The sequence below is a fragment of the Zea mays genome, chromosome 3 (assembly GCF_902167145.1).
Source record: "Zea mays cultivar B73 chromosome 3, Zm-B73-REFERENCE-NAM-5.0, whole genome shotgun sequence".
Lineage (NCBI taxonomy): Eukaryota > Viridiplantae > Streptophyta > Magnoliopsida > Poales > Poaceae > Zea > Zea mays.
Window position 1 is genome coordinate 190,554,370 of NC_050098.1, and position 71,430 is coordinate 190,625,799.

The 71,430-nt window shown below is 47.4% G+C and overlaps 3 protein-coding genes across 4 annotated transcripts; 2 read left to right on the plus strand and 1 right to left on the minus strand.

Annotated features, from left to right (window-relative positions):
* Positions 1–26,693: 26,693 nt before the first annotated feature.
* LOC103632695 (probable LRR receptor-like serine/threonine-protein kinase At1g06840) lies at positions 26,694–36,210 on the plus strand. 2 transcript variants are annotated; one of them, XM_008654441.4, is made up of 21 exons: positions 26,694–27,357; positions 27,959–28,104; positions 28,656–28,803; positions 28,961–29,032; positions 29,382–29,453; positions 29,535–29,678; positions 29,768–29,839; positions 29,932–30,003; positions 30,267–30,341; positions 30,878–30,946; positions 31,180–31,248; positions 31,317–31,388; positions 31,565–31,651; positions 31,732–31,800; positions 32,150–32,640; positions 32,838–32,990; positions 33,379–33,665; positions 33,835–33,886; positions 34,377–34,627; positions 34,777–34,911; positions 35,584–36,210. In XM_008654441.4, exons 2-21 carry the CDS (start codon positions 28,005–28,007, stop codon positions 35,932–35,934), a joined length of 2,841 nt encoding a protein of 946 aa, XP_008652663.1. In that variant the 5' UTR covers positions 26,694–27,357; positions 27,959–28,004; the 3' UTR covers positions 35,935–36,210. The 2 variants fall into 2 exon arrangements, with proteins under 2 accessions (XP_008652663.1, XP_008652670.1); XM_008654448.4 differs by having other exon boundaries at positions 26,976–27,357; positions 28,965–29,032.
* A 461-nt stretch (positions 36,211–36,671) lies between these two features.
* On the minus strand, positions 36,672–40,469 carry LOC103651072 (WUSCHEL-related homeobox 8-like). Its single transcript, NM_001301436.1, has 3 exons — positions 39,748–40,469; positions 37,134–37,652; positions 36,672–37,038 (listed from the first exon to the last, which is right to left on the minus strand). The coding sequence occupies exons 1-3, from the start codon at positions 39,962–39,964 to the stop codon at positions 36,953–36,955; spliced, it is 822 nt and encodes a 273-aa protein (NP_001288365.1). The 5' UTR covers positions 39,965–40,469; the 3' UTR covers positions 36,672–36,952.
* Positions 40,470–44,830: 4,361 nt separating this feature from the next.
* On the plus strand, positions 44,831–45,580 carry LOC103652427 (tryptophan synthase alpha chain). Its single transcript, XM_023302105.1, has 3 exons — positions 44,831–44,884; positions 45,024–45,170; positions 45,260–45,580. Exons 1-3 carry the CDS (start codon positions 44,831–44,833, stop codon positions 45,464–45,466), a joined length of 408 nt encoding a protein of 135 aa, XP_023157873.1. The 3' UTR covers positions 45,467–45,580.
* The last annotated feature ends 25,850 nt before the right edge of the window (positions 45,581–71,430 follow it).

The window sequence follows — 71,430 nt, forward strand, 5'->3', positions numbered from 1 at the left end:
GAGGACGATGCTTGGAGAATTCAAGACCCCCGAGCGTTTTTGGTCGGAAGCTGTGAACACGGCTTGCCACGCCATCAACAGGGTCTACCTTCACCGCCTCCTCAAGAAGACGTCGTATGAGCTTCTAAACGGTAACAAACCCAATGTATCTTACTTTCGTGTATTTGGGAGCAAATGCTACATTCTAGTGAAGAAGGGTAGAAATTCTAAGTTTGCTCCCAAAGCTGTAGAAGGGTTTTTGTTAGGTTATGATTCAAATACAAAGGCGTATAGGGTCTTCAACAAATCATCGGGTTTGGTTGAAGTCTCTAGCGACGTTGTATTTGATGAGACTAATGGCTCTCCAAGAGAGCAAGTTGTTGATCTTGATGATGTAGATGAAGAAGATGTTCCGACGGCCGCTATACGAACCATGGCGATTGGTGAAGTACGACCACAGGAACAAAAGGAGCAAGATCAACCTTCTTCCTCAACTATGGTGCATCCCCCAACTCAAGACGATGAACAGGTTCATCAACAGGAGGCGTGTGATCAAGGGGAGCACAAGATGATCATGTGATGGAGGAAGAAGCGCAACCGACACCTCCAACCCAAGTTCGAGCGATGATTCAAAGGGATCATCCCGTCGATCAAATTCTGGGTGATATTAGCAAGGGAGTAACTACTCGATCTCGATTAGTTAATTTTTGTGAGCATTACTCCTTTGTCTCTTCTATTGAGCCTTTCAGGGTAGAAGAGGCCTTGCTAGATCCGGACTGGGTGTTGGCCATGCAAGAGGAGCTCAACAACTTCAAGAGGAATGAAGTTTGGACGCTGGTGCCTCGTCCTAAGCAAAATGTTGTGGGAACCAAGTGGGTGTTCCGCAACAAACAAGACGAGCACGGAGTGGTGACAAGGAACAAGGCTCGACTTGTGGCAAAAGGTTATGCCCAAGTCGCAGGTTTGGACTTTGAGGAGACTTTTGCTCCTGTGGCTAGGCTAGAGTCCATTCGTATCTTGCTAGCATATGCCGCTCACCATTCTTTCAGGTTGTTCCAAATGGATGTGAAGAGCGCTTTCCTCAACGAGCCAATCAAGGAGGAGGTGTACGTGGAGCAACCCCCTGGCTTCGAGGATGAACGGTACCCCGACCACGTGTGTAAGCTCTCTCAGGCGCTCTATGGACTTAAACAAGCCCCAAGAGCATGGTATGAATGCCTTAGAGATTTCTTAATTGCTAATGCTTTCAAGGTTGGGAAAGCCGATCCAACTCTTTTCACTAAGACTTGTGACGGTGATATTTTTGTGTGCCAAATTTATGTCAATGACATAATATTTGGTTCTACTAATAAAAAGTCTTGTGAAGAGTTTAGCAGGGTGATGACGTAGAAATTCGAGATGTCGATGATGGGCGAGTTGAACTACTTCCTTGGATTCCAAGTGAGGCAACTCAAGGATGGAACCTTCATCTCTCAAACCAAGTACACGCAAGACTTGATCAAGCGGTTTGGGATGAAGGACGCCAAGCCCGCAAAGACTCCGATGGGAACCGACGGACACACCGACCTCAACAAAGGAGGTAAGTCCGTTGATCAAAAGGCATACCGGTCAATGATAGGGTCTTTACTTTATTTATGTGCTAGTAGACCGGATATTATGCTTAGCGTATGCATGTGTGCTAGATTTCAATCCAATCCTAAGGAGTGTCACTTAGTGGCAGTGAAGCGAATCCTTAGATATTTAGTTGCTACGCCTTGCTTCGGGCTCTGGTATCCAAAGGGGTCTACCTTTGACTTGATTGGATATTCAGATTCCGATTATGTTGGATGTAAGGTCGATAGGAAGAGTACATCGGGGACGTGCCAATTCTTAGGAAGGTCCCTGGTGTCATGGAATTCTAAGAAACAAACCTCCGTTGCCCTATCCACCGCTGAGGCCGAGTATGTTGCCGCAGGACAGTGTTGCACGCAACTACTTTGGATGAGGCAAACCCTCAGGGACTTTGGCTACAATCTGAGCAAAGTCCCACTCCTAAGTGATAATGAGAGTGCTATCCGCATGGCAGAAAATCCTGTTGAGTACAGCCGCACAAAGCACATTGACATTCGGCATCACTTTTTGAGAGACCACCAGCAAAAGGGGGATATCGAAGTGTTCCATGTTAGCTCCAAGAACCAGCTAGCCGATATCTTTACCAAGCCTCTAGATGAGCAAACCTTTTGCAGGCTGCGTAGTGAGCTAAATGTCTTAGATTCATGGAACTTGGATTGATTTATTGCATATATGTGTTTATGCCTTTGATCATGTTCCTTATGCATCTTGTTGCTTAGTTATGGTGCTCAAGTTGTACAAACACTCCCTGGACCTCACAAGTCCGTTGCAAAGTGATGCATATATTTAGGGGGAGATGTGTTACAACTTGACCCTTTGAGACTAACCATGTGCTTGAGTTTGATGATTTAGTCTCGAAGAAGGATTGAAAGGGAAAAGGTGGACTTGGATCATGAAAGACTTCCACTGCACTCCGATGAGAGGGTAACTTATTCCAAGTTCATCTCATGTACCTTTATTGCCTTTGTATTCTTATTGAAGATTTTGGTGAGGCAATGGGGTTCTTGGGCCAAGATTAATCCCGTTTTGGTGCTTGATGCCAAAGGGGGAGAAAATAAAGGCCAAAGTGATAAATGGATCAGCTACCACTTGAGAGATTTTGAAAATAGTAGAATAGAGCTTTTGGTTTGTCAAAACTCTTTTATTGTCTCTCTTGTCAAAAGTTGGCTTCTTGTAGGGAGAAGTGTTGATTATGGGAAAAAGGGGAGTTTTTGAAATCTTGAATCAATTTCTCTTGGAATGACTCTCTTTATGTCTTAACATGTGTGTTTGACTTAGAGATAGAAATTTGAGTTTGATTTGCAAAAACAAACCAAGTGATGGCAAAGAGTGATCCATATATGTCAAATTTGAATCAAAAACAATTTGAGTTCTTATTTGAATTGATTTTGTATTTGTTCTACTTGCTTTATATTGTGTTGGCATAAATCACCAAAAAGGGGGAGATTGAAAGGGAAATGTGCCCTTGGGCCATTTCTAAGTATTTTGGTGATTTAGTGTCCAACACAAGTGCCTAAGTGTAAAATGGTGGACAAAGTACAAATCAAGGATAAAGGTATGTTTCTCAGACTTAGTACATTGTTTTAGAGACTAATGTATTGTGTCTAAGTGCTGGAAACAGGAAAAATCGAATTGGAAATGAGATGACTTTGTTCAGCCAAAGTCTGCTCAGTCTGGGAGCACCGGACTGTCCGGTGGTGCACCGGACAGTGTCCGGTGCGCCAGGCTGACTCGAAGCGAACTGGCCGCTCTCGGGAATTCACCGGCGACATACGGCTATAATTCACCGGACTGTCCGGTGTGCACCGGACTGTCCGGTGAGCCAACGGTCGGCCGCGCGATCTGCGCGGGACACGTGGCCGAGCCAACGGCTAGAAGGAGGCACCGGACTGTCCGGTGCGCCAATGGCTCTCTGTCTACCAACGGTCGGCTGCGTCATTTAAGGAAAGAAATCGGGCACCGGACAGTGTCCGGTGTGCACCGGACTGTCCGGTGCGCCACGCGACAGAAGGCAAGAATTGTCTTCCCAGATTGCTCTCAACGGCTCCTAGCTGCCTTGGGGCTATAAAAGGGACCCCTAGGCGCATGGAGGAGAACACCAAGCATCCTTTGAGCATTCTTGATCACTCACACTTCACTCTTGCGCACTTGTTCGACATTCTAGTGATTTGAGCCCTGTTCTAGTGTGCTAGTCTTTTTGAGCTCAAGTTTGGGTCTTGTGTGTGCGTATTTGCTGTGATCTTTGTGTCTTGTGTGAGTTGCTCATCCCTCCCTTACTCCGTGATTCTTTGTGAACATCAAAAGTGTAAGGGCGAGAGGCTCCAAGTTGTGGAGATTCCTCGCGAACGGGATAAGAAAAGAAAAGCAAAACATCGTGGTATTCAAGTTGATCATTGGATCACTTGAGAGGAGTTGAGTGCAACTCTCGTCCGTTGGGACGCCACAACGTGGAGTAGGCAAGTTTTGTACTTGGCCGAACCACGGGATAAACCACTGTGTCATCTTTGTGTTGATCTCTTTGTGGTTATCATATTGTGCAAGATCTTCTCTCTAGCCACTTGGTGATTATTGTGCTAACACTTAACCAAGTTTTGTGGCTTAAGTTTTAAGTTTTACAGGATCACCTATTCACCCCCCCTCTAGGTGCTCTCACCTACATGGGGGAAACATCATCTAAGCACCGATATAATGCTCGTCTGAGATCAATCCTCATGCCAAGGCCGCAAGATCGCGTGTGCAGCGCCACCACCGTCACCAACCCGGGTAAGAAGTGCCTAATTCGATTCGTCGTTGTCTCTGCTTCGTTTAGCACCAGGTGGATTCGTGTATGGGTGTCGGACAGCTAGAGCAGGGTCCGCGCCGGCAAACCTCCGCCATGGGACGCACGGGCGTCGCCGTGGCTAGCCCGCCGAGGGGGAAGATGACCTCGGTGCCGTCAATTGTCTGGTGAACGGCTACGATTAGACCAAGCCTACTGATTCGTCGGAGATTAACTAGGGTCGTTGATCGGGCGATGGTCGGATTTTGGTACATTCGAGTTTTGGCGTTCTCCGACCGTAGTATGCGGGTTTCGTTGTCATGGAGATCTAATCCTGACCACCGGTGGCGATCGAACGGCTAAGATACAAAGTTACCCCCTCGCCGAGCTAGTTTTACAAAAGAGACCCCCCCGTTCCTTTTAATCAACCCGCCATCCACTGCAGGTATAGAATAATTACAACCGAGTCCAGACTTTTACACAGTTGTCCCTATGGATTCTAGTATTAGTGTCCGCAGTCCATAGCCATTAGAATTATTCAGAAATTAAACAGAAATTGATTTTTAGTATGAAAATAATTCCAAAAACTTGTTTAATTCATGAATAATTCATTTTAAGTCCTTTTTGATCCATTCCAGTTGCATTAAGCTCATAATAATATTGTTTATCATCTGGTAACCTTAGTTTGTTATGAAACCTAGGTTAAAATTGTGTACTTAGTTTCTTTTATATCAAACACTTAAATCGTCAAAAAATCATAACTCTTTAACCGTGACTCCGAATTTAGTGGTTCTCGAACGTAGGATCTAGTTACAACGTGTAGATCATTATTATGCAATATTTTCTCATGATTGGTGTGATGTTAATTTTGCCTGTATTATGTTTGTTTGTATCACTACGAGTAGCAACGAGGTTACGAGTCACTTGAGAACCAAGTTGGTGAAGTACCTGGGATCTCGAGTCTAAGGCAAGTTGTGCCCTTGATCACTGTTTTTACCTAATAATGGACTTGTTAGTCACTGTGACATGCTCAGGTTAATTTGATGGGACCCAATAGGTTTCCCTAGTATTGTTTATCCCACACCTTGCAAACAAAAGAATTATTGGGTATATTTGCTATTGCTCTACCTGGTTTTAGGAAATTAATGTTACTTTATGATCATGTTCCAATTATGTTATCGTTTAATTACTGTTCATGATAAGATCATTATGTTAATTGAAACATGGAATGACCACTTAGAAAAATAGTGCTACCACTAGGGTGGTATGTGATGTCCTTAGCTGATTAATTAGGAAAGCTAGTGGAGGACTACCTTACCCGAAAGGGGCATGGGCAGTAGAGGAATTGCGTATAGGGAGGTCCTCGGGTCGATCATGCTGCGATGGCTTTTCAGACGAGAGATTCCTATATTACCCTTCTCATAAACCGTAGCGGGTTTTCTAAAGCTAGTGGAACTTTATAAAGGCCTCGTAGTGCTACTCTACCTCGTCTCCTCGGCAGAGATGAACAATAAGTTGTGATCAATTGGTAAATGGGTAACACGACTTGTGCGTAAAGATGCGCAACCTCTACAGAGTGTAAAACTGGTATATCAGCCATGCTCACGGTCATGAGCAGCTCGAACCCTCACATGAGTAAATTATGGAACTAAACTTAATGTGTCATATGCATTGCATTGTGGGTGTTATTATTAATTTGGATCTCTTATTTATTTAGGTTGATATCTACTTATACTTAGTAACTGCTAATAAATTTTTGACCAATTCTAAAAGCAATGCTTAGCTTTAACCATCTCCTTTGTTAAGCCTTACACTTCACATGAGCCCCCGTGAGTTCATACACATTATTCCCCACAACTTGTTGAGCGATTAACGTATGCGAGCTCACCCTTATTGTACTCACATTTCCTCCAGGTTAAGAATAGGTACCACATGATGAGGCGCATTAAGGGTGTTGTGATGAGTTCGTGAGTGGTCTAGGTCGTCGTCTCTCAGTCAACTTTGGTTGCTGGATCATTGTCTTCATATGATATAATTATTTATCTATTTTGTACAGAACTCCATTATATATTAAAGATGTGACATTCGTTTCTGTACCACGAGTCATCATATGTGTGAGACTTGATCATATCACACATGTGAATCGCGCCCGGGTTTGGCCCCCTAAATTAGGGTGTGATATATATTCTATGAGCCCACGAAGCCTCATACAAAACCTTATGCCAATACCTAGAATGATCAGATATCTTTTTATTTATAAGGCTAATCAATGTCTTGTTACTAAATTCGGCCTGTCCATTGGTCTGAGCATAATACAAAGAAGAATTGAGCAATTTGATCTTATATAATTCAGAAAACTTGCGTACCTCAGTTGACATAAAAGAAATCCCCTGGTTCGTAGTCAAAGTTTAGGGAATACCGAATCTATGAATGATATGTTCAGCTATAAATTCAATTACCTCCTTATGTGTCATGTTATTCAGAGTAACGACTTCAGTCCATTTGGTGAAGTAGTATGTGGCCACCAACACAAATATATGTCCCTTTGATGATGAAGGATGGATTTTTCCTACAAAGTCCAAACCCCACCCCCTAAAGGGTCAAGGCTTGATAATAGGATATAGTTTAGCCGCGGGACTAACTGCAGATCACCAAACTTTTGACATACTTGATTTGACATCCTTTGTAGTACTCAAAGCAATCAGCTATCATGTCGGGCAAATAAAAATCGGATCTTCTCAATAGTACTTCAACTTTGGAGCCGATTGATGAGTACCACAAATCCCTTCATGCACCTTGGTCATAGCTAATATAGCATCATCGAGGCATAACTATTTAAATAAGACATCATCAGTTGTTCGACGATAAAATTTATTATCGATTAAAATATATTTGAAAGTTGTACGTCGAACATTCTTGTTTTTCCTAATACTACAATTACAAATAGGGACGACAATTTAATCCGTGGATTTGGATATCCGACCTGACAGATCAGGATATGGATATGTTTTATGACCCGCGGGTTAGACCCGTATCCGATCCGAGATAAAGTGGGCATGTATTTGGATATTAAATCTCACCCGCGGGTAATCCGTTGGATATCCGAAATTAACTATTAGTCCATTATTGTCGGCTCACACATAGACATCAATGAACAAATTGCCAGCCCACCTTTGTCCATTGAGCCCAGCTGTCAAGCGCCAGCCCACCAAAGCACCATTCAATATGTTCTTATATTTTGGTTATCGAATCTGATAATTGATTTAACCATTTATCTATTTTGTTGTTTGCCAGGATGAACATGATTCTACTATCATTGACTAAAAAATTCAAACACAACTACTATATCGCTAGCTCAAGTGCTCAACACTACACTCGGATCGGATCAATATTGATTGTCATGTATTTGTTTTCATGTTGAGACATGTAGACATGTATTTTTGCCATGTTGAGAATGTTGCTTGTTGAATGACATGTATATTTGATTAAATTTTTATTAAATTTTAAGTTGTGTATGATGTTGAATTGGGAAGAAATTTGATTAATTATGTTATTCAATTGATGAAAATGGTTCTTTATCATAACCGATGGATATCCAATGGATATCCGAATCCCGATGGGCATGGATATGAATATGAATTTCTACCTGCGGATATAGTCACGAGCGGATATTATCTATGACCGTGGATATGACCGCGGGCGGATATTTCCAATATTCGATCCAAATCCGATCCGTTGCCATCCCTAATTACAAAGGTAATTAAATATAGGCACCCTTCAATCGCATCGGCTGTGTTGTCTGATCGCGTATGGTCCACGGAGTTGTTTAATCCGATGGTTTAAGCTAGCTCGATCTGCTCGTTGATGGAAACAAAAAAAAAACCGTGTGGCATACATTGAGAATTGATATGTCACGTAAAATGTGTCGGTTTACACTCATACATATATTTTTTCCATGGAAGTACGGTGCTAACAAAAGCCTACGCAAATCGGCGATCTCTTGAATGGACGAAGGCTAAGCACAGCCAGATCCAGGTATCTCTGGCAAGGACCTGTAAATGGTCATATTATACTCTCTATGCTTGGAGAGATCTCCTCCCTTATACTCTTCAATAGCATTCTTTAAATATAAAAAATTTATATATTATATATATATATATATATTCTCTCTTCTATCTATTTTAATATTTTAAGTAATAGAATAAACAAAACTAAAATATATAGAAAACATTTGAATGTATGATAAATATGTATGTATAAAAATTTAGAGCAAAATATGTCTCTACTCTCTAATATAATTATTTTTGTATAGAGAATGAGATTTCTGAAGATAAATGAGATATAGAGGAAGACTTTTTATTTAGAGAAAACTATAAAAAATATATAAAGAAGGGATACAGTTGGGAGGGTCTCTTTGGAAACTTTGTTTCTTAAAACTATAATTTATAATACCACAATATATTGTATGTTATGACATAACTATGATATATTTTACATCAGTTTAATCCAACACCTATTTAGAGACACAATATTTCAGTTGTAGTGTAAAAGAGAAGACTGCAATTGCGTGCAATCAAAAAAACTTTAGTTCATACTAAAGTTTTTTTTTGACAAAAAAAATCGTGGTATTGGTAAACCCATGGTTTAAAATACATAGTTTTTAGATATACTTTCAAACACTTTTTTATCTAAAATAACATGGTATGTTTAAATACTACAATATTATTTTGAAACTAAGAAAATACTGTGTTCCTAGAGATACCCTCATAATCATAGGCAAGGGATTGTAGCTTCGGCTCCACAAGTCAGTTTCTATCCGTGGCAGCAACAGAAAGGAACCCATCCGCCCACCACTCTCTGGAAGTCTGGCCAAGGATGGATGGCAGTCGGCAGATGGGGATGCTGAAGGTTGGCCACCGCGTTATCGGTCCCCCAACGCGAGCGATTCTTTAATCGGGGCGCAACAGGCAGCAGGCTCTGACGAGCGTCTGTTATTACTTGTCATAGCCTGGTGATGGTGATGCTAATTGTCGAATATGCTCAACATGCTGCGCTAATTATCTAGGGCCTTCCCAAGCGGACGCTCCACGCAATGCCAAGGGATTTTCAGAATACATGTTTACAAAGATGCTGCATAATACAGATAATAATCTCTTTTTTCTCAAAATAATTGATGATTTATGATGTAAGTTACAGGCACTTACAAAGATGCTGCCTAATACAGATAATATCTGTCTTCTCAAAATGGTTGATGATTTATGATTTAAACGTTATCCTAATTAAGATACTAGTTGTTATTCTCACTTTCCAGTATGCATTCTTCTTCTTTCAATATTCTCGCTTTTACATGACATGCCGGAAGCTACTTATTACTACTCTACCGTACTACGCCAGAAGCCCAAAAGGCGTACGAGAGCTATACATGTCCAAACGTGCCGCCCGGCCCGACCCGGCCCGGGCACACACTCGGCCCGGCCCGATTTAGGCGTGCCTGGCCCGGCACGGGCAGACTTCGGGTCGTGCCGGGCTAACCCGGCGTGCCGGACCCTCGGCCCAGGCACGGCCCGATAGGTATTCGGGCGGGCCGGGCCGTACCATTGTACTGGTCAGCCCAGTGGTACAGGGCCGGGCCTGGCACGAAAATCACAGAAAATCACATATATAATTATATAACAGAATTTACAATAAACACAAAAAACGACACAAGAAATATATTAATGAGCTGTTCGTGCAATGCTGCCTCATTAAAAACCTTCCTAGGTAAAAACTCACACCTCGTGAGAAAACCCTAGGAAGGAAAAAAGAGTGCAGCCAGCTCAAATTTATAATGTTCATAGTCCAATGTTCAATACAACAAGTCACAACTCACAAGAAATAGAGACAAAGGATAAGATTACGTTGTTGTTCCTTTTTAGCATTGCAATTATGCCGAAGCAAATGGTCAGTCCCACAACTAGATTTAGCACTGAAGGTCTGCTTACAGTATTTGCAAAGGGCACCATACCTTACCCTCTTACCATTGACGAGATTAGTCAGCTCCTCAAAGTCATTCCAGACTTTGGATCTCTTCCTGGAGGCATTAGCACTAGTACCAGTACCAGTACTGCTACCATCAGCAGCAGTGGGGGTGGGGCTAGTTGAGCCCATACCAGTACCAGCAATAGGAGCATCATCGTTGCCGATGCCGAGAAAGGCCCTTGCATCCTGCTCCTCGTTATGTGCCTCAAGTCGGTATTCCTCCGCATCATCCTCAGCGGCCGGATCCAGTTCCATGGCGACCACGGCTCCTCAACAACTGCGCGGCACCGGAACAAGACCGATACCTCCATTCAAAGTTCATACACAATGAGAATGACCTCAACATACTAACATCAATCAACAGATTTATTAAGGAGCAATCAACAGCATACCTAACGCAATCGGAGCACCGAGTCACCTACTGGCTACTGGTCGCCAGCCGAGGATGAGGATGAGGAACACCAGAGGATGAGGATTGAGGAGCAGTGGAGCACCAGAGCAGGGAGTATTAAGGATTTAGGGTTAGGTAGGAATGTAGGATTAGGAAAACCAGAGCAGGGAGCACCGTAGTCGCGCAACCGAGGAGTGGATCGAGCACGGGAAGCCAAGGATCCAACACAGAGCGGATCTGGGGAGTGGGGACTTACCGGCGCCTTACCGAAGAACAGTTCTGGGGAGCGGATCTGGGGAGTGGATCGAGCACGGGAAGCCAAGGATCCAACACAGAGCAGTTCTGGGAAGCACCGTAGAAGGCCAGAAGGGGAAGAAGACGGGTGAGCCGGTGACTTACCGGTGAGGCGGTGGCCCACGTCGACGACTTACCACCGGTGAGCAGGGCGGTGGCCGAGTGGGGACTGGGGAGGAGTGGAGCACCGCCACCGCTGAGGTCCACCGCCGTCGTGCGAAGCGAAAGCGAAGGGGATTAGGGTTAGGGGAACGGCGCCGCGTGGGGAGGAGTGACTGCGGTGGGTGCCTGGGGAGTGGGGAGCGGACGAGCGGTCGAGCGGATAGGTATGGCCGTATGGGATTGGGGCCGCGACATTTTTTTTAACGGGCCAGCGTCGTGCCGCCTGTTTCAACGGGCCGGGCCGTGCCAAGTACATCGTGCCGAGGGAGCGGCCCATACACGGCCCGGCCGTCGGGCCGGCCCGGCCCGGACACGGTGGAGATCGGGTCGGGTCGGGTTGGTACCGGATCAAAATCGTGTCGGGTTTCGGGCCAAACGGGCGGTCCGTACCGTTTGGACATCTATAACGAGAGCGCAGTTAACCACAGCACAACAGGTAGCTTCAGTATCACGTACGGCCGTAATGCGCTAGTGCTTACGCCATGAATTGATGTTGTGTCAGCGGATCTCGATCGGTCCGGGCGTACGCATCGCAGATAGCAGCGCCATTGATGAGAGTAGAGTAGGAGGACTGATGTAGGGCATGTGTTGCGGCGTCTCGTGAATGTCGCCCAACATTCATTAATTTTATACCAGCATCAGCATCAGACGCGTCTCGTGAACGTTGCCCAACTTGCCCATGGATGAGTATAGGGCTGTTACTGTAGAGCATGCATTGCGGCGGCAGACGTCACATGCGTCAGGTAGCAGTAATGCAGTAGTCCGTCCCTGCGTCCGTCCGTCCTACTCATCTTGTTGGTGTCAAGGCCGTCAGGCAGGCGCATATCTGCAGCAATCAACCGAGCCGATGGCCCTTCCATGGTCTCATCTGCATTCGTCCGTGTCATCGTTCATCGACTGGCCGGGTAACAGGCCGCAGACACAGGTTCCAGTTCTCCAAGCATGCGATTTTCCTTGGAAGCCATGCGATTCTCCAGCACACATTGTTCAGGGAATTCACCCGCAATGCGCTTTGATCGAAGTACTGGACGAATAAAGGTAACCTCAGGAAGTTGCAGGCAGGCAGTGGTGTTTCTGCTTAACTGTCTTGGCTGATTCTGATACAGACAAACGAGTGCCACAAAACAAGGGCAAGAGTTGGAAGGCATGGACTTGATTTGGAACAGGATTTTGGGCCCTGTCCGCCAAGTCCATCTAAAGCCTCGCAGTACTACCGATGCCGGAACAGGAGGATCTGGGCCGGATTTGTAGCAGCGCCTCTGTCAACATGTTTTTTGTTTGGGAAATTTGGATCCATACCATTAAGATCACCACTTTGGATCCATACCATTACTATCTCACTTACATGTGGGTCCACATGAGTCAATGACATATGAGGTCCATGGTATATATCTAAAGTTTGGATCTTTTAATGGTATAGATCCAATTGTTCCTTTTTGTTTTGGTTTCCCTTTTGACGGACGGCATGTTACTGTCAGCTTCGCACGAGAAAGTCCTGCGCCCCTTGCCGTTTAGTCCAAGCGCCTGAAAAACCTGGGCTGCTAAATTCTCCACCGAAAGCCACCGTTCCCTTTGCTCAACCATGTTCTTTTCTCCTCTTTTCTGTGTGAAGTGTGAACTGCTGCTGCCCTTACTTGATTCCGTTTGTTGAGCTGAGGATTGCCTCCCACTGCTGCGTTGCGTGCGCTACATCAGAGCATCAGATAACGCAGAGAACATCGCCATCGACAGACGACAGACCCACCGGTGCCGTGAAACGAAAGCTGGAAAGTGAGTGTGCCACAAGCCTCTCCCTTACTCCTTGCTTTCGATTCCCAAATGAAATTATCACCTTGCGATGGGATTGATCATTAATCTGCCTCTCTGTCTGTCTGACGCGCGGCGAGACCCTACTTGAGGCGCCGTCGGCGAGAAGCTCTGTGGACCGTCTGCAGTTGCAGTGCGGTCAACACGCGTGCTCAGCTCCTTGTGGGCGAGTCTGAAGCGATGCAAAAGCAGCTAGGGTTCTCCGCTGATCCTTCTTTCCTCATCCGGTGGATTAGTCCGGGCGTGTTGGACTGTTGGGTCGCCCGGACCAATCGGGGGGCGCTGCCGTGGGCGCTCCCTGGACCTTGGCTGATGAAAACGGAATCCTCAGCTCGTGCAGCAACAGCGCATCGTCCGTTTAATAATGTATAAGCATGCTTTACTTTTCCCTCGAAGATTTTGAAGCAGCTAACCAAACCCCTTGTTGACCGTACGTACGTCGTCTAGAACTAGAAGCGGCGGCAGGGCACACACACGTACGCAGCAGCTTCGGAGCTGACCCTGGCTAGGTCTGACCGTCTCAGCACGTCCCCTACTACCGCACGTGCACCAGCTGGTACATAATCCGCCTGATTGGATGCCTCATGCCTGTGTCCGCACGTGCAGGCTCGGGTGACCCTTCCTGATCGTACACAACAATTTTCTGCGTATCATAATGCAACCAAATAACTATAAAGTGATTTGTTTTACATCTGTTCATATAGCCTGCGTTTTACGTTTCGTCGTGTATAAGCAACCAAACAGAAACTTATAAAGATGGTGATCCAAAACAAGAGAGAGAATGTTTAGCGGTTGTGCCTGAATCCTACCGTTGAAACCAGTGTCCCACAGGCCACAGTACTAGTATTTGTTTATTTGTTACTGAATACATATGGCATCGCTGACTTTGCTCGCCCGATGAGGCGCTGATCCTGACAGACAGCAGGCTTAATATTTGCTGGGGTGGCCAATCAGCCGCTTTGCGACCAAATCTTATAAGATTAAGCGACCACTTGTGTACGTAATTGTACTGCGCGTTGCACTTGCACCTTGCATTGGCAGCGAGATCGCATATGCAGCTTGCACTTTAGATAATATTATAGTAAGTATCAAGGACGAACGACGTGACACTAGATTGATGGACAAGATGGCTAGTGGTACCCTTGCTTTCGAACTGAGCAATGCATTAGAGGACATTTACCATACCGCGACCGCGGTACTATGTGAGAACAGTAGAAACAAGGCAGGTAAATGGCATAAGCTAGTTTGGCGTAGAGAAATTTTAAAGAAAAACAAAAGGAACGACGTCAACAACAGGAACTCGTATTCTATTTCGCCACTCTTCATATGTAAATTCAACGACAAAAGGTATTGGCACAATGACATATATATTAAGCGTACTGATCGAGTATATACAAAGCTAGAAATGTCCCAAGACTTCGTTCATCTCCTGCCAACCAAACGCTTGCACAGCATCCTCCGCCTGCCTAGCTAGTCGGTTCCGCTCGTGGACGATCAGGCGGCCATGTATTGTACTGGAAACTTTGCTGAACGGGAAAAAAACGCTGAATTATGTGAACTTCTCGACAATTTTCTGGAAACTAGTTTATTTTTTACTTTGTAAAATGAAAAATCCTCTAGGAAGATGGAGTCGCCAAACTAGCCCTAAATTGTTGAACCACAAACAGCACCGTTTTTTTTCCCATGGGATTATGTACGTGTTGCGCAGTAGTACGTCCGCCGTACACCAGGCGTCGTCAGATATGTACAAGCCTCTAGATTGCAGTCAACGCGCGTGCTCATTGACGAGTCTGAAATCTGAAGCAACAAGAACTACTAGTAGTAGAGAACAAGCAAAAAATGGTTGCGGTTGCGGTTATCCATTAATCCTTCCCTTCGTTTCCTCCCCCAAAAGGAAGGTGGATTAGTCAGGGCTTAGCTTGTTGGTTGTACGCACCGCGTCGCACTTGCAATCAGAGACGGTGCCGTGGCCTAGATATATCATATATATGGGCAGGTGAAGATCTGGAATCACCACCTCATCGGCGTCCTAGCTGCGTGCGTTCAGATCAAAAGCAAGCGGCTGGAGGCCACGCACCTACTTTCTCTGCGCACCGTGTGCTGTGCAGAGAAAACCTTTAGGTCGACTTGAGTGAGTCGTCGTTGTTTTTTCTCCCCCTCTCGCCCTCTCTCTGTCAAATCGCCGATTGAATGGTTCCAACAAGAAAGAAGCAACAGGCTACGGTTTTGGAGCGCGTTTAGCTAGCATTTCAGTTTGTCACAGAAGATCAACTAGAACGAAATCGACATATAGGTAGGTACGGTGTAGGACGAGATCAACTAGAAGCCCCGTACATGCTCAGTGCTCTAGCCTCAGCCCTCAGCTGTGCGTCAAAGGACAGACAAGACGCCGACAGCCTCAGTCCTCAGCTGTGCGTCACTGTGCTGTCACACTGTTCCTAAATCCTCCAGCCTTGATGTCAGGGGGCTCAAGGCTTCCTATATCAGCAAGTGGTCCGCGAAGATTCGCCAGTTTCCCCGTGGAAGTGTCGCTATCTTGGACCGATCAGCTGCGCCGTACCAACGGAGAGAAACACGGCTTGCCGATACGGTTCAACAGTGTCGCCGACTTTCTGGTGGTTCTGTACGTGTCACGCTCGCTCAACCTAGGCGAAAACCTCAGCAATGTCAATGCTGACTTGACAAAGCATGAACAGCCGAAACGGTCAAAACGTCTAAATACATAATAAAAAATGCATCTAGAAAAACAAAAGTTAAAATTATATTATAATTAAGAATAAACGAAGTATTTCAGTATTTGATTTCTCTCTGCAAGTAAATTGAACAGTAAATGCTATTGTATACAATAGTCGTAGTAAAGGTGTGTTTGGTTCGGCTATAGAATTTTGAAATCTTGATCCTAACTCTAAGCTGTGGGGAAGTTGCTGTGGGTGGACGGTTGTGAGAAAAATGAAAGATGATTAGTTGAAACAAAGCTAAGGTATGATTCTAGCGGTAATTTGTTTTTGGTACTAACTATGTTCTACTAAGTGCCAGTGAACTTCTCAAAACGAGAGAAATTTAATTGGAGAAGTTTGGCTAAGGGTAGTCAAACTTGCACCAGCCTCCGATACACCAGACTGTCCGGTGCCAGGCTAGCGCACCCGGTGAACAGGTCGCTCTTGGGAAAATGGAGGACACCACTACTATAATTCACCGGACTATCCGGTGTGCCAGTCGCGCGCCTAGCCAACGGTCGACCGCGCGCTCAGCGGGCGCCACGTGTGCTCAGCCAACGCCCAACCACTACAAGAAACTGATAAATATTCATGGGTAAAAGTAAGAACGTGGGTACCGACGTTCTTACTTGAGTTAAGTTCATGTGTTATGTTAAGAACATGGATACCGACGTTCTTAAGTTAAGTTCGTGGGCCCTGGCTAAAACCGTCAAACTTAACGAGTTAGGAACGTGGGTACCCACGTTTTTAAGTTAAGTTCGTCGGGCATGTGGACACCGTCGAACTTAATCCTGAAAACCTAAATCCAAATCCCACGCGCGGCTCTCTCTCTCACCTGTCTCATTCTCGCCCACACGCTTCTCTCTCTCACCAGCGCCAGGTCGCGCAGCCGCCCCGGCTCGCCACCCCAGCGGGCCGCGCCCCGCACCACCGCCCCAGCTCGGCACCGACCGCCCCGGCTCGCCGCCGCCGCTCCACCGCCCTGGCTCACCACCCCCAGCAGGCCGCGCCACCGCCCAGCTCGGCCTCGGCGCCGCCACACCACAGCACAGCCCAAGCTTGGCCTCGGCACCGCACCACAGCCCAAGCTCGGCCTCGGCGCCGCCACCGCCCAGCTCGGCCTAGGCTCGACGCCCCGCTGCCCAAGCTCGGCCTCGATCGGCTCGCCAGCACCGCCGCGCCACTGCCCAAGCTCAGCCTCGGCTCGCCAGCACCACCTCGTCGGTCTCCGCGAAGGTATAAGGTCTTCTACTACTATTTATTAGCATGTGCTTAATTTTGTCAATTGATTAAGGTTTTCTACTACTATTAACTAATTAGTAATCCGTACAATATGGTTAAAGATGTTAGTTTGTTAGTTAAAATTTGATGCCGAATTTTTGGGTAGTTGTTACAATTGATGCATAATTTCTTGTTCATTGTAGATTAATTGATGTTAGGTTCAATGTTTGCTTAAACAATTTTTTATGTCTAGTGATTCTTCCTAATAGGGTTATTATACACAATCTGGATTTACGTTTATATGCTTAATGATGTTTATTTACACATTTTTTATACATTGGGTTATTTAGTTTTGGAAATGGATGACAATAGAAGAAGGGCGATGTATGATGGATTCAATAGCGTGACTCTAGGTCACTCAAAGGAATGGGTTAGGGTTGCAAAACAATTCGTGGATCTCACATTTTTTGGTGGACCTCGTGTGGTGAAGTGTTCGTGTACCAAGTGTCGGAATTTGTAGTATGTGAGAAAGATCGAAGAACTGGAGCATCACCTTTGCAAGAATGGGTTTATGCCTAACTATCGTGTAATATGAACATATTAAGTAAATTGAACAGTAAATGCTATTGTATACAATAGTCGTAGTAAAGGTGTGTTTGGTTCGGTTATAGAATTCTGAAATTTTGATCCTAGCTCTAAGTCATGAGGAAGTTGCTGTTGGGTGGACGGTTGCGAGAAAACTGAAAGATTGTTTGGTTGAAACAACGGTCAACTATAGATTCTGCAAAAGTATGATGGCTTTATAATATGACAGCAGAGGCACCCTCTTAGCCTCTCGAACAAGCCAATTCAACAGTGACAAGGGGATCCTAAGTGCAAGGGGATAGTGATCAACGATAAGGATAAGGAGATTCTCAACATTGACGAGCCAAAAAGTGAAAAGATCACCGACTCAGGCTCGAATAACAAGATGAAGGAAGGGAAGAAGAAAAGGTGTATCAAGAAGATCATCTACTACGACAACGACGCCTCCTCTTCTTCACCAAGGGACGACGACGATGAAGACTCGTCTACGAAAAAGAAAACAATTAATCAAAATTATTCATTTGATTATTCTTGCATTCCGTACAATTCAAATGCACATTTATTGTTTATTCTACTTGGAAAACCCCCTCACTTTGATGGATAAGACTATTCTTTTTGGAGTCATAAAATGCGTAGTCATTTATTTTTCCTTCCATCCTAGTATTTGGAAATAGTGGAAAATGGAATGTAGTTTGATAGTAGCGATAATCCCATATTTATTAATAAGAAAATTCATAAAAATATCTAAGCTACTACTGTTTTGTTAGCATCTCTATGCAGTGATGAGTACAACAAAGCCAGCGGCTTGGACAATGCCAAGCAAATATAGGACACCCTCAAGATTCAAATGGACAATGCCAAGCAAATATAGGACAATGCCAATATATGCAGGGAAGAATAACTTTATATATGTTCTTGTGTTCAAAAAAATCAACACCCCCACAAAAATGTCTCAAAGTGGAATCAGAGAAAGAGCTACGACCCGTTTCCATGAGAGCAATAAAGTCAAGTCTATATTCTCTAGATAGCTAGGCTAGGTAATTATGTTTAGCCAAATCCCTCGGACCTCTACAATTCCAAAAAATGCCCTTCATTATAAACTAATTTTGGAGGGTGTACCAGGCTTTTGGAAGGACGATTAACCTTCCCATTCCTATTCGCCTTTTTCCTACGCGGTGCTACAGTAAGCTCACAACATCGATCTAAGCCACATAATTCAGAATCTTCATCCCATCTTTCAGCAATATGGGATAATTCATCATCTAAAACATTACCCTCCTCATCGTTAAAAGTATTCGCAGTAAAGGGTGAAGTGGATTTTGCGGCAACCGTGAGCCTATCAATCTAAAAGCTTAAGCTGATAGGAAGAGGTGGACAATTCACTTATATTATATTCCAACATTCCCCCTCACGTCGAGCCTCTTTTGGGTCTCTAACGTGGAATATAGGAGTGAGCAACAATTATTTATTTAATTGTGCTAACCAGAATTCGAACTCGAGACCTCTGGCTTTGATACCATATTAAATGATGAAACCCTAACCCTAACAGGGGTTGGGTGATGTATTAATAGGATGAGTAAACTAGGCCAGGCCCATTACAGAGGGGTGAGATGGTCATTACACGGGGAAGACCCCAAACCCTAAACGGGTATTCTAACACCCCCCGCAGTCACAACTCTACCCTGTACAGATGTTGAGACTGGATCGAAAGTCTAAAAATACACTCGACGGTAACCCCTTGGTGAAGATGTCGACGAACTGCAGCGTGGTGGGGACGCTGAGAACCCGAACGTCACAGGCAGCGACACGCTCGCGGACGAAGTGCAGGTCGATCTCCACATGCTTCGTGCGCTGATGCTGCACGGGGTTGGTGGAGAGGTAGACCACGCTGACGTTGTCGCAGTAGACGAGGGTGGCGCGCTGGAGGGGACTGTGGAGCTCGTGGAGGAGCTGGCGCAGCCAGGAGGCCTCTGCCACGCCGTTGGCCACAACACGGTACTCGGCCTCAACGCTGGAGCGAGAGACGACGGGCTGACGCTTGGTGGCCCAAGAGACGAGGTTGGCGCCCAGGAACACGGCGTAACCGGAGGTGGACCGGCGCGTGTCGGGACAACCAGCCCAGTCAGCGTCGGTGTAGACGACTAGCTCCGACGTCAGGGATGGTCGGAGAAGGAGGCCGTAGTCGAGGGAGCCACGGAGGTAGCGCAGAATCCGCTTGAGCGCGGTGAGATGGGGCTCTCGCGGAGTGTGCATATGCAGGCACACCTGCTGGACGACGTATGCGATGTCGGGCCTGGAGAAGGTGGCACCTCATGCCACCTAGAGGGAGATCAGGAGGGATGATGTTAGGTGTGAATCCGGGTGTTTACGACATTGGAGCTATAGACGATGGAGATTTTTATTGTAAGTTTCGACTTAGAAATAAAGAAGATGGCTTCATTTGGACCCTTTTTGCTGTTTATGGGCCAGCTCAAGCTGACTTAAAGAGTGTTTTTTAGTTGAAGTTGCAGGTGCGTGCGGTGCTGAATCACACCCTTTTATCATAGGGGGCGATTTTAACATTATGCGAAGAGTGGAAGACAAAAACAATGGAAACTTTAATTACCGATGGCCCAATTTGTTCAATGATATCATTGAGAATTTAGAATTACGGGAAATAGAAATGGTGGGACGACAATTTACTTGGGCGAATAATTTGGTTCCACCCACTTTTGAAAAGATAGATAGGGTGTTGATGAGCCCTGATTGGGAACTGAAATTCCCTAACGTCACAGTCCAGGCGCTTGATAGATTTCGGTCGGACCATACACCTTTATTACTTAACGACAAGGCCCCCACGAACCTAGGAAATCACTATGAGTTTAAATTTGAGTTAGTCTGGCTTATTAGAGAGGGTTTTCATGATATGGTTAGTTCTATTTGGCAACAAGAAAATAGAGGAGAAACTGCCATACAAGTATGACAGAACAAGATTAGGGCTCTATGACAATATCTAAGGGGGTGGGCAAAGAATTCAGCAGGGTTAATAAAAAAGGAGAAGAAACAACTTTCTGAGTTGATTGATGAACTTGATAAAAAGGCGGAAACTACTTGTTTATCGCCTAATGAGTTGAACTCTTTAGCTTTTGCTAATGACAGGTTAGCCGGTATTATGAGAGAGGAAGAAGTTCGAATCTTCCAGAGAGCTAAGGTGAATAATCTTCTCGAGGGGGATGATAATACAAAATATTTTCATCTAGTGGCTAATGGCAAGCATCGTAGACAATGTATTTATTCATTGGAGGATGATGCCGGTGCTTGTATTTCAGACGAGGAAGAGCTTAAAAAGCATATTACGAGCTATTACAAGAACCTCTTTGGTAAACCAGACACAACTTTAATCGAACTTGAGGAATCTAATACTCATGATATCCCCCAAGTTTCGGACGCTGAGAATGAAATTTTAACTGCTAGTTTTACTATAGAAGAGGTCAAAAAGGCAGTTTTTAATATGGAACATAATAAAGCTCCAGGACCAGACGATTTTACAGCTGAGTTTTATCAAGTGTTTTGGGAAGTTATTAAGACTGATTTGTTTGCTTTGTTTGAGGACTTTCATAAAAATTCCCTACCAGTTCATAGCTTAAATTTTGGAGCAATTACCTTAATCCCAAAGAAATATAATGCAAATAAAATCCAGGACTACAGACCTATTTGCTTACTTAATGTTTCGTTCAAAATCATTACTAAAGTTCTCACAAATATAATAGGCCATGTAGCACAAAGAATTGTTAGCCCCTCCCAGACAGCTTTTATGTCTGGTCGCAATATCCTTGAAGGGGTTATTATCCTTCACGAATCCATTCATGAATTACAGAGAAAAAAGTTAGATGGTGTTATCATTAAATTAGACTTCGAGAAAGCTTATGATAAAGTGAAATGGAATTTTCTCCAACAAGCAATGCGTATGAAGGGGTTCTCATCATCTTGGTGCGCTTGGATCCAAAAAATAGTCTCTGGAGGTCATGTTGGTGTTAAAGTGAATGATGGAGTAGGTCCTTTCTTTTTGTACTCACAAGGGCCTTCGTCAAGGAGACCCTTTGTCGCCAATGTTATTCAACATTGTTGCGGATATGTTAACTATTCTTTTCGCAAGAGCGAAAGAGGAAAATCAGTTCCATGGAATTGTCCCGCACTTGATTCCAGAGGGTTTATCTATACTTCAGTATGCTGATGATACGGTGGTTTTCTTAGACCATAATCTTGAGCATGCTTGGAATATTAAATTACTTTTGACTGTTTTTGAACAAATGTCTGGGCTTAAAATAAATTTCCACAAAAGTGAGCTATTTTGCTATGGGGTAGCTAAGGAATATGAATTGCAATATTCACATTTATTTGGTTGTGGAATTGGGACATTGCCTTTCACGTATCTTGGAATTCCTTTGATTCATCGAAGGCTGATAAATAGTGACTGACAGGGTGTTATTGACCGGTTTGAAAAGAGGTTTAGTACATGGAAGGCCAAATTTTTATCTTTAGGTGGACAGTTGGTATTGCTTAATTCTGTGTTAAGTAGTTTACCTACGTTCATGATGTCGTTCTTTGAGATACCAGTGGGCATCTTGAAGAAGCTGGATGCTATCCGGTCCAGATTCTTTTGGCAGGGAGGAAGCAGTAAAAGGAAATATAGGTTGGCTAGGTGACATATTGTCTGTAAACCAAAAGCATTGGGAGGTTTAGGCGTCTCTAATCTAGCTATAAAAAATATTTGCTTACTCAGCAAATGGCTCTACAAATTACTTAATGAGGATGAGATGTGGCAACAGTTACTCAAAAATAAATACCTAGGAGATAAATCCCTTACTCAAATATCTAGAAGATCAGGTGATTCACACTTCTGGTCAGGTCTAATGAACATCAAGGATCAGTTTCTTAGATTGGGTCACTTTCAAGTGGGGGATGGTCAAAACACCATATTTTGGCAGGATAAATGGCTAACCAGTCGTCCCTTTTGTGAGCAATTCTCGAACCTTTTTAATACAGTGCGCATTAAATCGGCCTTGGTTGCAGAAGTTTGTCTAGACACGAATCTTAATTTATCTTTTCGCCGAACAATTACGGGAAGTAAATTAGTGGAGTGGAAAAAAAATGTTACACTTGCTAACAACGGTTAGATTCAGCCCATCTAGAGACAAATTTGTTTGGGATGGTCATAAGAATGGAATTTTCTCTGTCCAATCTGTGTACCATTTGTTGATGTATAATCCCAACAACAATCGGAACAAGATGATTTGGAAACTTAAAATCCCCCTGAAAATAAAAGTGTTTTTGTGGAATTTAGATTGGGGAGTGATCCTTACCAAAGATAATTTAGCTAAAAGACAATGGAAAGGTAGCTTGACTTGTTGCTTTTGCAACCTTAATGAGAGTATACACCACCTCTTTTTCGATTGCTATATTGCCAAAAATATTTGGAGGATAATTTATCTTGCTCTAAAAATAGAAACGCCAGTCAACATTAATCATATTATCGGGTCTTGGGCAAGTAATTGTGGTCTAGTATACAAAAAGTTACTATTTACTGGAATATCAGCTTTATTTTGGTCTATTTGGCTTACTCGAAATGAGGTGGCATTTAATCAAAAACCAATAGCATCAATTGTGCAGGTCATCTTCAGAGGTACCCACTGGTTCAGGTTCTGGAGACTCCTACAAAAGGAGGATGTACATCAACAAATTCTCGATGTGTGTCAAGCTCTAGAAGTGGTGGCGATGGAAATCTTTGCGTTTCATGGATGACGATCAAATGCAAGACTTGAGTGTGCCTAGTGTTTTCTATAGCAATGTTATTTGGTTTCGTCGAGTTAGTTTCATTTTTCAAAGAACTGTTCATTAAGTCAATATTTGACATGTAATGGTTGTACGCATCTCATGCGAAAAGCGGGAACTCTTGTTTCCATAATAAAAAAATATGTTCTTGTGTTCTAACCCAGTTAGATTCTAGCCCCGTGGAAGCACGGTTAATGGACTAGTTGAAGGATAATGCACATTTTTTGCTTCGTGGACGATACGGTAAATCCTCTTGTCCTATATAAAATAGAATTAAATTATGCAACATGATTGTCCTGTATATAGTATCGATGGTCTTCGACGACAATACTGACGCAATGTTGAGAGAAAATCTAGAATACTGACCACTAGAGCGAGTACTCCATTTCACAGGATAACTGTCAGCATCAGAAGGTATATAGTAATTTGTCTTGTACTCTTGTGACATCCTGTATAAAAGAATCAAGGTGTCTAAAAAGAGACTTAGACAAATCTAAAATTTCTCGCAACAAATAAAACTTTATATGTCATATGATAGCCCACTCACTTCTTATGTCTATTCTACCATAAAAGTTTTACGCCATGTATTCTAACATGTGACGATTCTAGTAATATAAATATAAAATTAAATTCTCAATTATAAATTCTCAATTAAACACTCCCAAAAGATTAAAAACTCTCAAGTGCCACAATAGAGAGAATTGAGCAAGTGATAGCCATTCTAGTTTGACTTGTGATAGTGCCTTGTGAGAGTGCAATAGAGAAGAGTGTGTGTGTTTCGATCTTGTGAGCTTGATATTAGAGTTTTGACTCTCATCCATTATAAATCTAGAAAGAGGCTTCAATGTATGAAGTATATTGCGGAGACTCCAGTCTCTCGATTGAAAAAAGCTAGAGGACTTAAGTTTGATCTTTGAAATCACTTGAGATGGTTGAAAGAGACATGGACCCATGGAACGCCTCAATGGAGACATATGTTTCATTTGGAAACCAAACTCCGGTAAACAAATCGCCGTGTCCTTTGTATTTGTTCTTTATGATTTGTTTTCCCTCTTCCTCCCTAAGTTCTCTTGCGTTGATTTCCACTCTAATCATCTTGTGTTGCCACCAAGTTTATTCCACACATTCATTGAGTAACACTTTGCAAGAAGAACTCATCTCCCTTACTTCGATTATTTGGGACCAAGTTTTGGTCTAAGTGATTAAATTTTAGATTTCACCTATTCAGCTCCTCTAGGCGACTATTATAATGTACTGAAGAAGATCTACTGCAATAGAATACACCGAACATGTAGTTGTGCATCGAATGTCACATGGGACATGACAACAGATATGTCACCTAGAGAAGACTATAGCATGTTTAGGGAGATCCATAAGGCACTAGACACGTCCGGTATAGCACCAAATACCCCACTAGAAGTGGTACTCAAAGAGGGTTGCAAAGTGACCATAGAGGGCTATAATGCACTAGATGGGTTCAAGGTAACACCGATCAAAGCACCGGGTGCCTTAACTCAAACAACTGGCAATGGCTAGTTCTAACAACTAGCTAACATGGACAAGCACTGGTCCGTTCGCTCTGAGCATCGAAGTGTTTGATGAGTGTGCATATTCACTGCGTCACTTCCAACGACTAGTTTTGAACTTGGGGTTATATATGCCACGTGAACCAACCATCTGAAAGGTGTGAGAGCTGAGAAACATTATAAGTGAGTTGAGACTCTCCTAGTAATTCTAGACACCCAACTCCTCAAAGATCACTTAGTGATTATAACTTATGTACTTTTATAAAGTGCTTAAGTTAATTACACCGCTGCATATAGTGTTTGATCTAGGTTTAGACCTAGTGTTAGAAGTGAGGTTAGAAAACCTATTACCACACTTGGTGCTTGTGTCCAGCATCATAAAAGTTGTACCTGAGGGGTTTATAGTTACGTAAGATCACACCAAATGTCCAAACCTGTTTATATGCTTACAGTTTTGCCAGCGCACTGATCCAACAAGCCTCTAGTCTACACCCCTCGCGAGTGTATGAATTTCTCAATTGCTCTTAGTACTTAGGGGCTGTTTGGTTTGCGGCCTAAAGCGCCACAACCTGCCTAACTTTCCTGCCTAAGCTTAGTTCTTCAATTCGAACGCCTAAGATTAGGCAGATTGTGGCGACTTAGGTAGGAAACCAAACAGACCCCTAGTACTTTGGTGTGACAACATGCCGACGATACACCGATTCATTGATGATTATAGAAACACATTGAGAACGACACGCATGATCATGTACTGATGTACGTACCACCTATTTGCAGTATATAGTACGAACTGTATACGTTTTTTTTTAACCTGAGGCCTTCCGCAGTGTACAAGCGAAGCCACAAAAAAACGGACCCCACGATCATCAGAAAAGAAGCACCAAAGGGTTATCATAAAGACCGGTCACTTTGAAAATAAAATACACCTCTGACTAACCAACCGTCGCAACCCAATCTGACGCCACCGAAGCGAAGCGGTTGAGATTGAACGATCAAGAAATATTTCTTTATTGAGTGGGCACCGGCACAAGGGGGCTCTCCGTTCCCTAGGCATCGGCAGTCACAAATCACAATGCGAAGAGTGATGCCCAGATCTCAGGAGACCTCAATGAACCACCGTACGAAAGCTGGTAGCAGGCAGGGAGCATGACAAGTCGTCTCCGCGTACCACTTCTACGAGTCACTTGGCCACTTGGGCAGCAGGCTGCTTAGGGTGTGTTTGGTTTGACTTTTGGCTTTGGCTTTTGCCCCCCTAAAAGCCAAAAGCAAACCAAAAGGCTGGATCCAGGAAGCAGCTTTTTCTAAAAGCCGACTTTCTCGTAGTGCAAATCTGAAAGCACCTCTGGACTTGCTTTTAGTGGTTTTTCGGATGGAACTGTGAAAACATTTATCGAAGAATTTTTAACGACTTTTAGTGGTTTCCACCAAACGGTTTTTAGCTTTTTAACAGCTTACAGCCTACAGCAGCTTTTTCCACAGCTCACAGCCCACAGCAACTTTTTTCACAGCCACAGCCCAACCAAACAGACCCTTACATCAGATGAACACTGTTGCATTGCCCACGCATCCGTACTATTCCAAACTGCCAAGTAGCAGGCAGCTCGCCCCCATGTGGATGGACAGCAGAAAATTGCCAAATCGCCACTAGAAAACCAGTAAACCACCACCAACCATCCCCATCCATCCATCCATCAATCTCCGTTTTTTTTTATCTTTTCTGCGGGATCATTAAACGTCGACTCGGACACTTTGGAGCTAGGTCCTCCGAACCGAACGCGAACAAAGGAGGAGCTATCGGCCGGGGGCGTCACTGCAAGCGTGGCGACGAGCTGTACGGTGTTTCCACACCACCGCAGTTGACTGATCAGTCTGATCTGAAACCACGGTTAACGCAGTAGCGCACGCGTTTCTCCCTTTCCAGCTGAGTTCCTGTAGTGGGCCGTTTTTTTTGTCTATTCCCATCCCACCACCTGTAGTGTAGTGTAGAGCGGGCGGAGCCGGACAGCGGCAGGACGGCAGGTAGGGACCGTCCGATTCCGGGGACAGAACGATTCGTGGGCGCACGCCGCGGCGGCGACGTGCGCGGTATAAAAAGCAAGCACGGCGCCATTAACGAAGGATCCCGAGCTGCCCAACAACCCACTCGCCTCGGCTGTCGGCTCACACACCAGTCCCCGCCACGGGCGCCGAGGGCGAAGGAAAGGAACCAGCGCGGGCGTCCGCCGTTTGCTCGCCTGCTCTCGACTCGAGTGCTTCTCCCCTGCCGCTCGTCCTGCTCGCTGATTGATCGCTGCGCGCCTGCGCCTGCTGCTGGAACTCGATCGGGAAGGTGCCTGCTGCTGGAGCTCGATCGAGAGGTCCTGGTCGATCCGTCCAGGGAGCAGGGTGCTCGCCTGCTCGGTCGTAGCTCCAGCCCAAGGCCGGCCGGCCGGTTCCTTGGATTTTGTTGTTGCTCTTGGCCGGCACGTACTTCTGGTGGTGAGTTCACTTCCCCTTGCTTTCTCTTACAATTTCGTTTGCTTACGGTTTTTTTTTTTTGCTTGGTTACTTGATCATTCGCTTCTGTTCTTTTCTGATATGGTCATATGGACCATCGAATTATCATCACAGCTCTGTTTTTATACTACATACATACAGTACGAGCAGAGCCCTGTAGTTTCAGTTGGCATGTCCTACTTTCTATATGGGGTTACCGTCAGCATTTCTGTCCTTTTTTTACCACCTGCTGTGGAGTTTAAGCAACATGCAACCTTGTTTTACTTTTCTCTAGTCAACAAAAGTTAGTAGCTGATCTTAGTGGCGCCCGGGCAATATTTTCTCGCGGGGCTGTTGGTATGAACGGCAGCCCGGTGTTAGGTCAGAACTCAGAAAGGCTGTTGAGACCGGAGAATCTGGGGCCGCTGGAGTGCTTTCACACCGTAGGCATAATAAGACAGCCCTGTCAGCAGCCTGTGTGGGGGGGAGTGAACAGATGCGCCCATTTTGGGTTCGCCAATCATCTGATACTGCCTGCTACTAACCATTTGTTTCTTTCCACGGTTCGGGTCATCTCAGATTGCTAGCAACTGTGCTCTTGCAGGGATGACAACTTGACAGGTTGCCGCCAGTAGATCTCCTGTTCAGACATGACCAACCTCGTAGGCGTGCTGTATGCAGTGATCCTGCTTGTTTTGTGCGCTGGCTACGTGGATGTCGCGAGGGGACAGACAACTGACCCTACTGAAGGTAAATCTCCCGTTTTCTTTGCCTTCTTCAGTCCGAGCTTTGGGCCAGACAATTGGAAATTGCTCCTGCCAGGAACAAATGAGAAAAGCTTTACCATCTATAGCTGGAAATTTCCCTGAAGCTTTGATTCAAGCAGACCTTGCTTTGTTTGGATTCAGTCATTGTTTCTGATTGCATAATTTGAGTGTACATAAAGTTTTGCAGAACCCATTTTGCTTCTCATCCTTTTGTTTAACTGTCAACAGACCAAATTCCGATTGCATGATGCGTATGTAATGGTGTTGTATACCATTATTGTTGAACCAGTAACAAAACAATAATCGTGACCAATCAAAAGCAATTCACAGACATGATGAGAAATGTGGCCTCTTTATAATACATACCATGTTCAAGTAGGCATTAGGTATCTCGCAAAACAAGTAGGCAGTATAACTAGAGACTGGTTCTTGTTGGCACCTATTGAAATGTGTATGCATTTCCATTCTGCACTACTCAGATACTCCGTTGATATTTTAAATTGCTGCTGAATATTGTCTCTCTGATATTTGTAGTGAACGCTCTCAAGGCAATCAAAGCCAGCCTGGTTGATCCTTCTAATAAGCTTAAAAATTGGGGCAGTGGGGATCCATGCACATCCAATTGGACAGGAATCTTCTGTGACAAGATACCAAGTGATTCATATCTTCATGTAACAGAAATGTATGATGAACTCTTCCACATGATTTATTACATTCATAATGGTTTTCTTGCTAGACTGCTGTTCTTACATCCTATTGCATGTTTGTTATTTATGTCTGCCATTTTCCATACAACCGTAACATTTAATAGTAACAGTGTATGCCTTTGATCCCTGTAGACAGTTGTTTAAGATGAATCTTTCCGGAACTTTGGCACCGGAGATTGGTCTCCTACCCCAGTTGAAAACATTGTAAGTACTAATTCGGCAGGCCATTGATAATACTTGTGGAAAATGAATTGAGAATTCTCGAGCATTCCATAAACAGTATGCCTCAGAGTCACAGCTCTACTTTATGCTTTACACGGTTAATTAACTATAGATAAAATCCCTAAATTTCTGATTAACAAGGAACTTGAAAAGATATTACAAAAAGGAGTTTTGATTAATCTATTTTAATTGCTTATTTTCCTGGTTAGATCTCTTTTGTCCATGATAATCTTGCAGCTGTTTATTTCTCTCTCTCTCTCTCTCTCTTTTCTAGGAATAGCTGTTGTATTTAGCATATTTTACTAACTTGTATAAATTGTTAATTTTCAAGGGACTTCATGTGGAACAATTTGACTGGTAACATCCCAAAAGAAGTTGGAAATATCACAACATTGAAGCTCATGTAAGTACCTCTTCTCTAACCAAAGTTTCATGTACCATTTCTTCACAGACAATGCTAACTACCACATCCACAATCTTGCAGAACTTTGAATGGTAACCTGTTATCTGGTTCTTTGCCTGATGAGATCGGTTACCTGATGAACTTAAACAGATTACAAATAGATGAGAACAACATATCAGGCCCCATACCTAAATCTTTTGCTAACTTAACAAGCATTAAACATCTGTAAGTGTCAAGTATCTTTATTTTTCTGCCCATCCATGATGCTTCTGATTTAGCTTAGTAATAATTATGGTTCCATTTTTACCTTTCAGTCACATGAATAATAACTCATTAAGTGGGCAAATCCCATCTGAGTTGTCCAGCTTACCTGCACTCCTTCATCTGTAAGCAGGCCTCAACTTTTTCTCTGATATTTTCTGTTTTGCAAGTTGCAGATGACTTGTAAGTTAACATATCTTGTGCTGTGAACTTGCAGCCTTGTTGATAACAATAATTTATCTGGGCCTCTTCCACCAGAATTAGCAGATACACGTAGTTTGGAAATACTGTAAGTACATTTTTCTGCAGCACATTGTTAAGAATTTGTACTTGTTCATGATATCTTGAGGTTCCTCCTTCGGCTCTGGATGTTTAAGAAATTTAAGTAATGCCACCAATTTTATGATGCTTCACTTGCTTATGTAAATTTAATGGCATGCTAAGGAGATAATGGTCCAGGCCTTTGTCTTTGATTTTTTTTTGGTTTATTCTGTATAGATTAGACATTTTTGTTATCTATGACAAACATTTCTCATATCTATGTACTTATAGTCAGGCTGATAATAACAACTTCAGTGGAAGCTCCATCCCTGCTGAATACAGCAACATACGAACACTTCTAAAGCTGTGAGTGTAACAACCTTTTCCCTCATGTTCTCTCTTTTCAGCATTTGAGGTAGATGAGGGTGAAATAATTTAAAGAGCTATTGCAACTGTTATTGAGGACAGTCGTTAAAAATGTAGGCATTGGTGAATAAAAACCTAAGGTTAAAAGAAGAATATTTTGAATAAAAGTGTTTGTAATTTGCCAAATGGATTATGCTTTTAGTTGAGATGGGTAGTATATCAAAGTTCAGGGAGTCACATAGATAAGAAAGAATTTGCTCTGTGTGCAACTAAAAGCTCGTTTTTACACTGACTCCTCTACTATTGCAGCCTATAACTGCCAAATAGTTGGATGCAACTGGTCCATTTATCTGGAAATATTTAGATTTAAAATTTTATAGGTAGTCTTCTTTCATTCTGTGGAGATTATTCTCACTGATAACTGAAACAACAATTACTTCATTATATTCATTCAAGGACAAGCGCCACTCGGTCAACATCATGTTTAAACTCAAATCAAGACGTGTTGAGTAAATCATCCTTTTACATGTTACCAGGAGTCTAAGAAACTGCAGTTTGCAAGGAGCTGTTCCAGATTTGAGTGTCGTACCTAAATTTGGCTACTTGTAAGTCCAGATTAAATGCAGTGTTTCCTTTCTCAGTTTTTGGACATCTTACAATCATATATTATCCTTTTACATCAACTTGCAGCCTTTCTGGAACATATATTTTGTCAATATTATTTCTTAAATGCTTTTAGTATTGTATCTTCATATTAGAATGAGAAATCTGCTACTCAATTTGCATCAGGATATTAGTTGTCAAATATTTTAGTACTAATTCCGGTATATGCTTTCAGGGATCTTAGCTGGAACCAGTTGAAAGGATCTATACCGACTAATAGGCTTGCTTCAAATATTACTACAATGTATGTATCTGTTGACATCTTGCTAGTTTTTTTTTTGTAGAACACCACTAATTTCTACGTTTTGGCAGTGATTTATCACACAACTTTCTTCAAGGAACTGTTCCATCAAACTTCTCAGGGCTACCTAATATTCAGTACTTGTAAGTACTATTTATTTTATTCGAAAATTTATGTACCACTAATATCCTTCTATTGAAAAAAAATATTTCATATCAAACTAATATTAATGAACATACCTTTCAAGTTCATGTAACAATGTGCTGGCCAAAACTTTTCTTCTACTTATGTTGTGTTACCTTAAAATGCTGTTTTACAGGTCAGTCAATGGCAACCTCCTAAACGGTTCTGTTCCACCGACAATTTGGAGTAACATTACTTTCACGGGAAATAGAGCCCTTGTTTTGTATGATAACATTCACATATGTTCTCTCTTAGTTCGGTTTGATATGTACTTTTATGTAATGTAGTCTTCAAATAACGCAGGGACTTCCAAAACAACTCCCTTGACACTATTCCACCTGTATTTGAGCCTCCACAAAATGTCACGGTTCTGTAAGTTTCTTTGCCATGGAGATATTTCCTCTTTAGTATACACATGCTTTTGGGGGGGAATGAGCAAGCATGAGGCAGTGCTCATGAGTCATGTCATTGATAGACAAGGAACACTCATGTAATATGCTCATCTGTATAGTTTGTTGGGGATATGAAATTTCAATTGCAAAGGTCTGATGAATTTGCTAATTACGAGCTTTACCTGTCATTCAGTCACTAATGATGTCGATTTGTATGACAGATATTACGGTTGTGCAGATCATAGAATAATACTGATAGAAGAAAACTTAACTTTCCAACAGAATCTTCTGAGTTTCTGATGCATCAATAAATTTATGCTTTTCTGCAGACTTTATGGAAACCCTGTATGTACGGCATCTAATGCAGCAAGAGCTGCTAATCTTTGTCAACCTACTTCTGTAACTGATGCCCCATCTGGAGAGGGAAAGCAAGTTAGTACGACGTGTTTTCCTTGCCCAACAAATTTTGAATACAATCCATCATCCCCTATTCCTTGCTTCTGTGCTGCGCCTCTGGGAGTTGGATTTCGACTAAAGAGTCCAGGAATATCGGACTTCCGACCCTATAAAGAAGCCTTTGAGAATGACTTAACCTCTCTGCTGGAATTGCGTGTTTATCAGCTGTACATTGAACGCTACATATGGGAGGCTGGCCCAAGGCTGAATACACATTTAAAGTTATTCCCAAATAATACAAATTTATTCGATATGGCTGAGGTTGTGCGGCTTAGGGAAGTACTTGCTGGATGGCAGATCACTCTATTAGATGTTTTTGGTCCATATGAGCTTCTCAATTTCACACTTGGTTTCTATGCAGATGGTATGTGAAACTTACTTTGCAGCAAGGCATTTTATTCCTAGTTCTATCATACCAAACTATTAATCGAAACCGTCAGAGTGTATCTGCATTTCTTTTGCCTAGCCAAAAGTAGTACATGTTCCATACTGTTGTACTTGCACAGAATGCAACAACCAATTTGATAAACCTCTGGTTTACTGGCTCTTACCTTTTTGCAGAATTTCGTACTGCGGCGTCGCCAGGTTTAAAAGGCGGTGCACTTGCTGGGATTTTGGTGGGGACAATTGTTGCTGCCATTGCAGTATCTGTGTTTTCTACAGTTTTTATAATGAAAAGGCGCAGAAAACAACGAACAATTTCAAGACGGTCATGTAAGGGATTTCCCCCTTCTATCCTTACAAAAATGTAAATAGCTTCCCGTGTGCTGCATAGATTGAATTTGCTATCTGACAACTTAAAATGCCATGCTGTTTTAAGATGAGAAGGAAATCTATTCAGGAATTTTTATACAAACATAAAGTAAAACGATATTTTTTGCATATCTAAATCTGAGAATTTGGAACTAAGTCCTAAGTCTTTCTTTCGTGACCACATTTAAAAGCATTATATTAGGAGTTGTGAACAGTAAAATTATTTAATTTTTTAATTGATGTAGTGCGTAAAATATAGCCTCATGGTGTAGACTTAGGTTCACTCCAATAGCAGGATCTATTTCTTCCAAAATGATCACATGTTCTAAAGATGCATATTATTTGGCAGTACTTTCAAGGTTTTCTGTCAAGGTTGATGGTGTGAAATGCTTCACATTTGACGAAATGGCTGTGGCAACAAGGGATTTTGATATTTCAGCTCAAGTTGGTCAAGGGGGTTATGGAAAAGTTTACAGAGGAAATTTAGCTGATGGAACAACAGTGGCAATCAAACGTGCACATGAAGATTCTCTGCAAGGTTCAAAGGAGTTCTGCACAGAAATAGAATTGCTGTCAAGATTACATCATCGCAATTTGGTTTCTCTTGTTGGCTATTGTGATGAAGAAGACGAGCAGGTGTGTCTTCCATATCTTTTAATTATTAATGGACAAGTATATTGTTGAAAACTTTCCCACAGCTCTACAAATTGTGAAAGAATTTAAAATGTGCTTAGAACTAGTGATTCTGCTGTCTTTTTTATTTAGTGTGCAGTACGTTCCCCTCATAGAGAATTGTGTTCTGCAGATGCTGGTTTATGAGTTCATGCCCAATGGTACCCTACGTGATCATCTTTCTGGTAAGTGGGAAGTGACATGTTCAAACATCTTCTTTTGTTTTCCATATTACCATCATATATAATAAAAAAAAACTAGATCAACCTAGGCTTCGTTTTGACGTGAATCCATGTGGATTAGATGGAATTGAGTCGGTTTAAATTTATAGCAAGTCAAAATACACCTCAATACCTCCTAATCCACACCAATCCACATGGAATGAGAATAAGCGAACAATGTCTTAGGAGGAATGTAAACCTAGTTGCCTAAGAATACATCCACAGCCTAGCTCAGCTTATGCATACATATGCCATCATGTGCTTTCACATTAAAGACAACGCCATGGTCACATCTATCCGATAGAATTTATATCTGGCGTGCATTATCGCTATTGCATGTTTGCATATGAAGCTTTTGGTCTAGCTTTAGCTTATCATTGACTTATTTAATGTGCATTTTTTGACTTGAATATGATGAAGCACATATATATAATCTAATTTAACATTTTCACAGCTAAGACTGAAAGACCTCTGAGCTTTGGTCAGAGGGTCCATATTGCGCTTGGTGCTGCGAAAGGACTTCTATATCTACATACCGAGGCAAATCCTCCTATATTTCATCGTGATGTTAAGGCCAGCAATATTCTTCTAGATTCCAAGTTTGTAGCAAAGGTGGCTGACTTTGGTCTTTCGAGGCTTGCTCCAGTGCCTGATATTGAAGGGACTTTGCCAGCTCATATCTCTACTGTTGTTAAGGGCACCCCAGTAAGTGCCGTCACACCTAGCAAAGCAGCAATACCACACTCACCGTGATCCCATTTACTGCTACTTGTCATATAACAGGGAATATTTGAGCCCACTAATATGGTGTGGAAATTTAGGTGATAATAAAATTTATCTTTTTCCTTCGACAGGGCTATCTCGATCCAGAATATTTCCTGACCCATAAACTGACGGAAAGAAGTGACGTGTATAGCCTAGGTGTTGTTTTTCTTGAACTATTGACTGGTATGAAGCCAATCCAGCATGGTAAAAACATTGTTAGAGAGGTAAAAAGTTTCCACTCCGGCTCTTTATTGATTTGGTTACTCGTGCATAGATAAAATATATTGTGAAGCATTGAGAGTATGCACGGCTGCAGCATTGGCACTTAGGAAACCAACCGATCCCTCTCATATACTACAAAATCCGTGAATACATTCTTTATGTTCACTAGCATAACATAAATAGGTTTGGAACATCTATCTCTATACACCTTAAAAAACCTAGTTGGTGATGGTGGCTTCACTACTCCACCCTACCATTAGTATGTTACCCTATAGTTGGGCATAGTAACCTACAATACCACTTCTACTAACCATTTATTGTAAAAGCGTCAGCAAAAAAAAATGTTGGTGGCTTAAAGACCTATATTGAATCTTGTTCATAAAAAAAACAAATACTTGTGAATATAATCAATATAGGAATTTAATATCGTTTTCAAGGGTTAGAGGTCCGTTGCAACGCATTGTACCGTCTTTGCATTGTATTTTCTTTGGGCTATACCTTCCGTGTAGTTATTTGAAAGTGGTCGCCAAAACAGCAAATAGAGTACGTCAATATGGATTTGCCTATGTCAAAGGAACTATCTGCATCTTTTGTGCATTATATAGAGCACGATTATTGATTGTAATGGATTCAGACAGATGAATTAAAACTGGAACGATTCTCTGTTGCTGCAGGTAAACATCGCTTACCAGTCAGGCGACGTTTCCGGGATCATAGACAGCCGGATGTCCTCATACCCTCCGGAATGCGTAAAGAGGTTCCTCTCCCTCGCAATAAGGTGCTGCCGGGACGACACCGAAGAGAGGCCCTACATGGCCGACATTGTCAGAGAGCTGGAGACCATCCGGAGCATGCTGCCCGAGGGAGAGGACGTCCTGTCCTCGACCTCGGGGTCGGGCTTGCTGGCGAAGTCCATGTCATCATCATCGACCACCACCACCGGGGCCCTCTACGTGTCGTCGCATATTTCTGGCAGTGGTCAGGCGGACAGTGGCATCCCCTCCGGGATGGTGGCTCCTCGGTAGCGTTGCTGGAGCCGGAGGTTTTGTAGACACCTGACGGGCGGCTGTGATCTGTAGTGAACTAGCTTGTAAGTAGTGACAGGACAGGAGTAATGGTGGGGTGGTGTTACCTTGCCCTGCAGGTGAGTTGTTGTTCTGTACATGAGTTTTTTTGTGAACTGTGCTGGAGCCTGCTGGGACCAGGTTGTGCTGTAATAGTGGCATTGGTAAAGAATACAGATGAGGGGTATATACTGAGTTACTGACGTAATTTATCAGAATTGCCCCCGGTGTTGATCTCGTTACGGTGTTTGGTCGAACGCCTTCCGCGCATGCCCCGCCCATTGTCAAGCGCCGGAAGGGCTGGCCAGTTTGGTCGAGCTGATGGGAGCACGGTCGGAGCCGAGGTTGGGGTGGCGACTGCCGACTGGCGAACTCGAGCTGCCAGGACCAGGAGGGCGATGCCGCCATGGGATGGGAGAGGTCAGGCGGCAGTCACCGAAGCAGGCAGAGGCAGCTTCGCGCCCGCGTCTGAAAAAAAACAACGGAAAGAACGGCGCGTCGTCGATGATCTCCAGAACGCAGCGGCTACGGAGGGACGACGGCTCGCCGATGTGTGAATGCGCGGAAAACCGGTCTAGCAAGTAGCAAGCAGATGGGCAGTTAGTTGTCAACACTTGCTGGGAGGCATCGTTGCCCACATGTCCGTATGCAATAGAGACATAGAGTAAAAGCAAGCAAGAAATGGTTTCACACACACGAAGGTTTAACCACAGGCTGCTGCATACCCGTGCTAAATTTGCAAACGTGGAGAATTACATGCTGATAGTTCAGCGTATATAGACTACGGGCAAACTATAATATCAACCTCTTACAGCTATCCCAAAGAGTAGGTTCATTCAAGCTAGCTACCATCCGCGGAGGTGGTTAACCAGAACGTGATAAGCAACACGGACATCCAACATCAACTTTCATGTCAGCAAATTGAACGCACGATGTGTCAACCATCACATTTTACACGGTAACTCAGCGCCGCATCATGTCATCCAAACATGTCAAAGCCTTCCCCGTGTTGGAGATGGGAGAAGCTCCGGGAGCTCTCCACCTTCCCCGGGAAATGATCGATTCCTGCACAAACCAACACCACGCCAAACTTTTAGTAACACTCTTTCGGAATTTTACGTTGCCTAATGAAGTAATGGCGCTGGTTGCGGAGAAGATACTTGGATTCGGCATGATGTTCCCGTAGAAGGACATCTGGCCAGAACTGCCAGACGATCTCAAGCCGTTGTCATTGCATCCATACATCATGCCACCGATTTGGTCATGATCAGTGTCCAAGTGATGCATCCCAGATATCCTGTCAGCGTTGTGAGCGCCCATAGCCTTGTTGTCCTGGAGCGACCGATCTGACTTCGGCTTCTTATCGGTGAGAGACTCCTCGTCCACCTCAGCTTCAGATTCAGCATTGTTCGGTAAAGAAGCGGCCTGCTTCCGCTTTGACCGTGCCCGTCTGTTCTGGAACCAGTTGTACACATTTGTCTCCGAGATTTGGCCATGGTGCGAGAGCTCTGCCGTTATCTCCTTTATCCTCTGCTTGCTTGGTGTTCCATTGCCTTGGTCAAAGATGTTCTCCAAGATCTGCAGCTGCATTGGTGTTGGTTGCCATCGTTGCCTTGCTGTGATCTTGTGGCCTCCAGGGATAATTTGAGGATCACAGTACAGATTACTAAACCTAATTCCTGAAGAAGAAACAAAAACCCAGTTGATCGGGAAAAAAAAGAAGGGACTATATTCCATCGACAATGCATACATTACAAAGGAGCATTAAAACACTTGTACAGGAGGAAGGGCAAATTCAGTGAAGTCTGTTTTAAAGATTATTCTAAAAAGGGACAGGTGGGATGTTGTGCGGCCATCAATGTAAGTAATTAGGGTGAATCATTGGAATACGGAATATTTAAAAAATGACCTAATGAAAGCTAAAAAAAGTTTATGCAAATCTCCGGTCCCTTATGGATGAGCGCAATCTTTGGTGTTTTGTTGGAGCAGCTGGTTTGCGTGCTCTTGGATCAGGAAATTCTTAGGAAGTTGTAGTTAGTGGTTGTGACCTGGCCTTCTCTTTTTTAGTAGTTTCTTTATATTTTCTTTGGGTTTCCTCTTCGGACTCCTTTGCCCGGGGTTGCAGCCTCGCAGGCCATTTGTATTCGGCTTTTCTTCTTAATGCAATGATACGCAGCTCTCCTGCATATTGAGAGAAAAAAAGTAGAGAAGAATCTAGCTAACTGAAGTATATAAATTGATTACAGCATGATTAAGTTCGGAAATTTCAAATATTAAGTGATATGTAACGGCTATGAGTAATAAAAAAATGGCAACCACGTAGTAAAAATGCAAGTGTGATGGGCTGATGGCCCAACGAAAGACACATGCAAAACTTGTACCTCCTTGGAAGTCAAGCTTAGATTCTGCAGGACAGCAGAAGAATATGGAATAATCAGGGTGGCACTGTGGCAGGGTGCACGTGGCACAGAATAGCAATTGGTTGGCCCTACATGACAATCATGTCGTAATAGCTATTCATTATTATTTCTTTAACTAAAGGACCATTTTTCTATTTGCGTGTGTCATCCTTGCAGAGGGGTTATGATAATCTTCCAATTAAAGAACTAATTGCTTGGGCATAGAAACCATATCATATAGAGAAAAATAGAATTTTAGCACAAATAACAATCATGCTGCAACCATGATGACCTTGAGAAATTAATCAAAATGCATGTAGATTAGGTCACTAACTCAAAAAGAGAGAAGCAAATAAGAACAAGGATTCCCACTCCTTGGTATTGACTAAACCTATTCCCATTTTGATGTGTTGGCACTTATAACCTATTGTCAGGTATCTACAAAGTGCACAACAAATAATGCAAGTTCTGTTCAACCAGACAATAAGGTCCACTAAATGGAATTCTGCTTGCAAGTTCTAGTTTATGGGTTTCTGTAATCAATGCATTAACGCAGTTGTCCTAACCTCACTGCAAAGAAACAATGCAGCCTAACACACATTGTAAATTGGTTCACTAAACCAAAGAAAAGGATGGTCATTACAATTCCATTACCAAGATATGTTACGAGTAGCATCTCGTGCAAATAACAAATCCAAAAGAAACCACTACAGTTAATTAATGACAGAAACTAGCAACACATTATGAATTATATTCTTACTACCCCCATACCCATGATTACCATTGTAAGATAGTACATAGACGGCTAGCAGAGTAAAACGGACTAGACAAAAGCCATAGTACACAGATGGCGAGCAGAGTAAAGCAGACCAGGCAGCCGAAACTATGCATCTAGCAACATGAACAGAGTGAAAAGATACTCCTTCACTCTTCACCAATTGGAGATGGCAGACTAAAGTACTGGACATAAATTGAACAGAAGGCCAACAGTGATGAATGAAACCTGCTCATGAAGCGATAAACAACTATAATAGCAAATCTTGGACGGCGAGTAAAAATGAAAAGAGTTTGACCGCTAATAATTTCGTATGATCGGCCAACGCATCTTCTTGTAACGCCAGAATTAGCTCTATTCATAAATAACCAAAGCATGCGGACTTTAGAGAAGCCATGGCAAAAAAAAAAAAAAGAAAAAGAAAAGAAAACTACACGATTTTTCTTTCTGGACAAAGAGGCAAAGATGGGACAAGCCACAATGCAGGTCCCAAGGAAAAGCAAAGGAATCCCCAAAAATTCCCGTTTGCAAACCCCCATAACAGACAACAAGACGAGCAGAGAGTAGCAATTGGTTTTGCCCGCAACTGCGGCGACCGACCTGCAATGGTGTCCTGGTGCTCGGTGAGGGCGCGGTGCATCTCGACAAGCTGCTCGCAGATGGTGGCGTAGATGGAGATCTGCTTGCGGAGCACCTCCATCTGTTCGTCGGTCATGACCTTGACGTATCCCGCGAGCCCTTCCGCTCCCCCAGCCCTCTCGTCCGCCGCCGCTGCGGCGGCGGCGGCGGAGGCCTTGGTCCTGTCCACCCACTCCATCCCCGATGACCCCCGCACTGCCAGACGCTACAGGATGCACGAAATGGCAGGATCGGAAGGGGGGCACGCGATAGAAATTGGGAAAGTGACGCGCTATTTGTGCTGCGGAATGGGGCTACGCGAGGAAGAAAATCGGCCAGTTAGGCAGGCACCCGGTTGGAGGCGATGCGGGAGGCGGCCCGCGACAGCATGAGTCCATGCGACGCGGCAGGGAAGGCTCGGATATGCGTGCTCCTCCAGTCCTCCGCGGGATGGCAGCGCGGCTGCCGCACGGGGTGGCGATTGGTGGTGGTGAGCGAGCGAGGCACAGCAGCGGGCACCGGAGGCAGCAGGTGAACTGGCAGGAGAGAGCAGAGGCCACAGCAGGGGGGCGTGGGGATGGTCAGACAGGAATGGGGAAAGTGGCAGCAGGCGTATTTGGAAGTGGGAAGGCGGTGGCGGCGGTTGTGGACGCGCGCACCGGCCACGAGCGGGCGCCGCGACTCGCGGCGGAAAGAAATTACGGGCGGCGCGCGCATGCGGACAGAACACGGAGGGGACGGATGGGTCGCGCCGCGCGTTACGCCGTGACGTGCGGAGGGGTGGGTGGGCTGGCCGGGCCCCATCAGCGACGGGCGATCAGCGGCACGACAGACAGGTGGGGCCGTCCTAGGCAGGGGCCCTTGGGTGGTCAATGGCTCCTTGCGTCGGGCAGCGGGAGGAGACCTGACCCGTGGACGGAGACGTCGACCGGCCCCCTGGCGGTGGGACCCAAACGCAGACAGCAATTATCGCGGCAGCACAAACGTTATGCTTTTCCTTAACATTGAAGATGGGCGCAAATCTCTACTACTTATTAAGTAAGCAATAGTAGCCTGCCTTTTTGTGTTCTGCCTTCGGTGAATCTGTACCATCCGTTCGCTTCTGTGAATCCACACCGTTCGCCCGCCCACACCCGCGTTCGTTCCCCCGCCTCCCCTCCCCACCCCGCGTGAGCCGCCGCCGCCCCATCCCCATCCGCATCCCCGCTGCCGCGAATCGTGCGACCTCCGCGCGACCCGGCCGGCGGAGGGCATGGGCGTCAGAGGCGAAGGAGAGGTGGGCGGCGCGGACGTCCGGTGGCGTGAATGTCGCCCCTTCCCCGCAGCTGTCACCAGCGCGGTCCAAGCCCGGATCCATGGCGCCGCCCTCGCCCTCCCCCCGCCAATCTTGCAGTCGCGGCCCCTTCAACACCGGACACCCGATCCCCTTCAACACCGGAGACGTCGCCCTTCCCACCTTCCCCGTCTTCCTCGGTGAGGTCGATCTCGATGATCTTGACCTTGGTAGCGAGGCCACGGAGGAAGGCAGATGCGACCGAGGGGGAGGTCGAGATCCGGCACCTGGAGGAGGCCATCCACGATGCCATGGTGCGTGGCATGCAAATGTTGCGAGACGAGCAGCAAGGCCACCGCGATGGGATCTGGGAGGAGGCAAGCGGTCCTCCTCCATCTTCGGCGACGAGCTCGTACATTCCCCTTCATCCCCTCCGTACCCTTCCCACCACCATCACCCGATCAAGCGGGCCTGCTGCTCCCCGTCACGAGAGGTTCTGCTCTACCACCTCCTCCCCATCTTCCGAGACATCTAGAAGCTGAAGAGTGAGGTGGCCCTGCTCGTCGCCGCCAGCACCGAGCTCTTCCTAGGCAGCCTCACGGCAGGGGGCCACACAACGATGGCGCGGCAACTCCGGCAAGCGGTCCGTGCCGTGCACGTCTGGACCGCGGCCTGCGGGCACTGTCCCATGACAGACTTCCCCCTTGACTGCCTCGCAGCGAAGAGGAGTCTCCCCGCGTCTACTTTTGGATCCGGTGCTTGGTACAGGTCAGTTTTACCTGATATTCTGTTTCTGTTCCTTGTTTGTTTGAACTGAGGTTGATTTAGGTTGTGAACTTGTGATGACAAAAATAGCATCCTGTTGAAACTATGCATGTATATACAGAAATGATTTGGACAACGAGATATCCTGATGCATTGTCACTTAATGATTCTCACAGATTTTGCAACCACTGAAGAATTTTGTTTATTGGCATGTCTGTTTGGAAATGCCCTGAATCTTGTAAAAGCTGATGCATTGCTGAATTAATCGGTCATACTTTACGCCTTCAATCAATATGAAAGTGTGGTGTCCATTTTCTGAAGTTTGAAGAAATGCTTATCACTGTACCTACTAGAAATGCTTATCACTGGTTTCAAATAATGGAAGTACCATCAAGCTTTTGACGTTGATAGTTTTGCCAAATTAATCGTGAATACAAACTTCAGATAATGGAACCATCAAGCTTTTAATTGCCTTTTTTACTTACCCAGTCTAATACCATCTACAAGGTACTGAATTAATCGAAGAATTTGTCATCTTTGTCATTTGCTCAGGGAAGACTAGCAAATGTTGGTGATTTAGCAGTCAAAAGAGTAAACCCAGAAGCGGGGATCGTGGAGCTAACAAATCATGTGAACTACTATGTGCAATCACACATACAGGGCAACCACCTCAATGATTGGTTGGTGTTTTCCCCTCTCTGCTTGTTCTTAGCACTGCAATTGATATCTCTAGGAAACTATGGCATTTTTCCTTTGTGGGATTAACCGAGTTCAGTTGGAACAGTAAGAAGTAAACCATGCTAAGACATCGATCTGGACAATATTGACAGCATTGACATCGAGAGCAGAGGTGATTTCATTTGCGTAATGTGATGCTCACGCCTGGTTTAGGTAGTAGAGTAGTAGCAACGAGCTTCCTTTGGTTGTCGCTCACAAGAGAGTAGAAGAGTAGCAGTACAACAGGTTCAGGTAGCAGAATAGCAGTAGCGTTGTCATAGATCATGCACTTATATGCTGAGATCTGCACAAAAATTCTATGACCAGTTGAATCAGCACATCCATTCCCCTACGATTTCTGTTGTCGATCAGAAATTCAACAATCTGTAGTTCGTTTTTATAGAATCAATTCAGGGATCTCAATATTAGCGGCCATAGTTTTTAGCTGCAGATAAATGTCATTTGTTTGTAACCCAATAAAGTATTTCAGGCAAATTTTGACTGATTTAAATGTTCAGTCTGGACAGTGACTTCAGACAGTATAGATGGTACCAGTGTCAGTCCATTACAAGGTTTTGCATTATACTGCATTTTCTGCAAAAGTAGCAGTTACCAAGTGCCATGTGCCCTCGTTCTGCATCATCACTTTGCTTGTTCAGAAGTACTGAAGTAGTAATTAACACCCCTTTGTATAATGATTAGATGCACCAAACTATAAAACACATGACACCAGTTTGTAAAAATACCTGCATCCTAAGGTTATTCTGCTCTACTCTGCTGCTAAATTCAACATCCAGATTACTTGGTAGAGGTAGCAAGGCCTTGATCCTAGCACGAAATGAGAAAAAAGGTATGGTTTAATGTTGGACAACTCATCAGGGAAGTTTAGACATCAGAATCATATTTTTTATGGTTCAGGTCAATTTTTATGGTCCAAGATCATTTATTTTGGACTAGGATAATCTTTATTTATTTTGGACTTGCAGTTGACGTCACCTTATTGTATGAACTATACACTTTAGGATCCCTTCTTCCTAAACGTAAGTACCATTGTGTTTCAAATAATGGAGCATCAAGCTTTTGACGTTGATAGTTTTTGCCAAAAAGAGTCATAGATTTTTATTTACTATTTTAATTGCTTTTTTTACAAATCATCTTTAAAATAAGTACTGCACAAGGAAGGAAGCAGCTCAGCCTGTGAATCTGATCTTGACATCTCTATGTTTTAAATTATAGGCTCACATGCACGTCGGTGCCAATTATTATTACGCGAGTCAAACATTTTCCTATGGACAAAAGAGAGCCAGCACACCAATATTCAAAGATGACTGTTGGCACAAGATCGCTTTGACTCGCCTGCCATCTCATTCCCGTTGTAAAAGGATAGTCGCAGAATCCACCAGATTGCATTAACTTTCTTGTGTAATCCTATCTCAGGGTATGTTGCGGCTTATGGCAATTCTGAGCCAACATATACTACATTGTATGGAAACCCTGATGCAACATATACTACACAAGCCTATCCAGATGTTTAAAGCACTAATCAGGTTTGTTTACTTGGTTTATGATTCTTTTCATATTTGCTTTTGATTTAACTATAACAATTGTTCTTGGATGCATCTAAAAGGTGGTCTATTGAGTTACACTAATGAAAAAATATGATTCCAGAATTGATTTCTTATTTCTGCTGTTTGAACTTTGAACCTTAGTAATTTATTTTGCATGACTAATGATCAACCTGTCTTCTCTTATCTCTTCTCTTCAAAAAGGCTACAAAGAAGTTGTTTACAAGTGGGCCTGGGATTGAATAGATCGCTGACAAGTCTAGGTACTTTCTTACAAATATTTTTTCCTATAATTAGAATTGTCGTTTCTCAGGTTCGATAATCAAGTTTAGGTTTAGCACAAATGTGCTTCTATATTCCAAAAAAATCTAGAATTTATACAGCTCAACTAGAAAAGCATTAACAGTTCCAAAACAAAAGGGGTTACCTCAAGACGGACGAGGAGTTCCTCAAGAGGGGCGAGAGCGGGGGCACGTGCTGCGTCATAGCCCTTCTCTGAAAGGGTAGACTGGTCGTCTCCAATATTGGAGACTATCATGTGGTGCTCAAACCGAGCAGGGAAGGCAGAGGTGCTCACCTCTGACCATCGGGCCTCCCAGAAGGATGAGAAGCAGAGAATTGAGAATTTGGTATGCCCAGGATGTCGTATCCCTCCTCCTTTCTTTTGCAAACTCTGCTAATGCAATTGAACATTTTCTTTGGGGGCTATGTTCCATTTTCAATTTCCTTATCACAAATGGGAGCCATGGACATCATGGTCGATCAGTTCGAGCACTGTGCATCTACCAAAATATTCCAGGTATTGCACCCAACTGAATTCATTTCCATTTTTTCTTAAAACATTGTCCTCAAGTATTTTTATGCCATTTTTCCTTGTTTAACCTGACAAAATCATCTGCCAAAATTTAAGCTGACAGTCTAACCTGGGAAGTTTTCAGAGTGCATTCATCTCATTCATCACTGCTGGTGATCCTGACCTGGCAACCACATCAAAAGCATTGAAGATTCTCAATTCCTGCGATTCTGATGTTATAGAGGTTGGTGTGCCATACTCGGATCCACTAGCTGATGGACCAGTTATTCAGGTAAGTCATGATGGCCTTTTCTCTCAGCAGCTGCAACATAGTATGTGATCTGATACAGATTTTACATTTTTAGATTGACATCATTTCAGGCTTCTGCAACACGGGCGCTTAAGAAAGGCACTACACTTGATTCTGTCATAGAGATGCTGAAGGGGGTTACACCTGAGCTTTCTTTCCCCATTGTTCTTTTCACATACTATAATCTAATTCTGAAACGTGGTGTGGGAAACTTCATGTCTATTATCAAACAAGCTGGCATACACCCGAATTTGTCCAATTGTTATAGGTATCTGTGAAAATCCATGAACAGCTTACGTGTTCATGTCTCTCATTTTATGTCCTTGCATGTCAATAACTATAGGTATCTGTGTTTATCACATATACAAGCTAACAATATACAGTTATGGGTGAGACAATGTCTTAGTTCACTGATCATGGCCAACTGCCTCTCGGGTGATGTGATGGAATCCACAATTCTGAATTTCTAATCCTTCACTTGCAGAGACCGTCGGGGTTCGAGCAGCTGGACGGGCAAGTCAAGGTGCTTCAGATAGAGGGCGCGGTGCCACCGGGTTCTTCAAAGCAGCACTGCAGCAGCAGAGTTCTAATCCTTGTGCTTGTGTTGCAGGAGCTGACCTCGTCGCAGGCGGAGTTGCTGGAGAGGATCCAGAAGCTGAAATAGGTGCGCATGGATTTCCCAACACTTGGTTTGGTTTGAGGATTTAGTTGTTTCCCTGATCAGATGCTGATGAGATGTGAATGGCTGACCTCTGCTTCAGGAGGTGCAGACCTGGCGCTCCAATGTAGAGACGCAGGTCAAGACATGCCAGAATGTGAGTTCTCTGCTCTGCCCTTTTTCACTCACCTTGGAAATTTAAGACTGCTACTTGTAGTATATCTATACTACTTCTTAAGGCACTAACGTAGGCATCCACAGTCCACACGGTTCTGCCCCACCGCTACACCCCATCCGCGCACGCCCCCCGCTCCACCCCCAACCTCGCCCCGTGACCTCGCCCCCGCCCTCGCCCCCAATCTCGCTCTGTGACCCCTCCCCCGCGCTCCCTGCACGCCGACCATGATCCCGCCGGCAAGCCCCATCCTCCTCCCCCGTCTCCCTTCCATCCTCGCCCGCCCCTTCCATACTCCTCCCGCGCCCCTTCCATCCCCACCCATGCTCCATGCCCCCGCCTCCACCATCCCCGCCCCACGAGTCGTCCCCATCCTCGGAAATCTCACCGTGCCCCCAGAATTCTTGCCCCGCCACTGCCCCAAAACCTCCCCTCCCTCCCTCCCACCCAGATCGCAGGTCGGAGAGCGCGTGGGACGGGAGGGGAGCACGCGGACCTCCCGCAATGCTGTGATGGCTGGGGACACCACAGAGGAGGGGTCCTCTCCAAGTCCTGTGACGCGGCGTTCCTCGATGGAGGGGACGACACGGAGGAGGGGACCATGGGGGGTCATGGCCGCTGGCGCGGCTCCACGCGCAGAGGGACTTCCTGCGCGTGTAACCACCTTGCCTCACAACCAACGCGAAGAAGGAGAAGCACGTCGATGCCCCCGTAGAGGCGACCGATGCAGGGAAGCCTGACCAATTCGCATCGGCGCGTCCGGAGCGCACGCTCTTCGGCTTCAAGGACCCGGTCCCTGACGCCGAGCCCGCCTCCATAGACGTCGAGGTCGCGGTGGCGCCGTTCTGGAACAGGGAAAAGGTACTCATTACCTGCTCCCGCCGCATCACGTACATGTGAGTGTCCCCTATCTAATGCAGTACATGTTGTCTCTGCTCCCGCACGCGGAGAAGGACATCAAGGTCGAGCCGAAACAGAGCAAGGGAACACGCTGAACGAGGTGCTCCAACTGCCTTTTCTTTGAGGTATAGATCTTCTAATCTGCTTCTTCTACCCTGCACGGTGGATCTTGTTAGCATTAACACATGGGAACAAGCTGTATAAACCGCAACTCTTAATCTCAAGCTTGGGTTTTGGTCCATGCTTTCATTCTATGAATTTTCACTGGGCTCTCAGGTTTTGAGGAAGCAACTTCCATTTTGCTCTAATACCAAATTCTCTACTGGGCAATGAATGTTTTCTTTGATTGCATTTGTGTCATCCGCCATCCCACAATTATAATTGTTCAATATATGTATTTATTATACTTCTCAGTTCTGTTGACTTATTGAATTTTGTGGATGAAGTTTTTTTCCTTCATGTATTACATTGCAGAAAACAGAAGATACCTTTGGATGGTGAAGTCTTCTGGAGGGTCAATGGCAACCAATTTGAAACTGCTGCAAGGCCATATGCTTTTATCAAGATTGGTATGGTTCCTGAGTTTTTTTGCCAACGTTTGGTGATGTTGATAGCAGTCTGATGGAACAACAAGTCAACACATCAGATCTATTTGGTGATAATTAGTTGCAATGCTGGAAGGGGTTTGCAAATACCCAAATAGAAGAGACTATAAATTGAACTTATCTTGCTTGGTCTGCTCTATTTGCGTTCATATGTCGAATATAATATGCTTATGCACGCAGGGAACCAAGGCCTGGTTATTTGCTGGAGCAATACTCCTCCTATGACTCTTCTACACGTGGTACCACCATAGATTTCAGATATTTGAGGTATTTGCTAGAACAATACATGTACCTCTTTTGTTTTAATTATCTTTATTGTTCTATTTAGAGGTTGAGGCTATGTAGAAGAACACTGCAACAAGTTCTTCTTAGGAATAAGGTAATAAATTTTGTTCAAGAAGAAACACTTTTATATTTGCTTCAGCTTAATGCTTGTTTGATTTTTGTGGTTATTAGTTTAATAACTTTTGTACAAATAAGCAAAAGTAATTTGCAAGCACCATGCCGATCTTGCTAAAGATCTTTCTGCTAGGTGCAAAGGCATAGCATTACAAATCACGGCTGATGGGATACAAAGCATAGCACAAGACCTAGAGAATGTCTTTCATAATATATATGATGATCTTTGTAGGATAGCACCTTCAACATTTGACAGTAGCATGGATGTGCTTATTAAATCACAACCAAATAACCAATGAGGGATTGATGTAAGCCTATATACCCATAAATGCAGTGGGCAACAGACCTAGGACAAGGTCTCTCCGAGATAATGATACTCTGAGGCTGGTGGACTTTCTGTAGGGAATGTACCATGAATCACATGAATTTGGTGGTCATATGTTCAACGCTCTCTTAGAGGTTAGACCATTGCATTATTTGATTTAGTATTCGTCTTACTAAATCAAATGATGCAAGATACTCTGAGGCTGGTGGACTATGTATTATGTTTTTCCTCTTCTTAATATAATTAAAGGCGCAGTTCCCTGCGCTTTCGAGAAAAAAAATCCGTCTTACATCTGGGTTGGTTAATTTTATAATTTGTGAATACCGTGATTAGACCATTTAATTCCCATCTTTTATTAGTATACTTGATTAAGTATGCATGCCTGAAAATTTTGCTTAGATATTGTTAGTGCCATTTAAAGTTTTGTTGCTTCATTTATAAAAAAATGATATGTTTAATTCTTACATGTATGCATACCTGATTAAGTATGCATACCAGGTATTCCCAGTTCTTCGCTTTGCATTCTGCTGTGCAAAACTGAACATTCAAATCCACTAGGTCCACGCCTGGGTATGCAATGCGTCAATTGCAAAACCATTTCTTCAGTCCTGTAATGTTGTTCCTATTGCATCAATGAAAAAATTGTAATTTTTGACCGGGGAGATGGTAGCACTAGCATGTGGGGATTAAAGTTCCTAAACGTTCAATACTGTCCTAAACACTTGTTCTATCTTTTTTGAGTTGATGTCCTTGAATCATTGATGGATACTTTTTGTTGTATTTCTGGAATCTGATTGGAAGAAACAACTGTGCTGCAGCTGAATTAGAATATTAATTTTGGTTAACTGACTATATCAATATGTTTGCAGAATGGGAGATGACTTTGCAATACATCGTTGTTTTAAGCGTTGGGCTGGTATGCAGTAATAAATGAAGAAAAGGAACAGAGTTTCTCACCCCTTTGCAATACATCGCTGTTCTAAACGTTCGCCTGAGATTGATCTACTTGGTTATGTAGATGAGATTTTCTATGATACTTATGACAGATATGAACCAATGAATGAACCATCTCTTAAGAATTGCTTTGTCTTGACACTAAGATTTGCAGTTTATAATACTAGGTTCAGTATTTTGTTCGACATCAGTACGATTTTCTTGATTATAATGTTTGTTCGACATCTGTTACATTGATATTTTGCCACATGGATTTTGTATATTATTTCATATCTATGTTTGTATACTAATTTTAACTTCCGTGGCAACGCACGGGCATATACTTAGTGCTACAGAAAAAAGCGCAAAAGCACCGGTCCTTGTGAAGACATCTCAACTTGTCATTCGGCTGGTTATTATATAACACTAGCATATAGTTACTGCTAACACTACGATCCAACCAAAGAAAGAAAAAAGGGTTGACGGCGCGAGGCAGCAAGGGTAGGGGTGGAGGCAATATGAGGGGAGGAGTTGACGGCGAAGGTTACATGAGTGAAGGAGAGGGGGCGGCGGGGACGAGGAAGCTAGAGTGAGGGAGAGGTCTTAAAGCTATTTATACATTTATTTTAGTGATTGGCGATCATCACAACTATTATAGCTGGCTAGTTTGCTAAGCACATGAATTGTATATAAGAAAATAATTTAAGATCAATTCACAACTCAACATATCGCAGACTATCCAGATCCATGTCGCGGACCATCCGAGATACCAAGAATCATTTTCAGCTAGGTACTATGTGAAATTAAGAAGTTATACTTTGAACTGTCTGAAGCGCGGACCGTCCAGACCCTTCATCATGACATCAAGATCAGATCGGACAAGAACTTCTTGAATTTGAGACGATATACTACGGACTGTTCGAAGGAGAAGCAAGTACCGCCCAACACACTGAGTGGGACATCCGACAACATTCGTGGGTGCTGGTTGAGTGGACCATCCGGAACAGGTGCATAAGTCTACCCAACCGAGTTCTAAGACAAAAATAACTCAAAACCAACCATAGATGGTAAAATTTGGAAAACATACAGAATATTGAGAGCACCTAGAGGGGGTGAATAGGTGATCCTGTAAAATCACAACACTAAATAGCCACAAAACTTAGTTATAGAAGTGTTAGTGCGACTAAGTAGTTTTGAGGCGAGTTCTTGTGGACAAAACAATCACAGAGAAAGCAATCACAAGAGACACGCGATTTTATCCCGTGGTTCGACCAAGTAACACTTGCCTACTTCCACGTTGTGGCGTCCCAATGGACGAGGGTTGCACTCAACCCCTTTCAAGTGATCCGATGATCAACTTGAATACCACGGTCTTTTCCTTTAGTGTATTTTCCCGTTTGCGAGGAATCTCCACAACTTGGAGTCTCTCGCCCTTACAATAGAGATCACAAAGAAAGCGCAGTGTAAGATTGGGAGAGCAACACACACAAGACACAAATCCACAGCACACACACGCACACAAGCCAAGACTTGAGCTCGAAACGTAGCACAAAGAGTTCACAACTCGAACGGAGCTCAAATCACTATCACAATCGATCAAATGCGCGGTGGCGGAGTGTGGGAGTCTTAGATTGCTTAGTGAATGCTTAGGTGACTCCTCCATACGCCTAGGGGTCCCTTTTATAGCCCCAAGGCAACTAGGAGCCGTTGGAGGCAATCTTTGAAGGCAATTCCTGCCTTCTGTCGAGTGGCGCACCTGACAGTCCGGTGCGCCACCGGACAGCCACTGTAGCCTGTCCGGTGCATGATTTCCTTCCAAATCGGGCATAGCCGATCGTTGTAGCTCCGGGCCCGTTGGCGCACCGGACAAAGTCCGGTGCACACCGGACAGTCTGGTGCCCCTTGCCGACCGTTGGAGCTGCCATGCGCCGCCTGCAGATTTCACGGCCGGTCGTTGGCGACCGTTGGCTCACCGGACAGTCCGGTGAATTATAGCCACGTCACCCTGATGCTTTTCTCGAGAGCGATGAGTTCACCGCGGATGACTCACCGGACAGTCCGGTGCACCACCGGACGATCCGGTGATTTTTAGCCGTACGCCGCCGTCGAATCCCGAGAGCGGCCTTTTCACCGGAGACCAGCCCGGTGCGCCACCAGACAGTCCGGTGTGCCAGTCCGAGCTGAAGTTTGGCTGCTCACAGCCAAGTCTTTTGCAATCCGATTCCTCTCTTTTCGGCACTGTTTCTGGCACTTAGACAAACAATGTTAGTTCACAAAAACAATATACTAAGTCTAGAAACGTACCTTTTACTTTGATTTGCACCTTTCACACATTTAGCACATTAGTACTCAAATAATATGTTGGGCATCTAATCACCAAAATACTTATAAAAATTGCCCAAGGGCACATTTCCCTTTCAATCTCCCCATTTTCGGTGATTTATGCCAATACATCAAAAAGCAACAAAAGAAGTGCAATATCGATTCAAATTGAAGACCAAATTGTTTTTGCTTATGATTTGGCATATTTGGATCACTCTTTGCCACCACTTGGTTTGTTTTTCAAATCAAATTCTTTTTCCTATCTCTAAGTCAAACACACTTGTTTGGGCACATATAGAGTTATTCCAAGAGTAAAATTGATCAAGTGTCAAAAACTCCCCCTTTTCCCATAATCAAAATTCTCCCCCACAAGAGACCAAATTTTGCAATAAGAGCATTTTGGACAAATCAAAAAATTCTAACTCTATTGTTTTCAAAATTCACCAGTGGTAGCTGATCCATTTGCTTTGGCAACAGGATTATCCGCCATGCGGATAGCACTCTCATTGTCACATAGGAGTGGGACTTTGCTCAGATTGTAGCCAAAGTCCCGGAGGGTCTGCCTCATCCAAAATAGTTGCGCGCAACACTGTCCTGCGGCAACATACTCGGCCTCAGCGGTGGATAGGGCAATAGATGTTTGTTTCTTTGAACTCCAGGACACCAGGGACCTTCCTACAAATTGGCACGTCCCTGATGTGCTATTCCTATCAACCTTGCACCCGGCATAATCGGAGTCTGAATATCCAATCAAGTCAAAGGTAGACCCCTTTGGATACCAAATCCCGAAGCAAGGCGTAGAAACTAAATATCTAAGAATTCGCTTAATGGCCACAAGGTGACATTCCTTAGGGTCGGATTGATATCTAGCACACATGCATACACTTAGCATAATGTCCGGTCTACTAGCACATAAATAAAGCAATGAACCTATCATGGACCGGTATGCCTTTTGATCAACGGACTTACCTCCTTTGTTGAGGTCAACATGCCCGTCGGTTCCCATCGGTGTCTTCGTGGGCTTAGCGTCCTTCATCCCAAACCGTTTGAGAAGATCTTGTGTGTACTTCGTTTGGGAGATGAAGGTGCCTTCCTTGAGTTGCTTCACTTGGAACCCAAGGAAGTAGGTCAACTCACCCATCATCGACATCTCGAACTTTTGTGTCATCACCCTGCTAAACTCCTCACAAGACTTTTGATTAGTAGAACAAAATATTATGTCATCGACATAAATTTGGCACACAAAAAGATCACCATCACAAGTCTTTGTAAAAAGAGTGGGATCGGCTTTCCCAACCTTGAAAGCATTAGCAATTAAGAAATCTCTAAGGCATTCATACCATGCTCTTGGGGCTTGCTTAAGTCCATAGAGCGCCTTAGAGAGCTTGAACACATGGTTGGGGTACCTGTCATCCTCAAAGCCAGGGGGTTGTTCCACGTATACCTCCTCCTTTATTGGCCCATTGAGGAAAGCACTCTTCACATCCATTTGAAATAGCCTGAAAGAGTGGTGAGCGGCATAGGCTAATAAAATTCGAATAGACTCTAGCCTAGCCATAGGGGCAAAAGTCTCCTCAAAATCCAAACCTGCGACTTGGGCATAACCTTTTGCCACAAGTCGAGCCTTGTTTCTTGTCACCACCCCGTGCTCGTCTTGCTTGTTGCGAAACACCCACTTGGTTCCCACAACATTTTGCTTTGGACGTGGCACCAGGCTCCAAACTTCATTTCTCTTGAAGTTGTTGAGCTCTTCCTGCATGGCCAACACCCAATCCGGATCCTGCAAGGCCTCTTCTACCCTGAAAGGCTCAATAGAAGAGACAAACGAGTAATGCTCACTGAAAGGGAAATAGGGTCAAACCTTTTCCTAAATGATTTTGGTGGTTGAATTGCCCAACACAAATTATTGGACTAACTAGTTTGCTCTAGAATATATGTTCCATAGGTGCCAAAGGTTCACAACAAACCAATACAAAGTTATAAGAAAAGGGTTCAAATGAAAGGAGCAAAGAAAATCGAAGGCTGCCCTGGTCTGGCGCACCGGACTATCCGGTGCACCAGGTTGGATTAACTCCAACTTGCTAGCTTCGGGTTTTCGGGGAGCCACTCCACTATAATTCATCGGACTGTCCGGTGTAGCACCGGACTGTCCGGTGTGCCATGCGGAGCAACGGCTAACAGCACCAACGGTCGTCTGCAAAAGTGAACAGTGCGTGAACAGTGGGCGGACAACGCGCGCAGAGTCAGAGCAGGTGCTAGAAGGCGCACCGGACAGTGAACAGTGACTGTCCGGTGCACCACCGGACTATCCGGTGGCCCCACATGTCAGAGCTCCAACGGTCGAACCCTAACGATTGGGTGACGTGGCTAGCGCACCGGACACTGTCCGGTGCACCCTTTGACAACAACCTTCCCCAACTGCCACTTTGGTGGTTGGGGCTATAAATACCCCCAATCACCACACTTCAAGGCATCCAGGTTTTTCAGCCAACACATTCAATACAAGAGCTAGTGCATTCAATACAAGACACAAATAGATTGAATCAAAAACTCTCCAAGTCCCAATTCCACTCAAAGCAATTAGTGACTAGAAGAGAGAGTTTTTCCGTGTTCTTTTGAGTTCTTGCGCTTGGATCGCTTTTCTTCTTCCCCATTTCTTGTTCCCAAGACATTTGTAATCAAAGCAAGAGACACCAATTGTGTGGTGGTCCTTGTGGGCACTAAGTGTCCCAATTGATTGAGAAGAGAAGCTCACTCGGTCTAAGTGACCGTTTGAGAGAGGGAAATGGTTGAAAGAGACCCGGTCTTTGTGACCACCTCAACGGGGAGTAGGTTTGCAAGAACCGAACCTCAGTAAAATAAATCACAGTGTCACACTCTTCATTTGCTTGTGATTTGTTTTCGCCCTCTCTTTCGTACTCGACTTTATTTCTATCGCTAACCCTGGCTTGTAGTTGTGCTTAAAGTTTATAAAATTCAGATTTGCCTATTCACCCCCCTCTAGGCGACTTTCAGTTGGTATCAGAGCCCGGTACTTCATTAGAACCTAATCGCTTGAAGTGATGTCGGGAGCACACGCCAAGAAGGAGATGGTGACCGGCGAGAAGCCCGCCACAAGCCACGGGAAAGCCCCATCGGGGGAGTCCGACAACAAGAAGAGGGAGGAATCACCTCCCCGCGTCAAGTCACACCGTAGTGGCGACAAGAAGAAGAAAATGAAGAAAGTGGTCTACTACGAGACCGATTCTTCGTCGCCTTCCACCTCCGGCTCCGACACCCTGTCCGTCACTTCTAAGCGCCATGAGCGCAAGAAGTTTAGTAAGATCCCCTTACGCTATCCTCGCATTTCCAAATGCACTCCTTTACTTTCCGTCCCACTAGGCAAACCACCAGTTTTTAACGGTGAAGATTATTGTATGTGGAGTGATAAAATGAGGCACCATCTAACCTCACTCCACGCTATCATTTGGGACATTGTTGAATTTGGAGCGCAGGAACCATCCGTGGGGGATGAAAGCTATGACTCGGACGAGCTAGCCCAAATCCAGCACTTCAACTCCCAAGCCACTACTATACTCCTCACCTCTCTAAGTCGAGAGGAGTATAATAAGGTGCAGGGGTCGAAGAGTGCCAAAGAGATTTGGGACGTGCTCAAAACCGCGCACGAAGGAGATGAGGTGACCAAGATCACCAAGCGGGAAACGATCGAGAAGGAGCTCGGTCGATTTATGCTCAACCAAGGAGAGGAGCCACAAGCCATGTACAACCGGCTAAAGACCTTGGTGAACCAAGTGCGCAACCTCGGGAGCACAAAATGGGATGACCATGAAATGGTCAAGGTTATTCTTAGATCACTCGTTTTTTCTTAATCCTACTCAAGTTCAATTAATTCGTGGTGATCCTAGATATAAGCTAATGTCTCCTGAGGAAGTGATAGGAAAGTTTGTGAGCTTTGAGTTAATGATCAAAGGCTCCAAACAAATCATCGAGCGGGGCGCCACCTCCACACCCGAGGTGCAACCCGTTGCCTTCAAAGCAACGGAGGAGAAGAAAGAAGAGTCTACGTCAAGTAGGCTCCCCATCGACGCCTCCAAGCTCGACAACGAGGAGATGGCGCTCATCATCAAGAGCTTTCGCCAAATCCTCAAGCAAAGGAGGGGGAAGGACTAAAAGCCCCGCTCCAAGAAAGTTTGTTACAAGTGTGGTAAGCCCGGTCATTTTATTGCTAAATGTCCATTATCTAGTGATAGTGACAGGGACGACGACAAGAAGGGAAGAAGGAAGGAGAAGAAGAAGTATTACAAGAAGAAGGGCGGTGATGCCCATGTTTGTCGGGAGTGGGACTCCGACGAGAGCTCCACCGACTCCTCCGACGAGGACGTCGCCAACATCGCCGTCAACAAAGGCCTCCTCCTCCCCAACGTCAACCACAAGTGCCTCATGGCAAAGGACGGCAAAAAGAAGGTAAAATCTAGAGCCTCCACTAAATATGCAACATCTAGCGATGATGAGGATAACTTGCTTGCCCTTTTTGCCAACCTAAACATGCAACAAAAAGAAAATTTGAATGAACTAATAGGTGCTATTCATGAGAAGGATGAACTCTTGGATAGCCAAGAGGACTTCCTTATTAAAGAAAACAAGAAGCATGTTAAGGTTAAAAATGCTTATGCTCAGGAAGTAGAGAAATGTGAAAAATTGACTAGTGAGCTAAGCACTTGCCATGATATTATCTCAAACCTTAGAAATGAAAATGCAAAATTAATTGTTAAGGTTGAGAAGTTAGATGCTTGTGATGATTCAATTGTTAGTCTTAGAAATGATAATGCTAGTTTGATTACTAAGATTGACAAGTTGAATGCATCACTCTCTAGCCTTAAAATTGAGAATGAAAAATTAATTGCTAAGGCTAAATATTTAAATGTTTGCAATATTTCTATTTCCAATCTTAGAGATGAGAATGCTATTTTACATGCTAAGATTGATGAATTAAATGCTTGCAAACCCTCTGCATCTACTGTTAGTCATGTTTCCATTTGTACTAGATGTAGAGATGTTAATATTGATGCTATCCATGATCACATTGCTATGATTAAACAACAAAATGATCATATAGCAAAATTAGATGCTAAAATTGCCGAGCATGAATTAGAGAATGAAAAATTTAAATTTGCTCGTTGTATGCTTTATAGTGGGAGACGCCCTGGCATTAAGGATGGCATTGGCTTCCAACAAGGAGGCAATGTCAAGCTCAATGCCCCTAAAAGATTGTCTAATTTTGTTAAGGGCAAGGCTCCCATGCCTCAGGATAACAAGGGCTATATTTTATATCCTGCTGGTTATCTTGAGGATAAGATTAGGAGAATTCATGCTAAGAAGACTCATTCTGTTTCTCACCATGCTTTTATTTATAAGAATGAGGCTTCTAGCTCTAGGCGTTCTACCCATGTTAAAATGCCTAAAAAGAAATCTCCTATTGCATCAAATGATCATAACATTTCATTTAAGACTTTTGATGCTTCATATGTTTTAACTAACAAATCAGGCAAAGTAGTTGCCAAATATGTTGGGGGCAAACACAAGGGGTCAAAGACTTGTGTTTGGGTACCCAAGGTGCTTGTTTCTAATGCGAAAGGACCCAAGACCGTTTGGGTACCTAAGAACAAGGCCTAAATTTGTTTTGTAGGTTTATGCATCCGGGGGCTCAAGTTGGATAATTGATAGCGGGTGCACAAACCACATGACTGGGGAGAAAAGGATGTTCTCCTCCTATGAGAAAAACCATGATCCCAAAGAGCTATCACATTCGGGGATGGAAATCAAGGTTTGGTCAAAGGACTTGGTAAATTTGCTATATCACCTGACCATTCCATTTCCAATGTTTTTCTTGTAGATTCTTTAGATTACAACTTGCTTTCAGTTTCTCAATTATGCAAAATGCGCTACAATTGTATTTTTACGGATATATGTGTTACTGTCTTTAAAAGAAGTGATGATTCAGTAGCATTTAAGGGAGTATTAGAGGGTCAGCTATACTTAGTTGATTTTAATAGAGCTGAACTCGATACTTGCTTAATTGCTAAGACTAATATGGGTTGGCTTTGGTATCGCCGACTAGCCCATGTTGGGATGAAGAATCTTCACAAGCTTCTAAAAGGAGAGCACATTTTGGGACTAACAAATGTTCATTTTGAGAAAGACAGGGTGTCAGGGACCATAATTAGGGGTATCCCCAAGACTCCTAATCTCAGCTGGTAACCCCCATCAGCACAAAGCTGCAAAGGCCTGATGGGTGCGATTAAGTCGAGGCTCGGTCCACTCAAGGACATGATCTCGCCTCGCCCGAGGCCAGCCTCGGGCAAGGGCAGCCGACCCCGGAGGATTCATGTCTCGCCCGAGGGCCCCCTCAAGCAACGGACACACCTTGGGCTCGCCCGAGGCCCAGTCTTCGCCAAGAAGCAACCTTGGCCAAATCGCCACGCCGACCGACCGTATCGCAGGAGCATTTAATGCAAGGATGGCCTGACACCTTATCCTGAGACGCGCCCGTCAGTCGACAGAGCCGAAGTGACCGCAGTCACTTCGCCGCTCCACTGACCGGCCTGACGAGAGGACAGCACCGCCTGCGCCACTCCAACTGCTGTGCCACTCGACAGAGTGAGGCTGACAGCAGCCAAGTCCAGCCTCGGGCGCCATAGGAAGCTCCGCCTCGCCCGACCCCAGGGCTTGGACTCAGCCCTGGCCTCAGCCGACGGTCTCTGCCTCGCCCGACCCAGGGGATCGGACTCGGCCTTGGCCTCAGAAGACAGACTCGACCTCGACCTCGGAGGAGCCTCCGCCTCGCCCAACCCAGGGCTCGGACTGACCACGTCACAGGAGGGGCCATCATTACCCTACCCCTAGCTAGCTCAGGCTACGGGGAACAAGACCGGCGTCCCATCTGGCTCGCCCCGGTAAACAAGTAACGATGGCGCCCCGCGTGCTCCATGACGACGGCGGCTCTCAGCCCCTTACGGAAGCAAGGAGACGTCAGCAAGGATTCTACTGCCCCGACAGCTGTCCTTCCGCCAGGCTCCAGCGCTCCTCCGACGGCCACGACATCACACGAACAGGGAGCCAAAACCTCTCCTGCTGCCACGACGGAATGTACTTAGGGCACTAGCTCCTCTCTGCTAGACACGTTAGCACACTGCTACATCTCCCATTGTACACCTGGACCCTCTCCTTACGCCTATAAAAGGAAGGTCCAGGGCCCTCTTACAGGAGGGTTGGCCGCGCGGGGAGGACGGGACGACGCGTGCAGGCCTCTCGCTCCCTCCCACGCGGACGCTTGTAACCCCCTACTGCAAGCGCACCGACCTGGGCGCGGGACAAACACAAAGGCCACAGGGTTTCCCCTTTTACGCCTGTCTCCCTCCGGTTTTCCCCCCTTCGCGCTCCGTCTCGCGCCGACCCATCTGGGCTGGGGCACGCGACGACAATTTACTCGTCGGTCCAGGGACCCCCCGGGGTCGAAACACCGACAGTTGGCGCGCCAGGTAGGGGCCAGGTAGGGGCCTGCTGCGTGTTGACGAACAGCTTCCCGTCAAGCTCCAGATGGGTAGTCTCCAGCAACCTTTCCAGCCCGGGACGGTGCTCCGTTTCGGGAGTCTTGAGTTCATGTCCGTCGACGGCGGCTACGACATGATACTCCTTCCCCCGCCGCGCGACAGCGACAATGGCGGCCGACAACCCGCCCGCCGGCGGCGGAATCGACGACGTCTTCCCCACGTGGCGGAAGAACAACATTCGGGTTTGTCCCGTCGCCTCCCCCGCCGACGGAGGAGGAGGCGGGGCAACCAAGGCCAAGCATGAGGCGACACCTCGTCGGCTGTCGAGCGAGTCGATGGCGCCGGCGCCCCAACGGGGGACACGTCGGGCATCAACCTCGCGTCTGATACGAAGACGAGCGTTGTTTCCCCGCAACACGCCAACTCCAAGCAAACGAACGACGCCAGCATGCTCGCAAGGGACTTGCTGGGCGTCACCCTCGTACCTGAGACGACAGTGCAGTCTACCCCTGACGTGACTTCGTCACCGCCCGTCGACCAGGAGGTACCGACCGATTCCCATCTTGTGCCTTTTGGATTCAGCCTCGACCCACCAAGCGACTTCGCTTTGGTGGACGCTTTCATAGAGGCGAGTCCAAACCCTCCGGGGTATCGTATGCGGTCACCCTGGGACCGGCTGACGGCCGTCTCGACCTACGAGCCCTCGGGTTCCGAGGAAGATGATGAGCCCGACTTTTGTTGGGATTTCTCCGGACTTGGTAACCCCAGTGCCATGCGGGACTTCATGACCGCATGCGACTACTACCTTTCCGATTGTTACGACGGTAGCCGCAGCTTCGGCGATGAGGACTGCGGCCCAAGTCGTGAATGTTTCCACGTCAATCTAGGGGGTCCCGGCGAAGGCAACCATCTTGGTATACCGGAAAACGGTGATCCCCCTAGGCCTGCGCCTCGCGTTGACATCCTTTGGGAGCTAGCTGTGGTCCTAGTCCCTGCGGGGGGTCAGGACTCATAGCTCGAGCAAATCCGCGAGATGCAGGCCAGGCTCGACGAGGGAGCAGGAACACTTGAGCCGTTCCGCCGGGACATCGGGCAGGAATGGGCAGGCCAACCTCCAGCCGGAGAAGCGCGTCATCTACCCCAGGGCATCCAGCACCGCATCGCCGACGATGTCAGGGCAAGGCCGCCACCATCTTCCAGTGGGGTCGGCCAGAACCTGGCTGCAGCGGCAATACTTCTCCGCGCAATGCCGGAACCATCAACCACCGAGGGGCGGCGTATCCAGGGAGAGCTCAAGAATCTCCTGGAGGATGCCGTGGTCCGACAGGCCGAAAGCTCTGCCACCCGAAGGCAGGGCTACCCCTCGGAGCATCACGCCGCGACTTCCCGATTCATGCGGGAAGCCTCGGTCCACACCGGGCGCACACGCAACACAGCGCCTGCGGTCCCGGGTCGCCTCGGCAACGAGCACCATCACCGCAACCGTCGAGCCCACCTCGACGAGAAGGTGCGCCGAGGCTACCACCCCAGGCGTGGGGGACGCTACGACAGCGGGGAGGATCGGAGTCCCTTGCCGGAACCACCCGGTCCGCAGGCTTTCAGCCGGGCCATACGACGGGCGCCGTTCCCGACCCGATTCCGAACCCCGACTACTATCACAAAGTACTCAGGGGAGACGATGCCGGAACTGTGGCTCGCGGACTACCGACTGGCCTGCCACCTGGGTGGAACGGACGACGACAACCTCATCATCCGCAACCTCCCCCTGTTCCTCTCCGACACCGCTCGGGCCTGGCTGGAGCATTTGCCTCCGGGGCAGATCTCCAACTGGGACGACCTAGTCCAAGCTTTAGCCGGCAACTTCCAGGGCACGTACGTGCGCCCTGGGAACTCTTGGGATCTCCGAAGCTGCCGCCAGCAGCCGGGAGAGTCTCTCCGGGACTACATCCGGCGATTCTCGAAGCAGCGCACCGAGCTGTCCAACGTCATCGACTCAGATGTCATCGGCGTGTTCCTCGCCGGCACCACCTGCCGCGACTTGGTGAGCAAGCTGGGTCGCAAGACCCCCACTAGGGCGAGCGAGCTGATGGACATCGCCACCAAGTTCGCCTCTAGCCAGGAGGCGGTTGAGGCCATCTTCCGGAAGGACAAGCAGCCCCAGGGCCGCCAGCCGGAAGATGTCCCCGAGGCGTCCGTTCAGCGCGGCACCAAGAAGAAGGGCAAGAAGAAGTCGCAAGCGAAACGCGACGCCGCTGACGCGGACCTTGTCGCCGCCGCTGAGTACAAGAACCCTCGGAAACCTCCAGGAGGCGCCAATCTCTTCGACAAGATGCTCAAGGAGCCGTGCCCCTATCATCAGGGGCCCGTCAAGCACACCCTTGAGGAGTGCGCCATGCTTCGGCGCCACTTTCACAAGGCCGGGCCACCTGCGGAAGGTGGCAGGGCCCACGACAACGATAAGAAGGAGGATCACAAGGCAAGAGAGTTCCCCGAGGTCCACGACTGCTTCATGATCTACGGTGGGCAAGTGGCGAACGCCTCGGCTCGGCACCGCAAGCAAGAGCGTCGGGAGGTCTGCTAGGTGAAGGTGGCGGCGCTAGTCTACCTAGACTGGTCCGACAAGCCCATCACCTTCGACCAGCGTGACCACCCCGACCGCGTGCCGAGTCCGGGGAAATACCCACTCGTTGTCGACCCCGTCATCGGCAACGTCAGGCTCACCAAGGTCCTCATGGACGGAGGCAGCAGCCTCAACATCATCTACGCCGAGACCCTCGGGCTCCTGCGGATCGATCTGTCCTCGGTCCGGGCGGGCGCGACGCCTTTCCACGGGATCATCCCTGGGAAACGCGTCCAGCCCCTCGGACAACTCGATCTACCCGTCTGCTTCGGGACTCCCTCCAACTTCCGAAGGGAAACCCTCACGTTCGAGGTGGTCGGGTTCCGAGGGACCTACCACGCGGTGTTGGGGAGGCCATGCTACGCCAAGTTCATGGCCGTCCCCAACTACACCTACCTCAAGCTCAAGATGCCGGGCCCCAACGGGGTCATCACCGTCGGCCCCACGTATCGACACGCGTACGAATGCGACATGGAGTGTGTGGAGTACGCCAAGGCCCTCGCCGAATCCGAGGCCCTCATCGCCGACCTGGAGAGCCTCTCCAAGGAGGCGCCAGACGTGAAGCGCCATGCCGGCAACTTCGAGCCAGCGGAGACGGTTAAGTCCGTCCCTCTCGACCCCAGCAACGACGCCTCCAAGCAGATCCGGATCGGCTCCGAGCTCGACCCCAAATAGGAAGCAGTGCTCGTCGACTTTCTCCACGCAAACGCCGATGTTTTCACGTGGAGTCCCTCGGACATGCCCGACATACCGAGGGATGTCGCCGAGCACTCGCTGGATATCCGAGCTGGAGCCCGACCCGTGAAGCAGCCTCTGCGCCGATTCGACAAAGAAAAGCGCAGAGCCATAGGCGAGGAGATCCACAAGCTAATGGCGGCAGGGTTCATCAAAGAGGTATTCCATCCCGAATGGCTCGCCAACCCTGTGCTTGTGAGAAAGAAAGGAGGGAAATGGCGGATGTGTGTAGACTACACTGGTCTAAACAAAGCATGTCCAAAAGTTCCCTACCCTCTGCCTCGCATCGATCAAATCATGGATTCCACCGCTGGGTGCGAAACCCTTTCTTTCCTCGATGCCTACTCAGGGTATCACCAAATCAGGATGAAAGAGTCTGACCAGCTCGCGACTTCTTTCATCACACCTTTCGGCATGTACTGCTATGTTACCATGCCGTTTGGTTTGAGGAATGCGGGTGCGACATACCAAAGGTGCATGAACCACGTGTTCGGCAAACACATTGGTCGAACGGTCGAGGCTTACGTCGATGACATCGTAGTCAAGACGAGGAAAGCCTCCGACCTCCTTTCTGACCTTGAAGCGACATTCCGGTGTCTCAAGGCGAAAGGCGTAAAACTCAATCCTGAGAAGTGCGTCTTCGGAGTCCCCCGAGGCATGCTCTTGGGGTTCATCGTCTCCGAGCGGGGCACCGAGGCCAACCCAGAGAAAATCGTGGCCATCACCAACATGGGGCCCATCAAGGACTTGAAAGGCGTACAGAGGGTCACGGGATGCCTTGCGGCTCTGAGCCGCTTCATCTCGTGCCTCGGCGAAAGAGGCCTACCTCTGTACCGCCTCTTAAGAAAGGCCGAGTGCTTCACTTGGACCCCTGAGGCCGAGGAAGCCCTCGGGAACTTGAAGGCGCTCCTCATGAACGCGCCCATCTTGGTGCCCCCCGCTGCCGGAGAAGCCCTCTTGATCTATGTCGCCGCTACCACTCAGGTGGTCAGCGCCGCGATCGTGGTTGAGAGACGAGAAGAGGGGCATGCATTGCCCATTCAGAGGCCGGTCTACTTCATCAGTGAGGTACTGTCCGAGACCAAGATCCGCTACCCACAAATTCAGAAGCTGCTGTACGCGGTGATCCTGACGCGGCGGAAGTTGCGACACTACTTCGAGTCTCATCCGGTGACTGTGGTGTCATCCTTCCCCCTGGGGGAGATCATCCAGTGCCGAGAGGCCTCGGGTAGGATTGCAAAGTGGGCGATGGAAATCATGGGCGAGACAATCTCATTCGCCCCTCGGAAGGCCATCAATTCCCAAGTCTTGGCGGACTTTGTGGCTGAATGGGTCGACACCTAGCTCCCAACAGCTCCGATCCAACCGGAACTCTGGACCATGTTTTTCGACGGGTCGCTGATGAAGACAGGGGCAGGCGCAGGCCTGCTCTTCATCTCGCCCCTCGGGAAGCACCTACGCTATGTGCTACGCCTCCACTTCCCGGTGTCCAACAATGTGGCCGAGTATGAGGCTCTGGTCAACGGGTTGCGCATCGCCATCGAGCTAGGGGTCCGACGCCTCGACGCTCGCGGTGACTCGCAGCTCGTCATCGACCAAGTCATGAAGAACTCCCACTGCCGCGACCCGAAGATGGAAGCCTACTGCGATGAGGTTCGGCGCCTAGAGGATAAGTTCTACGGGCTCGAGCTCAACCACATCGCTCGACGATACAACGAGACTGCGGACGAGCTGGCTAAGATAGCCTCGGGGCGGACAACGGTTCCCCTGGACGTCTTCTCCCGAGACCTGCATCAACCCTCCGTCAAGACCGACGACACGCCTGAGCCCGAGAAGGCCTCGGCCCAGCCTGAGGCACCCTCGGCTCAACCCGAGGCACCCTTGGCCCCCGAGGGTGAGGCACTGCGCGTCAGGGAGGAGCGGAGCGGGGTCACGCCTAATCAAAACTGGCAGACCCCGTACCTGCAATATCTCCACCGAGGAGAGCTACCCCTTGACCGAGCCGAAGCTCGGCGGTTGGCGCGGCACGCCAAGTCGTTCGTCTTGCTGGAGGACGGGAAGGGGCTCTACCACCGCAGCCCCTCAGGCATCCTCCAGCGATGCATATCCATCGCCGAAGGCCAGGAGCTCTTATAAGAAATACACTCGGGGGCTTGCGGTCATCACGCAGCGCCTCGAGCCCTTGTTGGAAATGCCTTCCGACAAGGTTTCTACTGGCCGACCGCGGTGGCCGACGCCACTAGAATTGTCCGCACCTGCCAAGGGTGTCAATTCTACGCAAGGCAGACCCACCTGCCTGCTCAGGCTCTGCAGACGATACCCATCACCTGGCCATTTGTTGTGTGGGGCCTGGACCTCGTCGGTCCCTTGCAGAAGGCACCCGGGGGCTACACGCACCTGCTGGTCGCCATCGACAAATTCTCCAAGTGGATCGAGGTCCGACCCCTAAACAGCATCAGGTCCGAACAGGCGGTGGCGTTCTTCACCAACATCATCCATCGTTTCGGGGTCCCGAACTCCATCATCACCGACAACAGCACCCAGTTCACCGGCAGAAAGTTCCTGGACTTCTGCGAGGATCACCACATCCGGGTGGACTGGGCCGCCGTGGCTCACCCCATGACGAATGGGCAAGTAGAACGTGCCAACGGCATGATTCTGCAAGGACTCAAGCCACGGATCTACAACAACCTCAACAAGTTCGGCAAGCGATGGATGAAGGAGCTCCCCTCGGTGGTCTAGAGTCTGAGGACAACGCCGAGCCGAGCCACGGGCTTCACACCATTCTTTCTAGTCTATGGGGCCGAGACCATCTTGCCCACAGACTTAGAATACGGTTCCCCGAGGGCGAGGGCCTACGATGATAAAAGCAATCGAGCTTACCGAGAAGGCTCACTGGACCAGCTGGAAGAGGCTCGGGACATGGCCTTACTACACTCGGCGCGGTATCAGTAGTCCCTGCGACGCTACCACGCCCGAGGGGTTCGGTCCTGAGACCTCCAGGTGGGCGATTTGGTGCTTCGGCTGCGGCAAGACGCCCGAGGGCGGCACAAGCTCACGCCTCCCTGGGAAGGGCCATTCGTCATCGCCAAGGTTCTGAATCCCGGGACGTACAAGCTGGCCAACGGTCAAGGCGAGGTCTACAGCAATGCTTGGAACATCCGACAGCTACGTCGCTTCTACCCTTAAGATGCTTTCAAGTTGTTCATACACCTCGTTCACGTATGAAGTCTAACCATCAAGGAAGGATCAGCCTTGCCTCGGCAAAGCCCGACCCTCCCTCGGGGGCTAGAAGGGGGGAACCCCCTCTCGTCAAAATTTTCCTCGAAAAAAGTCTTCCATCAAAAAGGCTTTCGTGTCTCCCGGCTATATCAGTAACAGGACCCCAAGAAACGAATAAGGGCGCATGTAAGTGGCAAGGCCGACCGAGCCGAGGGACTCCTACGCCTCTGGGATACGGATACTTCACTCGTCACCAACCACGAAAAATGACTCTTACTTGGGCAAGCTACCCTGCTACTGACGAACGGGTCCGGATACGCAAAACGGAAGGAAAAGAAGCACAACCTTATATTACGATAATAAAGTGTTTGGGCCTCGGCGGCCGCAAAAGACACATATGCATTCAAAGAAAATTGCTTCGGCAGAGTCAGGCGTCGCCCGGAGAAGGAGCCGCGCCCTCGGCTTCGTCCCCACCTTCGGCAAGATCCGCCCTGGCTTCGGACGACGGCGCAAGCGGGAGGATCTCTGCCTCGAAGGTGGTTGCCAGCACCGCGCTTGGGCCCGCGGCGGCCGCGTCGAGCCCCTGGACTTCGGCCAGGGCGGCTTCATCTTCGTCAGGGAGGCAATACCCCTCACTGACCCGCTCCAGATCCACGACATAGTGGGAAGCAAGCACGGCGAAGGCCCGCCTGACGCCGTGATGCAGCGCCTCGCGGAGTCTGCCACGCGCATGGTCACCCAAGGCCTGCAGGCGACTTTGGGGGGAGCTTCCCGAGGGGACGTCGTCGAAGCCAAAGACCCGGCAGAAGGCCGAGATGGCCTCAGACATAGTCGCGTGGTCGGCCTCCCTCTGCTTGGCCGCCTGAGCAAGCGCCTTGGTGGACTTATCATGGGTAGACTCGAGCTCTGCGAACAACCAAAGCGGAAGACCTCAAACACAAGTTGAGGAACCAAGCTGAAACAAAAAACTTAAAACAGCCAAGACATACCTCTGGCTCGGGCACGCTGCTCCGAGGATGCGGCTTGGGCCATGGCTAGGTCTGCTGCAAGGGCTCCGGCCCGAGCAGACGCCTCGGCTAACTGGACTCCAAGAGCCTCAGCCCGGCTTTCGGCCTCGGCGGCCCGGCCCCGAGATTGGTCCCGCTCGCCGGTGACCTGGTCAAGCTCCGATTGCCGTCGCTGTGCCTCTGCGCGTGCCGCTGCTGCCTCTACTCCCAGATCGACACAGAGCAACCGAAGGTCCGCCACCTCGGCGCTCTGTTGGGAAAGGCGCGCGGTAGCCCTGGCAAGCGTGGTCCTCAGGGACCGCAGCGAACCCCAGACATCAACCTCGCGGCGGATGAACGACGACTTGGCGGCGCTCAGGTCCGTCAGATCCTGAGGGAAGGAAGCGGGGTGTCACAAAGAACGCCTTGATCACGAGAAAGGTATGCCTGAAATCATTACCTGGAGGATCTTGGGAACGTCCCTGCAAAGGACCTCCAAGGTCGACCGAAGCGACCCCACCATTGCCTCGGCACACTCACGAAGCCCGTCCCAAGACTGCTCCTCCCGCTCATCGTCAAGAACGAAGAGGGGATCCGAGGCCCCACGGGTCCAGAACCGAAGCAACTGGCGCCGCCCCTCGGAACTGCGCCGCGCGGGGACAAGGCTGCCGCTCGACGGGACGGGTCGCGGTCCCGCGCCCCCCTCCTCCGAGGCACCAAGTAGCGACGCCTCGACCATCTCAGCATCGGCGGCGACGTGTGGCTCCACGACCAGAATGGCAACGGCCTCGGCAGCAGCCGGCGCCAGCGCCGGCAGCATGTCTGGTGGACCCGAGGCCACGGCCGCGCCAGCAGCCTCCCCCAGCGCGACGACCGCCTCGATAGAAGAACCAGCCTCGGGAGCTCGCTCCACAGCAACTGGTGCCGCCTGAGCCCCCCGTTGTGGGGCGTCTTGTGAGGAGGTTAGCTGGCCGGTGAGGCCCGGCGCGGCACTAGCCGCGAAAGCCGACGCCGTCTTGAGGACCTTCCGGGGAGCCAGATCGGTTGAACCGTGGCTCCGCTTGCTAAGGAGAAAAGGAAAATCAGGGTCGGGACATACGAAGGAGGAGCCAGGACGAAGATATCCTAAGATACTTACCCACTCCGGGCCACGATCAATCGTGCCTGTGGGGAGGTCTCTCGAACCTCCCCGAAGGTACCACCGAGGTCTGCCTCGCTGCCAGCTTCGGTACCATCCTCGCCTTGGGCGCCCTAGGCGCCCGAGAGACGGACTGCCCAGAAGCGGCCACGGCGACCTGAGGATCGCCCTCCCGCACAGTCGGCACGAGCAACGGTTCTCAGGGAACAGGCAGCTCGGCCTGACTCCCCGGGGTCACCTCAACTTCCCCAGCCGAGGGGTCAAGTACCCCCTCGGTCTGCCCTCGCTCTTCGGACCGGGACCCCGACGTCCCGGCCCCGGATACCGATGGCACCAGCCCGCTCGGGGGCTGGCTTGACGACCCCTGGTCCAGCCTCAGATCCGGGCTAAGGCCAAGGCGGGCAGCCATATCGTCGTCTTCGTCGTCGTCTTCATCGTCGTCGTCGTCGTCAGGCGTCTCCGGCGACGGCTCCCTCGGGAGCCCATCCCTCTCCTGTCGACGACGGAGCCTTTCCAAGGCGTCCCGAGCCCGCGTCCGCTCGCGGGCCCGAGCCTTCTTCGCGTCCTTTTTCTCCTTCCTCTTCTCCACGGCAACCCTCCGCGCAGCTCGGTCCACCGCGTCCTCCGGGACCGGTGGCAGGGAAGGCTTGTGATGCTCTACCTCCTGGAGACAGACAAAAAGTCTCGGCTGCGAGAACCAAGGGCAATCCGACGCAAGGAGAAAGAAGGAGCGGACACTCACCAGGGACACACACCCGCGGTCAGGATGCATCAAGGGCTGGGAAAGGGCGCCGGCGTCCAGCTTCCCCAACGTGACTGCTACCCGCCTGTGGAGGTCGTCGACGGGAAGGGGATCCGAGGACATCCACGAACCCTCCAAGTTAGCCCCCGGCGTCATCTCCCAAAGCGGCAGCCGCCGCTCTGTCAAGGGAAGCACCCTCCGGCGATGAATGGCGGCAACCACTCCCGCAGCGGTGAGCCCTCCTTTCCGCAACTCCTCCAGGGCCTTCAGAAGGGGCTGGAGATTCTTCTGTCTGTCACGCGGGGTCCCGTAGCGCCAGATATCAGCGACGGCGGTCACCACTCGCTGAGAAAACGACGGGAGCCTCCCGTCGTCATTTCGGAGATAGAACCACCGGCGCTGCCAACCTTTGTTCGAGGACGCAAGGATGGCAGGGATATACTGCGGCGCCCGCGCCTGCCTCAGCTGGAGGATGCAGCCACCAGCCCGCACTGCCGTGCGGACCCTTCTCTCCCCCATCGGCGAGGCAAAAAGCTCCGCGGAGAAGAGATGAGTCCATAGGTCCCAGTGAGGGTCAATCCCCAAGTATCCTTCACAAACCGCCGCGAAGATGGCGGCTTGCGAGATGGAGTTAGGACTGAGGTTGTGCAGCTCCACCCTGTAGACATGCAGAATCGCCCGCATAAAACGGCTTGCCGGAACTCCGAACCCCCACTCGTGAAAGGAGACGAAGCTCACGACATACCCCGGTGGCGGGGACAGAGCGGCTCCGCTCGAGGGGGGCATCCACTCCGGCTGCGAGTCACCGGAGAGAGGGCGAAGCAAACCCTCAGCAACAAGGGCCTCCAGGTCATCCGCCGTGATGGTGGAGAAAGGCCACGGGTCGCGCGGCAGAACAATGGTCACCCGGTCGGCCATCACCAAGCAGAAGAGGTGGCGGCGGAAAGGACTGGGTGAGCGGTTTCCTTTCTCTGGCTATTCCCTTGGGTTGCGAAAACCTAAGAAGGAGGCAAGTAGCAGAGTAAAAAACCATCACCGGTCCCTCTCCCGAATATATAAAGGCCCAGGCGAGACCCATTCAACACTTCGTCCGAACCCGCCGCGGGATTCAAAACTCAAAGCGAAATGCCCGTTCCTCGAACGGCTCGCGCACGTGCAATGGCCGCCCCGTGAACCACTCGTCTCGTCGCATTAACTCTGCGGCAGGACGGGCGGCACCTTTGGCGGGCAAAGCAGGCGACGCTTCACCTCCGCCATAATGACCGCGCCAAAAATGGTGCGCCACGTCATTCGATTTCGTATCCTTTTCCTCTTTCTCTCTCTTACAACAGGGACCAGGAAAGGGGATACCCCGAAAGGGATCCTTCTCCATGAAGGAAACGGGCCCCGAGCCCCCCTACTGATCAGAGGTTCGAAGGCTGGCCCCTCGGAGGGGTTCAACATCCGCCTCAGAGCGCTCGGGCTCCGCGCCCACTACTGGTCAGAGGTTCGAAGGCCGGCCCCTCGGAAGGGTTCAACGGCCGCCTCAGGCCACTCGGGCTCCGTGCCCACTACTGATCAGGGGTCCGTAGGCTGGCCCTCGAAGGGTTCGACAGCCGCCTCAGACGCAGAGCGAGGGATGACCCTGGGTACGTTCGATACATAACTAAGGCTCGGGCTATGCACCCGAGGTACCCTAGGACATTTCCGAGACCAACGGGAACGATTTTGTAACGGAATCCCATCAGAGGGAGGCATTGAGCCCTCGGACCCCGTCAAAAGGGGACCGGGTCCAGCAAATCACCCGCATGTACTTTTGGAGCGCGCCTCCGGGCCACTAGCCGACCCCTAACAAATGGGGCACGGGCGTCCACTCGGATTACCCGTTAGCAGCTCACTGGAGACACCATGTTCGACGCCCTCCAAGGGTAACATGGCGCTTTCCCCCCCTCCTCCTTGCGGAAAGGCGACGCAGGGGCGTATGTAAAAAAGTCGAGTCTGTCCTTGAAAGTCGCCTAGAGGGGGGGGTGAATAGGGCGAAACTGAAATTTACAAATATAAACACAACTACAAGCCGGGTTAGCGTTAGTAATAAAGAAACGAGTCCGGGAGAGAGGGCGCAAAACAAATCCCAAGCGAATAAGCAAGTGAGACACGAAGATTTGTTTTACCGAGGTTCGGTTCTTGCAAACCTACTCCCCGTTGAGGAGGCCACAAAGGCCGGGTCTCTTTCAACCCTTCCCTCTCTCAAACGATCCACGGATCGAGTGAGCTTTCTTTTCTTAATCACTTGGAACACAAAGTTCCCACAAGGACCACCACAAGTTTGGTGTCTCTTGCCTCAATTACAAGTGAGTTTGATCGCAATGAAGGAATCAAGAAAGCACGATTAAAAAGCCAAGCAACAAGAGCGACAAGTAACACACGGATCACTTCCTCTCTCAAGTCACTAATCACTAATGATCTCTTTTCTCAATTGTGAAACTTGGAGAGGTGGAGGCTTTGAATGTGTCTTGGAATGGAGTGCTAGCTCTTGTATTGAATGTTGAAGGTTGGAATGCTTGGATGAAGTGAATGGAGGTGGTTGGGGTTGTATTTATAGCCACCAACCACTTCCTAGCCGTTGGGCCATTCTGCCGAGCGCGGACGGTCCGCCCTCCTGGTGCGGACGGTCCGCCCCTGTAGATCAACGGCTGAAAATGCAACGGTCAGCAGTAACGGCTATATCAACGGCTATATTGCATTTAATGCGTCGTCAGATGTCAGACAGAGCCAGTCGCGGACGGTCCGGTCGTGCACCCCGGACGGTCCGCGAGGCCCCCTATAATTCATTTCTCCGAACCCGTTACCTTCGGGTTTTTTCGGTTTCTTACCGACCGGACGGTCCGCGCCTAAGGCCGGACGGTCCGCGCGAGGGCTCGGACGGTCTTTGCTTTTCCTTCGGACAGTCCGT

Coding starts and splice junctions, on each gene's coding strand:
- LOC103632695 (XM_008654441.4), top strand. CDS start 28,005: ATGACCAACCTCGTAGGCGTGCTGTATGCAGTGATCCTGCTTGTTTTG. Junction 29,840..29,931: donor TTACCTGCACTCCTTCATCT/GTAAGCAGGCCT, acceptor GTGAACTTGCAG/CCTTGTTGATAACAATAATT. Junction 33,666..33,834: donor GTGATGAAGAAGACGAGCAG/GTGTGTCTTCCA, acceptor TGTGTTCTGCAG/ATGCTGGTTTATGAGTTCAT.
- LOC103651072 (NM_001301436.1), bottom strand. CDS start 39,964: ATGGAGTGGGTGGACAGGACCAAGGCCTCCGCCGCCGCCGCCGCAGCG. Junction 37,653..39,747: donor GCACCAGGACACCATTGCAG/GTCGGTCGCCGC, acceptor TTTCTTCTTCAG/GAATTAGGTTTAGTAATCTG. Junction 37,039..37,133: donor GAACATCATGCCGAATCCAA/GTATCTTCTCCG, acceptor TGGTTTGTGCAG/GAATCGATCATTTCCCGGGG.
- LOC103652427 (XM_023302105.1), top strand. CDS start 44,831: ATGGACATCATGGTCGATCAGTTCGAGCACTGTGCATCTACCAAAATA. Junction 44,885..45,023: donor CATCTACCAAAATATTCCAG/GTATTGCACCCA, acceptor GGAAGTTTTCAG/AGTGCATTCATCTCATTCAT. Junction 45,171..45,259: donor CTGATGGACCAGTTATTCAG/GTAAGTCATGAT, acceptor ACATCATTTCAG/GCTTCTGCAACACGGGCGCT.